The sequence below is a fragment of the Vombatus ursinus genome, unplaced genomic scaffold (genome assembly GCF_900497805.2).
Source record: "Vombatus ursinus unplaced genomic scaffold, bare-nosed wombat genome assembly UNPS02014291.1, whole genome shotgun sequence".
Taxonomy (NCBI): domain Eukaryota; kingdom Metazoa; phylum Chordata; class Mammalia; order Diprotodontia; family Vombatidae; genus Vombatus; species Vombatus ursinus.
In genome coordinates, this window is record NW_020954069.1 from 720,903 (window position 1) to 792,991 (window position 72,089).

Here is a 72,089-nt window from a genome sequence, read left to right on the forward strand (position 1 = left end):
CCCAAACAAAGGCGGAATTATGAAATAGGAATGATAGAGAATTTTAACAATCTAGACAACTCATGCAAGTCTCTTTTAACCAAATAAGAACAATTAATAAATCATAATAAATCTGGTGAGGTGGATGCTATTATTATTATATATTTTTACATGAATAGACAGGATAAGAACATTAAAATACCTTGCACAGAGTCATACATCAAGTAAATGGAAGAAGCAGGATGTTAGCCCTTATATTCTTGACTCCAGTGCTAGCTTTCTACTGTTTTTTTAATTTGTTATTTTTGTTTAGTTTTTCTTTATTGGTCTTTTTTGTTTTTGTTTTTTTAGCTCTTCTGGACAAAAGTAAAGATCAAGGATGGGATAAGACTCAATTCAGGTGAGGAATTGATTGATATAATGACAGGAAGTTGGCAGGATTACTCAATTCATATTTTATTTCTGTTTTCTTTGCCAAAGAAAATTATTCTTGAACACATAAATATTTATGACAAATAGTATGCCAATACCTATCATAAGTAAAAAAGAAAATAAAAGCACTTAGCTCTTCTTGGCTTCAAGTCACTTTGACCAGGTGAAACCACATCCCTGAAAACTGGGAAAACTTGATGCCATGTTTCATTGCTGATGGGCTATTCTAATTATTGAAAAATGAGAATGTACTAGCATGGTTGGAGAAGGGTAAATATTGTCCTGAATTTCCAAGGGGAAAGAGAATGAATTCTTTGAACCATGAGCACAAGATTTTGACTTGGATTCCTGATAACTCCCTATAAAACAACATTAAATAAATGACTGGGAAATATTGAATAGTAAATGTCTAGAAAAGGAAAATATGATTACAAAGAACCAAATGACTTCATCAAACCAGGATGTATGACACTAACTTCATTTCCTTTAAAAAAAATAGTATATTAGATATTAGGAGAATGTTGTAGACATAATTTAACTAGATTTTATAAAGGTAATTTTTAAAGTAGTTGATAAACCATCATGATCTTTAAATGCTTCTGACACTATATGTGTGTTTGGGGGGAAATAGTGTGTCTGTATGTGATAACCAATGACAAAAGAAATCAGTGATTAAATTCTAATTTTGTGGAGCCAAAAATTATGCTCTAGAAATTTAGGCAATGGAGAGACTAATTTTAACTGTGGTGGTTGAGGAAAGGGACATATAGAAAGGAAATGTGAAGTGGAACAGAGAAAATTTTGAGAAGCTCAGAAATTTGTCCAGCCAGGAATCACACACCATTCTATAACAAAAAAGTTGAAAAGTCCAAAGCTCATAAGGATGGTGATTAAACAGAAAAGCAGTTATTCCTTTCACATCACAACTCTCCCCATCACAGTTTCAATATATTGAGAGCTGATGAAAGAAATTAAGTGGAAATTTGTAGGGAGTTTTGCAAAACTCATAGACATCACATTAAGTCCAAGAGACAACAAAGAAAAAGTTTAGAAATGAATAAAATATATGTATAATATTTTATATTAACTCAAATTTTACAATAAAATACTGTGAACACTTCATAAAAGAAAATAAATTCAGACTTCTTCTATGTTATGAAGGGGGAGAGCAAAATTTTTTTCACAGATTTCCCAGATCAAGGGGGTATTGTGCCTCTAGACCCCGTGATGTGGAAGGGATAACTGCACTTATATTCCCAGGTTATTCAGAGCTACTCTTTACAAATTAGGGAGTGGTTCACTGGATAGAGCACTGGGCTTAGAGTTTAGATGACATGAGTTTAAATTCAGCTTCAGACACTTCTTGTTGTGTTACCCTGAGCAAGTCCAAAATGAATCCACTGCAGTCGCTAGGGAAGGAATCATCAAACCACTCCAGTGTCTCTGCCAAGAAAATTCCAAATAGGGTCCCAAAGGGTCAGACATGGTTGAAAATGACTGACCAACACAACTCTTTACAAAATATGTGATGCCTCCTCTCACGAGTGAATTTTTAATAGGGTAAATAGTAAATGTGTTATTTTTTTCTGGTATAATTTTTTCAAGTTTGGACTGGTTTGTCAATTTTATTATGTTTGGTTTTTTTTTTTGTTCCATACTTAAAATCAATGTCCTCTAATCACAGTCACTATTTTTTTTATACTTTAAAGTGAAGATATATTACAGATTTTGGGACAGTGGAATTAACAATAAAACTTAAAACTTAGGATGTGTAATATTAGAGTTGGATAAAAGTTTAAAGTCTATACCATAGAATATTGGAGTTGAACATGACCTAGGACAGAATGTCAGAAATGGTTAAGAGATTAAAACACAAACTGTCAGATAAAAAATGTAACTTATGAGCAATATAACTGAACATCTTCATTTTACAGAGTAGAAGACAGTCCTTATAATGGGAAGTGAATTGTCTGTGTTGAATTAAGTATTTCCAGAGAAGGAATCCATGGAAATAATGGTAGAAGTAAATCTCAGCTGGGTGAAAGAATTTATTCTTTTGGGGTTCTCTGACTTACCCAGTCTGCAAGGTATTCTGTTTGGTACTTTCTTATATATTTACATAAATATCCTGATTGGAAATGGCCTTATTATTGCAATTACAAAATCTGATGCAACTCCTCAAATCCCCATGTATTTTTTTCTTGGCAATTTTGCCTTCATGGAAATCTGTTACAAATCAGTCCCTCTCCCTAGAATGCTTTGAAACCTTTGGACTCAGAACAAAAACATTTCTTTGCTGGCCTGTGCTGTTCAACTTTGCTTTTTTTCTTATTCTGGGATTCACTGAAAGTCTTCTCCTGGCTGTGATGGCATATGACCACTATATGGCCATCTGTAAGCCACTCTATTATACTCTTATTATGAACCACAAAGTATGTGTCCAGCTAGTGGTTGCCTCCTGGATCACTGGGGTGCCCATCCTGATAGGGCAGATATTCCAGGTCTTCTCATTATCTTTCTGTAATTCTAATACACTTAATCACATTTTCTGTGACATGCCACCACTAATGAAGTTAGTTTGTGGGGACACATCTTGGAATGAAGTCTTGATCTATACAGAGGTTGTCTTATTCAGTTTTATTCCCTTTATGTTGATACTTTACTCCAATATAAGAATCTTTATTACCATCCAAAAGCTTCCATCAGTAATAAGAAGATACAAAGCCTTCTCTACCTGCTCCTCCCACATCACAGTTGTGGGGTCATTTTATGGCTCTGGTATTACTACATATTTACAACTCAAGACCAGTTACATAGCAAGAAGAGAAAAAATGCTTTCTCTTTTCTATGCAATTATAACTCCCATGTTTAGTCCCCTGATTTATGGCCTTAGAAACAAGGATGTCATTATGGCAATTAAAAAAAATATTGTCTAAATGGATGGGGTCATAAAGAAAGGAGATAAATTACCTATCAATATTTTCTATCTATTAGTTTCACAATTTATCCAGAAAGCTGTTTCCTGCTTTATTTCTATCTGCCTTTGAAATTGGCATCATTTTCACCTTCTCAACTCCAGTGGATATCTGTTATCATTCCAGGCTTGAATGCAACATTTCTTATGTGTCATTAAAGAACAAAATTATTCTATGTTTCAAACACTATTAGTATGAAAATGTCTCTCCTGTGAAAGCAAAATAGCCAACTGAGATAATTAGTTAAATATAGTAGACTAACATCATGGAAGATCTGAAAAGTGTACAAGAAATGGAGGCTGTTTTGGGATTCTACCTTAAGATTGCCAAGAAAACCTTAATTTTAATGAGACATGATTATATAAAATTCAGTATATTCATTTTAGGTTCTTTTCCCCTCTTGAATTTCAGTAAGAGTAATTTTATTTTAATTTTGTGAAGGTTCTTTCCTCTGAGCCTTCCATAACCCTTAAACCCAAATGTGGCATGTCTGGCTCCTAAGACACAAGAAACAAGCAAAAAAAAAATTAGGTAGTTTAAATTAATAATATGAACTAAAGAATCACAAGAAGAAAGAGGCATGCACTGGGGTGGATATTAAGTTTTACTGTTTTATATTTGGAACTGACAACATTTTAATTTTTTTTTTCATCGTTACCACAACTTGTAGTTATGTGACCTTAGGCAAATCACTGAACATCTGGGTCTCAGTGAGGATAGAAACCAGCTCTAGAGATCTTTCCAGTTCTAAGTCTGTGATTTTACCAGAACATGTCTAATGTTTTTCATATCATTTGGTTCAAAGTGGTATTTTCCCTGTTCAAGTATCTGTCACACAGATTTCCAAATAACTGGTGACAGAATTCAAGAGTGACCTTTGAAAGGTAAGGAACATCCAGGTCAGTCCTATGACTGTTCTTTGCTTAACTCCTAGATGGTGGTTGTCTCATCAGGAATTATATAACCTATATGCATATTTTGTGCCACCAAATACAGGAAAAGATATTAATTGTGCAAGTCTGCTGTTTAAACTGGAACTTATTGGTCTCCTCAGTCCTGCACAGAAGGGTTAATATTTTAAATTCAAGAGTTTATTGTAAATTGCTCCATCTTAAAAATGCTTTTTGTTCATTTTAATTTAAAGTTGGTTATCATTCTTATTAAATGATTTTAAAATACAACTGGAATAAAAAAAAGATTGCAGAGAAGAATCCTCACCTTTTTTATATTGTTAGATGTATCTGTGAGTTATTTTTGAGACTAAAAAACAGCAAATATCATATGACCCTATCATATAGTTTGTTACTTCTTTATAACAAGGAAGTTGTAGTAGCTAGAGCTAGTAGCTACAACTATGATTTGTCAGGTTAATAATATTTTTGGCCTTACCTTTAGTAGTCTTTTGAGTTTAATTTATTTTGAACATTGAGTATGTTGTTCTCATGATTCTTCATTCTGTGCTTTGGACTATTTCACACAAATCTACCCTGGTTTTCCAAATGTCCTAAGTCACCATTCCTAAAAACTGGCACCAACATTCCAATATATTCACATGCCACAATTTGTTAGACATTCTGCAAGTGATGGACCTTCACTTTCTTTTCTCTTTCTTTCCTTCCCCTCCTCAATTATATATTTGGATAATCTCTGCTTCCCCCAAGGTAATTATCCTTGACAGAGAAAAGAGTAGCAAAATAAGAAATCAAAAGGTACATATTATCTCTCTTATAACTTATTATCTTCTTACCTGACTAAATTATACATCCTAACACATCCTAAAAAATTTAGTTCATTAAGGGGAAGAGAGATACCATCATTCCCATTTTACAGAAGTGTAAATTGAGCCAGAAGGGAGTACAATGACTTGTTTAGTGCTAAATAGAAAATAAGAGGCAGACTCAAAATGATATTAGTGATCATCTGACTCCATACCATTGCAGCACATTTTAGCCTCTCAAATTGACTCATTAGTGTATGTTTAGAATCCTGGACTTGGAATCAGAAGACCATACTTCTCATTAAAATAAGTGAATGTGGCCTGGGAGAAGAGCTGTCCCCAGAGTTATTCAGGACAGGAATCCTTTCTATTTAAACATCTCTTATAGCTCCAAACTCAAAGATTAGTTTGCTTGAGAGCTTGGTCCCTGTCATGTAGTTAGGTGTTAGAGCTAGGAATACTTCTTACTGAATGGAAAAGTAGCACAGGGCCCATGGTAAGAGTACTCATTCTGAAATAAACAGAAATTGTGGTTGAAATTTCAAGTCCAACACTTAATAAAAGTGTTACCTGAAACAAGGTATTTAATGCCTGTGTACATCAGTTTCCTCATATGTAAAATGGAGATAATTATTACTCATCTGATACATTTTCCTCCCAGTTCTATTGTGCACATGAAATGAGATAATGTATGTAAGGGGCTTTACCATCAATAAGTCACTATGAAAGTGTCTATAATCATATACATTTTTTATATTTAATTCATCCATCAAAGCAAGAAAAAAAAAAAGGTGAGTGAGTATATCCCATCAGGTGAAGGTAAGTAATAGGCATTTCACTGTATCAGTTTCAATCTCTTGGACTACAAGGAGTATCTTTCCATGCAGTAGTCCTAGTATTACATGAAAAGGCTATATACCAAGGTACAGGAATGTCAGAGGAAGGAAGGATCCATATGTAACAGAGGTAAAATTGGTAAGACATGACAAAATATTGTGTATGAGGGAAGGTGAATAATAATTTGAAAGAAAGGATAACATCTATGTTGTGAGTGCAGTTGACTGGTAAGAGGATTATTGTACTCTCAAAAATATTACTGGATTTAGGAGGAGGGCAGTGTCTGGGAGGAGAAAATAATGAGTTCAGTTTTTCACAAGATGATTTCATAATATCTATGGGGCATCCAGTTTGAGATACTCAATAAATGCCCAAATATGCAATTGGAGATGTAAGCCTGAAAGTCAGAAAAAAGGGATAGGAGTGGATAAGCAGATCAAACATCCAAAGGAATTGGAGAGTGGCAAATACTTTCCAGGTTTATAAATGAGGGAAGATAATTGGTTGGACTAATCATAGCTCATTGAACTTGAATGAATGGTGCAATTCTAGAAAATGTTAAAATCTTCATAGATAAAAATCTTGCTTAGACAAATTTGCTTAGTCAATTAGAACATGGCATAAAGCCCATGGCAGGGGGGTATATGGTAAATACCCTAAGGACAAAGTCAGTATTCAAAAGAATTTCACAGATAAGAACATTTGTTCAAATTAATTAGCCTTAACTTTACTAGAGATAAATGTGATGTCTTAAACTTGGTTTGCATAAAGAAAACAAACATTTCCAAAATGCAAGTTGGAGGCAAAGCCAAATCACAATATGATACCATGAATTTAAATATGCATAATATACAATACTAAGGGAAGGATAATAATGGCCCTTAATAGACCACAGACAGAATCTTGTGTTTGGTTTTTAATATCTTAATTTAAAAAAAAGGAATGTTAATAAAGTAGATAGAATTTGGACTAGAGAAAGCAGTACAGAGAAAGACCTCAGGTTCATTTTGTATAGTATTGTGACAGGTTGGAGGAACTGAGGATGCTTAGCTTAGTGAAAGAAAGGGTTAAACATTATGTACAGTACAATTCAATCCCAAAAGTCTGTATTAAACACATACTATGTGCAAAGATCTAAGTTAAGTATTTTAGAAACACAAATTTTAAAAGTCCTTACGCTCCCATAACTTTTTTTTTTGCAGGGTTTATATAAGGTTTTTGCACCATCCTATTTCTCCAGTCTTCTTATACCTTACTCTGTGCCACATACTCATCAATATCATGATAGTAACACCCTAAGCTTGGTTCTGGCCATTTTCTCTGGTTAGACACCATGCCAGGAATGTTCTTTCTCTCCTCTGTTCTACCTACTTCTTTCCCTGGCTTACTTTAAGTCTCAGCTAAAATTTCAGCTTCTAAAAGAAACCTTTTCAAATTCCTTTTAATTCCGTTACCTCCTCTTTGTTAATTATTTCTCATTTGTCCTTTATATAGCTTCTTTGTATAAATTTGATTGCATACTTTCTCCCTTATCAGATTGTAAAATCCTTGAAGACAAGGATTATATTTTGTGTCTTTTTGTATCCTCAGCACTTAACGCAATGCCTGACACATAGTCAGTGCTTAATAAATGTTGATTAGTGTAAAATATGCATATATCCATGTAATAGTCTGAAGTTATATACATTAAAATATTAAGAAAATATTATGATACTATTTGGGTCTCACATTTTTAATGATGTTAAGGAATCATGGGAGAAGAGATGTCAAGATAGACTGCATGTTAGTCAAAAGTGAAAACATGCAGAAGCATAAAAGAAGGAAGAAGTGTTTGCAGAAGTACAGGTAGGAAAAAATGACTTTAACATAGTTTTATGATGTGGAGGTAATTTGCAATAATCCAGTGAAGGTAAGGGGGGTGGATTTAAAAGTTTTTGTTGCCAAGTAGAAGGTTTTATATACAATTTAAGAGACAGTAAAAAGCCATTAAATATTCCAGAGATATAAAGAATTCTTTCAGTATTCAAAGGATTGAAACAGAATAGGGATAACATTATTCTTCTTCAATGTAAATAAGAAGCATAAGAATAATAAAATAAAAAACGAAAGGGAATGATTAAGACTTGATATATGAAAAATAATTATAAATTTCTCAAAATACAATGGTTTTGTGGGTGGTTATCTTTTGTAGATGGGTTGACACCTTTACTTAATGGGTGTCAAAACACATGTATGGATAAGTTATAATCTGTATCACATGATAACAAATGTTAGTAAAAATTGTGGATAGAAAACAATTGTTCTGATAATTTTTTGAGTTGAACACATTTCTTGTAGATGAGGGGTTAAGAAAAGATGCATTAAGGGGGCAGCTACATGGCACAGTGGATAGAGCACCAGCCCTGGATTCAGGAAGACCTGAGTACAAACCTGGCCTCAGATACTTGACACTTGCTACCTGTGTGACTCTGTGCAAGTCACTTCACCCCATTGCCTTGGTAAAAAAAAATATGTATTAAGCAAGGTCAACTTGACTGAGGATTTGAAGGAAGGCTAGGGTTTCGTGCAGCAGAGAACCTGGAAAAGCTCTCTGGGCAGTAAAAATAGGTTCAGCAAAGTTTGAGGAGCTGAAGAGTACCTGGCTTCTAAGATCAGAAAAAAAAAGTTAGGAGTTACAATTTTTTATTTCATTTCCTCAAAAAAACCTTATTACCCACATAAAGAATCATGGCTTCTTTTTTGATATTATCTTTTTGAGAAGATAAATGTTCAAATGAAATTTTATTTTTCTTGGTTCTTTTGAAATTTAGTCAATTCTTCCTACTTATCAATCATATGTACTGGGGAGTTCATTTTGAGCTTGTCACAATTATAGAATCATTGAAGTTTGAGTGGGAAGTGACCTTGAATTATAGAATAAAGAATATTTGCCTTTGGAATGGATCCCAGGAATAGAATATTATTATTCATTTATTTTCAGGCGTGTCCAACTCTTCATGACTCCATTTGGGTTTTTTTTTCAAAGATACTTGATTAAGGCAAATAGAGATTAAATGACTTGCCGTGGGTCAAACAGTTATTATCTGAGGCCAGATTTGAACTTAGGTCTTTCTGATTCCAGGTCCAGCACTCTATCCATTGAGTCATCTAGCTGCCTATATTAGAAATATAAAATAAAAAATTCAAACAAGCTTAGATTTGAAGAAAAAAGAACTGAAATGACCCAAAAGTAGTGATTATTTGGATCAAGATGTCATTGCAGAAGGTGACCATATAGAAAGTTGGGTCTAAATGGAACATTGCAGAATACTTAATCCAGTCTCCTTATTTTACAGAGGGCAATACCGAGTCCCAGAGGCAGGAAGTTGCTCATCTGTTCTAAAATGGAAGGAAGAAATGTCACAGATGTGCATGAATTCATTCTCTTGGGATTTTCTGATATTCCCAAATTCCAAGGCCTCCTTTTTGTGATTTTCTTGGTTATCTACCTGAGTATCATCATAGGAAATGCACTTATCATTGTAATTACAAAAGCTGATCCAGCTCTCCAAACTCCAATGTACTATTTTCTTAGAAACTTTTCCTTCTTAGAAATTTGTTACACATCGGTCACTCTCCCCAGAATGCTAATGAATCTTTGGACCCAGAAGGGAAATATTTCTTTGTTGGCCTGTGCTGCACAGGTTTGCTTAATTCTAGGCTTGGGAGGCAGTGAATGCTTCCTCCTTGCTGCAATGGCATATGACCGCTATGTGGCCATTTGTAAGCCCCTCTATTATTTGTTTATCATGAACCACAAGATCTGTGTTCAGCTGGTTATTGGGTCCTGGATCATTGGGACACCAGTTGTGTTAGGACAAACATACCAGATTTTTTCTCTACCCTTCTGTGGTCCTACCAAACTCAATCACATTTTCTGTGATATCTACCCGATACTGCAGGTGGCTTGTGGAGCTACCTCTATCAGTGAGATCTTTATCTATGCAGATGTGGTGCTATTTGGCATTGTTCCCTTTCTATTGATATGTGGATCCTACATCAAAATCATTGGTAGTATTTTGAAGCTGCCATCAGCAACAGGGAAATATAAAGCTTTTTCTACTTGTTCTTCTCATCTTATGGTAGTGGGCCTCTTCTTTGGTTCTGGCATCATTATCTATTTGCAACCCAAATCCACCCACTCATCAGTAACAGACAAAATTCTCTCTCTCTTCTATACCACTTTGACCCCATTATGTAATCCAATGATATATTGCCTGAGGAACAAGGATTTCATTATGACAATAAGAAAATTATTATCAAAACCTGCAAGAATTGGAAACAAATAGATTAATTTAGAGATCCTGGGTGCATATCCAGTTGTCTCGTAGATCCTGTGAAAGTAAACTTCTAATCCAATCACCAATACACCTTTGCAGACTTCAACATTCTCCCCTAACAATCTTAAATTCTTGGGATACTTCTTTCTGTTCTGAGCATGATATCAGATTCATCTTTGGGATGTCCAAAGGCAAATGACATAATATTTAATGTTTTACTGTTAAAAGCCTATCTTACCTCTCTGAGTAAAAGGATAAAGGGAGACAAACATTTGAATTATTCATATTGAGATACTTTTGCTGCTCTAACATACATAACATTGAGGCTACTGGGTGTTTCAGAGACTTAAATATGCTAATCAAGTTGTTAAAATGTTAATTTATATTATTAACCCAAATTTAAAGTTTCACCTATTATATATATATTTTTAATTTTACTGGTGACATTTTACATGATATAATTTATATCTCAGTACATAGAAACATACTCTGCCCCTGGTGAAATATCCCCCTTATATTTTTGGGGGGATGATAGGAGAAGAAAATATTAAAAAAAAAAGAATTAAGCAATAAACATTTACTGTGCTAAATGCTGAGGATAAAAATACAAACAAAAACAAAGACATTTCCTACCCTCAAGAAGCTTAAAATCTAATAGGGGAAAGAAACTCATAAAAGGAAGCTGAAATGTGAGATTTGGATGGTGAGAAGGGGCATGATGTCTATTCCCAAAGTAGTTCAAAAGTAGCTTAGCTTGTAGGATATGTTGACAACAATTGTACTGAGTCCTTTCTTTAACTAAAACTCCTCAGAGCCCATTGCCACGCTTTCCAATCAAAGGTCTAATTAGAGGGGAAGAGGGTATGAATGAGATGTGAGTATCTGATAAATCAGTCTTGCAGCTTAACAAAATTTCTCAATGATGAGTGATGGAGAATTCCAAAGAAATCCCAAAAAATTTAGCTGGTGGAAAATTAAAGGAAGCAATCAAATAAAGAAAGAAAGAAAGAAATGCTGAAATTGAACTTATAATCCATACTTATAATCTCACAATACTTAAGAGAAAGAAGTCTGACAAATCCCCTTATCTATACCTTCCAGTCAAGATTATTCATTACCATCACAAATTATTATTATTTTCATATGTTATTATTTAAATTTGTATTATCATAGTCACTTGATATACTGTTTACCTGGTTCTGTTTATTTTCTTCTCTATTAGCTAACATAAACTTTCCCACATCTCTGCATCTTTTTATAAATTTCCATATCAATGTACTATGTCATTATATTTTCATAACAACTTTTTCAGTCATTCCTATACTGATAGACATGTAACATATCCCCATGTGATTGACACAACAAATACTCTTGCTATGAATAGTCTGTTCCATATAGATTTTTCTTTCCATATTTCCCTTTCTTGGTTGCTGTGCCAAGCAGTAGTTATTCTGGACAAATGGGGAGGACATTTTAGTCAGATCATGATTTTCTTATAAGTTGTGACTACAAAGGAAGAAAACAGTAAATGATGATTTGAATTCAGGTCATCTATGGCTAAATCCATAATTTCCTTCTCAGAATTTCTTCCTTTAGCTAAGTTTATATTTTAACTCTGATTTCACAATTATGATTCATATTAATATCACATAAACCCAGTAACTTCTATTGGAAAACTTATTTCATGAGGAATGATTCACATTTTTCTATTATCAAATCTCTTTAAAAATAAATCATTCTAAGAATTATACTGTAGAAATATTTTGGAATTCTGGCTCATTCAGCTATTTTTTTTAAATCATCCATTGTATTTGTTATCTTTAAAGCTTGAAAACCTATATATGCTTGATACACCCATTTCTTCTATGCCCTCCTCTATGTTATAACTTTCTCTCTCATCATCAACTATTTCCATTCAATTTTTAAGCATACCCTACTTTAATAGAATCACGATAACATTAATTCCCTAAAAACAATGTCTGTGGGAGCCCTTTATTTCTTCTAATCTTTAAAATCCCATAGAAGGAAGGTAAATAGACTGTCTTCCACAATATTTTAGTACTATAATCCCACAAATACCTTACCCAATTTGAATTCAATCCATTTTAACTGCCAATTTTGTAAGCAGCATTGCTGTCATATTCCAACGTCAGGGTTGGTCATTCTATCATCTTCGGTATTTTAGCATGGAGCTCATTCAGTCTTCTAAACCCCAGCTCCTTCACATTTATTATCCATGAAGAATAAAATGTTTAAGTTAATGATCAGTTAACTCCATCATCATTTACTAGTCTACCTCAATGCAAACTGACTGGTCTACATCATTGGATGTGAATCACTCATTCATAGTCACAGATTGACATTTCTATACTTTATAATTCACATATCTATGTGCTTTACCTCCTCTGGATTGAAAGACTGACACAATTTCAAATTTGGAAGGGACATCAGTAGTCATTTAGTTCAATCCAGACTGTAGAATAATATATCATATACAGCTAACTGATGATCTTCTCAAACTTTGCTTGATGACCTTCAAGAAATGGGAACTCACCAGTCTTTAGAGAGCTCTTTCCAATTTGAATGCAGGTATCCCTTCCATATCATGACTTTCCCCATCCCAGTTCAGCATATTGAGGGTCAGCATAAGAAATTAAATGAGAATTTTGGGGAGTTTTGTGGAAGCTGCAGATGACATGCAAAGACCAGCAGATAACAGAAAAAAAGTTATTGTATAATATCAACATATTTTATCTTTTAATACTATAATAATTCAGATTTCTTCTCTGGTAAAAAAAAAGTGAGGGCCAAAAAATTTTACAGAGATTTTTCAGATGGCAGGTGCTCCACATTGCTAACTCCCCAAACATGGAAGAGATAGCTGGATTTCAATTGTTAACAAATTGTTGTTTTTCTCCTGTCATTTAAATGTGCTTTTTTCACCTTTCACCCATTCTTACTGCTCCTACTCACCATGTTCTCAAGAATAAATCTAATCTTTCTTTGAAATAACAATCTTTTGGGGCAGCTAGGTGGCTCAGTATTGGCCCTGAAGTCAGGATGACCTGAGTTCAAATCCGGCCACAGATCAAACACTTGACACTTACTAGCTGTGTGACCCTGGGCAAATCACCTAACCCCAACTGCCTAAAAAAGCAAAATAAGAAAAAAGAAAAAAGAAATAACAATCTTTCACAGGTTAAAAAAAAGTGAACATATTGCCCTGAGACTTCTCTTCTCCTAATTATGTGTGTAAACTTCTTTCAACTAACTCCACAGGGCTTATTCTTAAGACCATCACCATCTTGGATGCCCTCCTCTGGACAATCACCAACTGTTAACTAACCTCCATAAATTATGGATCCTAGAATGTAATGTAGAACTCCAGATGGGTTAGTACAAGGAAAGGATGCATTGGGACTATCACTTCCTCATTTCTTTGTTCTTGTAACCAGTCTCTTTTTTATTTTATTTATTTTATGTTTTATTGTTATTTTTTGCATGTAGTATCTTTGTCCATTATTTTTTTTTATTTTTAGTTTTCAGCACTCACTTGCACAAGATTCTGAGTTCAAAATTTTCTCCCCATCTCATCCCTCCATCAACCCCAAGGCAGCATGCATTCTGAATACCCTTTCCCCAAATCTGTCCTCCTTTCCATCTCCTCTCCTTCTTTTATCCCCTTCTTCTTCTATTTTCCTGTAGGGTAGGATAGATTTCTATGTCCCATTGCCTGTATACTTTCTTTCCCAGGTGCATGTGAAAACAATTTTTAACATTTGTATTTAAAACTTTGAGTTCCCAATTTTCACCCTTCCTCTTTTGCCAACCACCCTCATTGAGAAAGCAAACAACTTGATACAGGTTATACTTGTATACTCATGCGTCCATCTCTTAACCGGGTTCACAGTTACATAAACTCTTTGGGTGTCATTTGGTATTACTGGTATATTGAAATTTAGGTAAAACAATGTCCTTAGTTATGTTTTTTTTCCCCAGAACAAAATGATGGCTAGTGATTTCTTTATCACTTGTTACTTGAAAGCTATTTTCTTTGTATTCAAATCTAACACTTTATATTATTTTCAAATGAATTTCATTGCTGTGATGCCTTTGTAACCCAATTTTTATGTCTGATAAGACCCCTTGGGATTCTATTGCTCTTATCTTCTATGTCACATTCCCCTCCCATTTTTATATCATTTGCAAAATTTGTGAACATGTCATCTATGTATTTCTTGAAGTTACTGATAAAAAATGTTAAGCAGGAGAAAGCCAAACCCAAGTCTTTGGTGTATGTCACTTGATACCTAATATCAGGTTGATAGTTGATCATCACCAACTACTTTTTGAGTCTGATTTTTCATACAGTTCCAAATTCAAAAAAAGTGATAATATTCCTATTTCTCTATTTTCAAGGCAAGAATATTATGATACCTTTTTAGTAAAATATTTTTTAAAATCTAGGTAAACTACATCTTCAGCATTCCATTCATTAATTGTCTCAGTAAACCAGTTCAAAAAGAAAATGAGGGTACTTTGATAAGACTTGATCTTGATGAAGAACTAACAGCTCTTTGTAAGGATCATTTTCCTTTCTAAGTGTTCACGAAGTGGTACAAGCAAGATGTTTCCCTGAGCCAGAGATAGACTACCCAGGTCTCATATGCATACTTCAACAAACCCCTGACATTTTTGCCAGACTTAAGAACATATAAAAACTCCTATAATAGGGGGATAGAATCAAGATAGAGTGATGTCATATTTTTGTCAAGCTCTCCCAATACATCCTTTCTGCAACAATCTTAAAAAAGAGTGAATATTTTTTTCCAGGGAAGGGCAAAGTAGGAAGAATAAAAGAGGGTCTGCAGATACCAGGAGGTGGCCAGGAGATCAATGCACTCTCAGTAGGCTATAACAGCTCTAGCACCAGGAACAGTCCAGTTGCAAGAGATAACAATAGGATTTAACAGCTAGTTAGAAAGAGATCCAAGGAGATCCCAATAATAACACTGGCATCAGGAATGGGTGCAATCTGGAGGTCTGCCATATATTACCCAGTTCTGGGATGCTATTCCAGGGTGATGAGAAACAGTTTTGGTTGCAAGAGAACAAGTGGACTACCAGAGTATTGACCATAGTGTAGACCAGCAGGACAGAGAGTAGATCTCTATCAATCACATTATCTGGCTCCTGGCTACTTTTTTATTTCTTTCTTTCTGGCTGCTGAGCGCTTGTTCTTTGATATTCTTAAGGCCTGGTCTGTACTGAAACCTACAAACTTTTAGTGCTCCCTCAGCCATGTGATCTAAAACAAAATCTGGTCACTGACCTCCTGATGTGACAAAGAAATAAAGATGGAGAGACAGAAGTTAGTTAGTTAGTTAGTTAGTTAGATAGATAGATAGATAGATAGATAGATAGATAGATATCTCTATATCTTTATATAAATAGGTATGCATCTCTAAATAAATAACCAGACATAAGGAAAGATCCATAGTCAGTCAGCTAGCTACCCAGACATACAGACAGGAAAGGGAAAAAAAAAGAAAGAAAAAGAGAAAAAGAAGGAAAGAAAGGAAGGAAAGAAAGAAGGAAGGAACAAAGAAACATGATTCTCTTAGATAGAATTTGAATTCAGATCTAGTTTATTCCAAATCCTTTCTTCTACTCAAAATATAACCTTGCCTCCTGGTACAATCATTCCATACAACTAAATTAGATTCAATTTCCTTTAGTGGGGAAATGGTAAGGAAAATCTATGTCCAGGTTTATGACAAAGATGTAAAGACTCAAACCCTTAATCCACTGAAACCACTATTTAGAGTCTAAATGCTGTTGTTCACTCTGCATCCTTCAAGTATTTTTCCTTAAATGAGAACATTACATGATTGATAAGATCATGAAATTTTGAGCTAGAAAGGCCCAAAGAGGGTACCTAATATGTGGTGCCTTTCTTGCCAAAAACATCTTGTCTCAGAGAAGTACAAATTGAGGCCTAGAGAAAGGAACTAATTACCAAGTTCCTATAGGTAAACAGGAGAGATGGACTTTGCAATAATATTTTCCAAAACTTAATTTAATTAATTGTTCCTCCCACAAAAATGTACTACACCAGAGCACTACAATTCACTGTGATTCCCACAGTCTATGGGGACAGTCAAGCTAAGTGCTTTATTCAACAGACACATCCGGGAAAGAAGAATAGATTAGTCAGAAGCAAAGCAAGTTCTCCTCTCAAAAATGAACTTGGCCATTCATTTGTAACATAGAAATTTATAATAATAAACAAAGATGCAATGCTTTGTTTTTTAGAGAGTGCTTTGCTTTCTGCAACCCAAGACTCAAGTATAGGTATGTGAGGCAGTAAGTACAGGAATATAATGACTTGACCAAAGTAGTGATGCAGAGTTTCAGAGCTGAGAGAGAAACCACACTCTCCAAACTAAATGCATGCCTGTATGTACTGAAACTCATTGACTTATTGCTGCATGTTTAGAGGATTAGACTTGATTGCAGGAGAGTGCAACTCATTAAAATGTGGAAAGTAACCTAGGAGATGTGCTGTCCTCATAGAGTGGGCTAGAGAGAGAAGTATTCTACTTAAGAGATGTCAATGCTTTAAACTCAAAGAGCACCTAGGGTGAGCATCTTAGTGGGTCAATTTTGCATAGTTATGAGGTGCTACTGGGAACCTATAGTTCTCAATGGAGAGGCAGAATAATGCAGTTTGAAGCATGGGTATCCAGAGCTTAGAGCAAGAACGTGGGCTTAAATCTCAACCCTGTCACTTACATGTAGGGTCACGTTGCACAAACCACTTGTTTTAGCTTCATTTCCTTTATCTTTAAAATGTGCAATGAGAATATTATCCTTATGTAACAGAGCTATAAAGATCAAATGTAATTATATCAAAACATACCACTTTGCAAACTGTAAAGTGATATCAAAATGGCATTTATCATATGAACATATTATTTTTAAAAACATACAAATCAAAGAAAGCTGAACAGAACTTTTGGGTTCATCTCTAATAAAGGTAAGCAAGAGCTATTTCATTGATTTGTGTTTAGCTCCTGTCTCTTTGGGTGCATCCTGTTGGGCCACAAAGGAAACACTGGTGTAGAGAATTTGACTTCTGCACAGAAGCTATCACCTCTTGTCCAATTGTGAAAAGTTACTCAAGCACCTCTAGATCAATGCCTCTGTATGGGAAAGACCAAAGAATTTTCATAATTCTTTGAGAAAAGATATTTTCACTTATAATAAATTAAGTTCAGGACTCTATCAGTACATAAATTAGCTACTTCATTTATTTATTTACTATTTATTTAAAGCAGTTGTGTACATTGTTACTTTAGGTCTGTGACATTTGGTTTGTAAAAGCTTATATGAGAATCCCTGTTTGTCAGACTACCTCACAGTCATTATTTCTTCCACTAAGATTTGGTTACATGCGAATGCTACAGTTTGTCCCATTATCCCATTTTCTTACAATTGTCTCATTATCTTACATTTGGTTTCTTTTGGTTGTTTATTTTATTTTGTTACTATAGAATTAAATTGAAGTATCCAGCTATACAAGTGATAAGATCACCTCCAAGTCCTTCAGGTGACTCTTCTGTCATGGTAAATGCAGGAAGAGTTTTTAGGAAACATTCAAACCAAGTGATGAAAAAAGACTCCATCCTTATCTAGACAATCAATGAAACTTTTTTTCTCTTATACTACTTTGTTGTCCTCCTCCCATTCTTTCACTCATAAACACATATATGTAATATGTAAACATATATGTAAATATACATGTGTGTTGTGTGTACATTATACATCATTATATGCATGTCATGCATATGTATGTTTGTTGTTGTACCATTTCCACATATATATTCATTTTCTATATAATAATATATACACACATATATAACATTATAAAACATACATATTACTTTTGTAGTTTCTGATATCTGTTGCTAATATATTTTGAAGAAGATCATACTAAAATAGAGAAATTATATACATGCATATATTTACATTTATATTTCTATAATATAAGCAGGATTCACATATTGTATTATATATGATGTACATATATGTATATGTGAGAACACATGTACATATATGTGTATGCACACCCATTTTTCTGTATAGTCACATACATAATGGATATGTGCAGAAGACAGAATCAAGAAAATGTTGGTATCAGGCAGTTGTTATGAAAACATTTCATGGTCCCATACTGTGAGCAATTCTTACAATGAGTCAAGGACTGTGTCAAACTAAGAATTACAAAAAGGGGTTGCTTTAGTTACATTGGAGGTGGGAGAGAGATCAAAGGAAAAATTTTTGTTCAAGCTAGAAGGAACCAAGTGATAGCTCATAATAGAAGGCAGAAATGCTCATTCATCATTTTGAATCTCTTTTCTCTCCCAAAGGAAATTGTCTTTGGATCAGAAATGTTAGAAGGTATTGGCTAATAGGCAAAAAACCGAAAATATCCTTGATGAGCTCAGAAGTTTTAGCAAACATGAATGATATCCTTGAGATATTAAAAAATAGGTTGCTAGGTTTTATGAGTTATTGTCAGTTATGGTGAAGGATCCTAGGATCAAGAAGAGCATGATCTGTCTTTGGCTTTGTTCTCAATTTTTTAAAGGAAGTGAATGCAGTTTTCAAACTATGCATCAATGAACTTGGATAGGAATTCTGGTGAAAATTCAGGCAGTTATTATCAAAGGAAGAGTTGGTGAATTTTTAAAGAGAGCAGTTGTCAAAGAGAATCACCATCATGTTATCAAGATCAGGTTGCATCAAATGATAGAATAAAAGAATGAAATGGACTCATTGTGCCCTCATTTTGTCAAGGGACTTGATAGCATCTTCCATTAAATTATTATTGAAAATATGAAGAAATATCAGATTAAAAAAACTAATTTCACACTACTAAATGAGCAAATGACAGAGCTGTGATGTGGGTGAGAAGCAACTAGCACATTCAATGATTAAGTTAAGAATTTGAAAAATATATATCTTAATAGAATAAAGCATTGTGACGCATTATATAAAACGAAATTTTCTAGAGAAAAATATGATGTCTTACATGTTTGTTAAAGATAATTACCTTTTGAAGCATACATTCTAGGGAGCAATCATAGACTTGTTTGTATGGAAAACATCTGGATGGATTGAAGCTTAGTATGAGTCAACAACAAAAAAAATGACAGATACAAGAAGTAAGACATGGTGTGGAAGTAGAATTGATATGGCCTAAAAAACCCAAAAGAGTAAGATGGAAAGGGGAAGAGCAGGGTCAGGGAGAAAAGAAAATTCAATGATGACTCACAAGTGCAAACCTGAATGATTGGAAGAATGTTGTTGTCTGTCCTACACAGAATTAGAGAAATAAAGAATTTTGATGCATTTGGAGAACGGGGGCATAATTTAACTTTTGGGATACTCCGTATGGAATCCTAATGGTACAACTTTGAGGTGATGTCCAGTGAGTAGTCTATAATGTAGGACTTGAGATGAGAGGGAAAAATAAGGGCTAGATATAAAGATTTGCAGGCATATAAATACGGAGAATGGATCCATATATTCATATGCTCAAGAATATTAATAGTAATTCCCCAATTGATAAGTGGTCAAAGGATATGAACAGACAGTTCTCAGATGAAGAAATTAAAGCCATCTATAGTCACATTAAAAAATGCTCTAAATCACTATTGATTAGAGAAATGCAAATCAAAACAACTCTGAGGTACCACATCACACCTATCAGAATGGCCATCATGACAAAACAGGAAAATGATAAATGTTGGAGACTATGTGGGAAAATTGGAACACTAATGCATTTTTGGTGGAGTTGTGAAATGATCCAACCATTTAGGAGAGCAATTTGGAACTGTGCCCAAAGGGCTATAAAAATGTGCATACCCATTGTCCCAGCAGTAGCACTTCTAAAGCTATATCACAAAGAGATCACACAAATGGGAAAAGGACCTACATGTAAAAAATATTCATAGTAGCTCTTTTTGTGGTGGCAAAGAATTGGAAATTGAGAGGATGCTCATCAATTGGGGAATGGCTGAGCAAGTTGTGGTATATGAATGTGATAGAATACTATTGTGCTATAAGAAATGATGAACAGGCTGACTTCAGAAAAACCTGGAAAGACTTGTATGGTCTGATGCTGAGTGAAGTGAGCAGAACCAAGAGAACATTGTACACAATAACAGCCATGTTGTGTGATGACTAATATTGATAAACCTAACCCTTCCTGGCAATACAAGGATCTAAGATATCTTCAGAGGCCTTGTGACAGAAAATGTTATCCACACGCAAAGAAAGAACTAAAGAAGCCAGATTGTTATTTTTTTTCCTCTTCTGTTGAGTTTTGTTTCCTCTTTCTGATGGTTCCTCCTGTTGATTTCAATTTCTACTTACAATATCACTCATGTGAAAATATGTGTAATATGAATGTAAATGTAAAAAAAAAAGAAAAAAAAAGAAAAACATTGTTATCTCCTTATCACTGATGCGGATGCTGACTGGGGAGATGGCAATACAGGGCACAAAAAATAAAACCACCACCATGACATGGGAAGCACAAGTGGAGAGAGATTTGTGGCGAACCTCTGATGAACATTTTCCAAGGTTATATAATATGATAATATAAGATGCCAATAAAACCATAAAGGTAACCAAAGCAACCATCCCAGAATTAGCTATTACTAAGATACTTGCAACATGTTTATCTGCAAAAAACAGTTTCAGGAGAGGCTTCACATCACATATGTAGTGATCTATCTGATTAGGACCACACATAGGCAACTTAATGACCATGAGTATTTGGGCAACAGAATGCCAAAAAGCCATTCTCCAGGCAAGCAGGATCAGCATGTTACATCTCTGGCAGAGGACAATGACCATGTAATGCAGAGGTTTATAGATGGCAACATAGCAATCAAAGTCCATGTTCACCAGGATAAGCATCTCCACTCCAGCCAGAAAGTGCCCAGTAAAGAGGTGAGTCAAAAAGCTATTGAAGATGTTATTTTCTCTTGGCAGCTAAGTCTCTTACTAGTCTTGGGATTATGGTAGATGTATAGGCCAGATCTATGAGGGATAAGTGGCATAGGAAATAGTACATAAGTTGGAGGATCAAGTGACTACATGTAATAGTAATAAAAATGATGAAATTCCCTAGATATATGGCAAAATAACAGAGCATAAACATCATACAACTCATTATCTTCATCTCTTTGTTCATCAAAAGTCCCAAAAGAACAAGTTCAGTGACATTGTTCCAAATTTTCATGTATTTAGCATAAGTGTTGATTATTCAGGAAAATCTTAATTCATCTGAAATCATACAGATTATAAAAAGCCATCTATAGTTTGAACTTGGCAGATCCTTATGCACATAAAGTCAATATCCATATCATCATGGAAAATCCATCCTTTTTAACAGCCTTGCTTATGTTATATACCATTAAATCAGAAGATTCATATTGTCATAATTTCATTCAGCTCATGGAAAAGTCTGAAAAAATATGTTTAGTTTTCCTTATCACAATTACAACCAATTTATATCTTCATTTCAGAATTGAAAATAGCCTTATAAGATGTGACAGTATTTTAAAAGTTCATTAAAAGAGGATGTATATTCATGAAGAGAATCTTTTTCTTTGGTCCAGATACTCTTGAAATTGACTTGATGAAATCATTCAGAAAAGTGAGTGGGCAAGGGAGCAAATAAAAATCAAAGAAAGATATCCTTAATATAGTTATTTCTTTTTAGGAATGGCAGCATTCTCAAATGTTGTAATCATTTAATGAATAAAGTGTGTAAAGATAAAGTATTGAATTTCTATATAATACATAATGTCAAAAACTAGTAAAATATTGAAACCCAAAATAAACGATCAGGAGATATTAAAAACGTCTATCTTCCATGACAAACTCTCTAGCAGAGTCAACTATAATGTTCAATGAGGATATTAAAGATTTTCAAGAAGAAAATAAGATGAAAAATATTAAAAAAAAACAAATAAAGAGAATAAGGAATCTCAAATAATATGGCAAGCCAGGTAAAAAATAGGAAATATATTAAAAAAATGAAAAGTCTGTTAATTTTCCTGCAAACCTATGTTTAAAAATAATCCTTGCATCACTGAAAGGGTGTTGCATTCAAAATCATGATAATGTCAGAGATGGAGATGAAGAAGACAGAGCATAGGAGGGAAGGTTATGGATATTTCAGAACAAAAATGTTTATTGAGAATCTGGGGAACCTTGTGGGAAAGGTGATCATTAGCCTTTTAGGCAATCTGAGGTGAATCATGAGAACAAAGGTCTGGCCAATGTGATGCACTGAGAGTGGTCAGCTTGGAGGAAAGGATTTATTATTTTCTTTTCTTCATTTCATACCTCTTCACTCTTTTTGCTACTCTTCCCTTCTGTGCTCTCCCTTTAATTCCCATCCCTTTAATTCAACTAGTCCTGAATTTCTCTATTTTATTCCTTTTAATGCAAAGGACTACCTTGACATAGTGTTTCTGATGACTATATAGATGAGTTATCCACTTTTTTCTTTTTACATCTTTAGTTTGTCACATTTTAGCCAGAAGGTTGTTATAGTATTAATTCCAGTAAAGGCACCTATGAAATAAATGTTCAAAGACAGATTATGAATTATATGTGACTAGTTAATGGAAAAAATAGACATAAAGAGAAAAAAGTAGAGAAAGGGAGAAGGATTAGAAAATATTACCATATTAATATAATTTATATATAGGCAAAATCCATATAGGAAAGATTCAATTCAAACTATTCCAACAAAATTTTTCCTTCTTTTCAAAATGTTTTATAGACTAGAGGAAAATGTATTTATGAGGAGACACCTAACCTGTAATCCTCTTTCTAGAACTCACTAGCTGATAAAACATGAACTATGTATTTACCTTTCTCCACATTAGTTTTCTCACCTCTAAAATAAACATATCTTCAGTTCCTACCTCAGAGGGCAGTTTAGTACATAAAATGAGATATTATTTGGAGGACACAATTGCAGACTTTTTGGGGTTTACATAAAAGTCAGCTCATACAGTTCCTTCAAAGCCCAGCTCAGTTGAGCTCAAAGTTTAGCTTCTCTGCCATGAAACTGTTCCACCCTACTTTGTATTATACTTATCTGTTGAAATCCTATATCTTACCAACATGAACATCCTGAGAAGGAATCCCATTCCTTATGGGTTACATAATCAGGAGAACATAACTAGAAAATTCCTCAGAAACCACTTATGTTAAATTGTAACTGTAAAGAGTTGCCCTCTGATATATTCCATAGGAGAATGGGGTTAACTAGACTTCTTAAATATTCTCACATGAGAGGGAACACATAATTTTCTGAGGTAACCTGTTTTCAAGAGTGTTCATAGACAGATTACTAATTGTTATGAAGATTTTTAAATTGGGGTTAAATGTGCATCTTTGCAACTTTCACTTACTCCTTGCTTTATCCTTGGATCAAATGGAAAAAAAAATTAAATCAAAAGACAATTATTATATACCCCTCAAGCCTGATCTCTTGGATAAATATCCTTAGTTCATTTAACCTGTCCTTTAGTGCTATATTCCTGAGGCCCTGAATCCTTCACATTGGCATTCTCTGTATGCTCTTCAGGTTATCTGTACCCACTCCAAAATTTGATCAACACTCTGGGACACACTACTCCAGTTGTCTGACAAGGCAATTATCACAGTACTATCACATCCCTAGCCCTTGTTATGATACAATAAGATAGCCTAATACTGTACTGAGAGGTGGTATTGCATAATTAATAGACAGAAGGCCTAAGAGTCAGGAAGGGCTAACTTCATCAGTCTCCAACACATACTGGCTGTGTGACCAAGGGAAAATAATTTAGAAGCAAATATCATACACTGAACAATGAGTGACATCTTATATTCTACATAGTAAAAGTAAGCAATTTTACATTTTAGGAAACTGAGACATGAAGAATTAATTTCTTGTACAAAATCACAAAGGTAATAAGTGGAGGGGCTGATATTTTAAACCAAATCATCTGACTCTAAGCCCATTCTATTACAATAGATGTCACTCTTTTTAACCCCCACAATAAGAATCTATGATATATTTATTTTTGCTCATGGTGATTGCTTATTTCTTGGCCTTAAAAAATTTGAGCTCTCCTGTTGGGGAGCATGGGGTTGTTCTGCTGGGCACCAAGTACCTGGTCACTGGCTTTGTTTGCTCAGTCATCAGATGCTGGCAGTTGGAGGCTGTAGGGTTCTGGCAGCATACCTGGTGTTGGGCTGGAATCAACAATACTGGAACTCTAGGGGTAGGATTGGTAGTCTGGCCCCTGGTGGTTGCAAACTCACCCAGACCTTTTGCTCCTTTCTTTGGCTCCTTGCAGATGTATGCTTTGCTGCTGTAGGAGGTTTCTCTGCCTGGGACCTTCCCCCTTGGAGTTGTGCTCCCCAAAGTTTGGCTGAGACACTGGGAGACATGGCTGCCAGAGAATGCTGTAGCACAACGGTTTCCTGAGCTGGTTTCTACTGGTTCCCCTGCCCCTGCTGAGGCACTTGGGGGTCCTGGTGTTGGTGCTTGCCTGTTCCACCAACTGGGGTTCTGAATCTCCCTCAGGTGTGCTGAGGTGGGGCTTTCTGCTAGCTTGCTGGGACGTCTCCAGTTCTGTACTGCTCCCCCTCCTCTAGAGTGAGAGGGGCCTTTCATGTTAATCCCCCAAGCTTCCTGAGTAACCACATTGCTGCACCCTATCTTTCTGCTGGTTCAGCTGAACAGAGATGTTCCTGGGGTGATATTTTCTGGGCTTTCATGGGTTAATAAGTGAGGGTGAAGGTGACTTCATTCTTACTCCACCATCTTGCCTCCTGGAAGCAGAGTCTCTAAATTATATATTTGTTGAAGGATGGTATATAGAGCTTTTGGAGTCTTTCTCTTTGTATGAGTTTGAATTTAGGTCAATTTTGCCACCTTATAATAGGATATGTTTTTTCCTCATTCTTATAGCCTTCTTCTTAACTTATGATTTTATGTTCACATCGTTATCTATTCATATCCAGTGGAAAGGTCTAGACTTTTGTCCTCTTTGTTGCTTCTGCTGCTTTCTTCTTGTATTAAGACTGTTATTCTGGGACCTCTAACTGGGGATCTGTAGTTTTGCTGTGCTCCCAAAGTAGTGTGAACTAGGGTAAAGACTATTCACTTCTTTCCTGATAAGAACTCAGTAAGAGCTTGACCTACTTTTAAGTCTAAGCAATGTTCTTGTGAGCTTGCCCTTATTGGGCAAGTAAACAGCTGCTCGACTCATATGAGCCCACTGGGAAGCTCTGCAAATTCAAAGAACTGCCGATTCTCCTTTGTTCTGGATTTTCTACCCTGATTAATGCATTGAGAATGTCACAATGAAGAGCTGAGAACCCATTCATTCCCTAGGACAGAATTATAGAGATGCAGCTTAATTCTTGCCTAATCCTAGTAGAACCACAAGGTTCTACAACACATTTTTTGCTCTTTGTAATCTAAATTCCAATCAGTATCAACAATGAATTCCATGAAGTTCTTGGACAATTTGAATTCACAGTATAGATAGATGGATAAATAGATAGAGAATAGATAGTTATACAATATGTATGTCTGTAAATACACATATCTAGATTTACATATGTGCATGCACACACATACATACATAAGCTGCCTATAGCCCAACGGATATTTGCAATGAAAATTGAGTTTAAAAAAGTTATTTTATTTATTTGTTACTCTAAATCTATAGCAAAGCATAAGAAAATATATTACTGATTCAGGTTAATTACAAAATGATGAAGTTATAAGAAGCAAAATATTGAAATTAAAATAAAATTACTAAATATAGTACCAAAAGATAAACATTCACTGATAAAATTATTAAAATGCTGTTATTTCAAATATTTTAGCAGCATGTCCCAACACGTTTTTTTTTCCTTTAAAACTTGAGTATATACTGGTAGGGGCAGACAGGCTTTATACATATATCAGTAATTTTGCATGCTCACATTCCCACACAAAGCACCAAGTGTAATTGACTAACCTGAAGTATTATCTAAAATCAGAAATGCTTTAAATTTAATAGCTTTGTCCTTGGAATATTTATTTTTTCAACAAATGGCCTAAAATAATTGAAAACCAAATTTAAAAAAAATACTTTTGTAACTCATGCTTTCTTAGGGGTCCACCAATGAATTGTATGTAATTGATGGTTGCAGTCTTTCAGAGTGTGAGGATTTTAAGGCCAATTAACAAGCTTGTTTATTTAAAATCCCTTCCACCACGATCATCCAATAAATGTTTTGGAAAATACTTGGAAATTTTGAATCCAGGATAAGTGTTTTTGTTTTCCTTTCCTTCCTTGGGAAAAGTAAGTTTTGGAAGGTATTTTTGTAGGGAGATCCTTTGGGCTACAGACCCAATAGTGGGATTTCTGGGTCAAAAGGTATGAATAGTTTAATGCTCTTTGGGAAAAGATCAAATTTGTTCTGCAGTACGGTTAGACCAGTACATAACCCAGCCAATAGTGCATTATTGCAGCAATTTTTGGACCTCTCCACCATTTATCATTTTCATATTAGTAAATCTGATAGAAATGAGGTGGTATGTTAGAGTTGTTTAATTTTTATTTCACAATCAATAGTGATTTTAAAGCATTTTACATTGCTATTGATAGCTTTGTTTCGATCTTCTGAAAATTGCCTGTTCATATCCTTTGACCATTTATCAGTTGGAGAATCAGTTGGCTTCTTCAAGAAATTGAATGTAACTTATGTTTTTGTGAAATTAGGCCTTTATCATCAGAGAATGTTGCTATGATTTTTGCTTAGTGTCCAGCTTTCCTTGTACTTATGGAAGAATTGACTTTGTGCAAAGCCTATTTGATTTCATGTGATCAAATTATCCATTTCACTTCTCATAAATTTCTTTCTTATAAAAAAGGAAAATGACCCATATGTTCAAAAATATTTATAGCACCTCTTTTGTGGTGGCAAAGAAGTGGAAATTGAGGGGATGCCTGTCAATTTGGGAATGGCTGAATGAGCTGTGCTGTATGACTGTGATGGGATATTATTTTGCTATAACAAATGATGAGCAGGTGGATTTCAGGTAAAAAATGTATAATGACTTAAATGAACTGATGCATAGTGAAGAGAACAGAACCAGAAGAATGTTGTACACAGTAAAAGTAATTTTGTTCAATGAAGAAATGTGAATGACTTAGCTCTTCTCAGCAATACAATGATCCAAGACAATCCCAAAGTATCAATGATGAAGCATAGTATCTGCTTCCAGAGAAATTGATATTGTTTGAATAGAGACTGAAGCATTCTATTTTCCACTTTCAGTTTTTTTTCTTTTATTAGGTTTTCATGTACAATATGACTAACATGGACATGTTTTACAGAATCACACATGTATAACCTATATCTGATTGCTTACCACGTCAGGGGCTGAGGGGTAAGGGAGCAGGAAGGGGTAGAATTTGGAACTCAAAATTTTAAATAAAAATCTTAAACTATTATAAGAGAGTAGTTTATCCTTTATTTAGTGCTTGCTTACACAATGACCCCATGAAGTAAGGTTAGCTAGTTTCATCAAATACTGAATTACAGATCATGTAAGTGAGGCTGAGATCATGCTACTTATGCACAAACTTTTTATTGTCACATACTTTGAAAGCAGCAGAGCCTGACCCACTGCAATGCTTTCTTGATTCTAATCCCAGGGCTCTTTTCATTTTTCCATAGTTTTTTTTTTATTTAATGCTTAGAGCAGTGGGCTTACATCCATAAGTTCTGGTTCCTCATTAAAAAAGAAAATATGGTCAGGAAGAAAAATTGTCTCCAGAGAGTAGAGTAGGGCAAGAATCCTTTCTATTTAAGAGCCTTGACTCCATTCAACTCAATTATCTTTTTAAATGGGAGTATGTTTTTTTGTGACTTGGCAATGTTTCTAAAAATTAGTAATACTTAAAGGAGAGGCCATATAATGCAGTGGGAACAATGTTGAATGTGAAGAGAAAACTGTGTTCATTGGAAATTAGAAAGTTATTAGTAGTTTGACCTTGAACAAATCACTTGTATTGCTTGAGTTTCAATTGTTTTCCTCTGTAAAATCAGGATAGTTATGCCTATAGCACTAATATAAAAAGAAACAACTTTATGAAAATATAATTGAATGTGAGAAAGGATGTTTTCTAAAAACCATCAATCACTACATAAATAGCAGCTAAATGTTCACAACATTTTGTTATATTAATAAAGGAAACCATCTGAACAGGATTTTATCTGAAAAAGAAAAGGTAAGTAAGCTGTAGTCTATATTTCTAACTTTAATATCTCTCCCTTTTGACTAGAGCTTATTGTGATTCGTTGATTTGTAAGCTCTCTGACACCAGAAAATTCAAAGATCTTACTCAGAGACCAAGATTCAGTAAGGACAAAGGAAACATTCACAGGAAATTCTAATAGCTATCTCACGTTCCAGAAAAGGTTTATGATGTGCAAGCACTTGTATTATGCAATTGTGAAGCACTACTAGATGAAACAAAACCATGGGCAGGAAAGCATTTGGAAAAGAAAAAAGCTCTCTCTTTCTCTGTCTCTCTCTTTTCATCTCTCTCACTTTCTGTCTCTGTCTCTTTCTCTTTCTCTCTGTCTCTCTCTGTCACTGTCTCTCTGTCTTTGTCTCTCTGTTTCTGACTCTGACTTTATTCCCTCCCTCCCTTTCCCTCCCCCCAACCCGGTAGGGGACTATTCTCTCATTATCCTTATTGCTCTACAGATATGTTGAGTTAGAATTGATGAAACAAGGTATTAACAATGAGTATGAGATATAAAGGAGATTTATTTTGGCTATTCATTCTTTGCTTAGACTTAAAAGAATGATGTCATTTTTAATGTGAAGCAAGTAGTTCTTTCATGTCTATGGAAATCCAGGTAGATGGCCTGCTTAGTCCCATATTTCCCTTTAGATATTAAGTGTGTTCACCAACACATTTCTCCTATGATTTGACTAACCATCTATATCTATTCACCAAGGGCGGAGCTCCCTACAACTCAAATGTATGCTGTCCATAGGAAAAAAAAGAATCAATTTTGTTAAATATTGCTTTTTAGCAAAGATTTAACAAATAAGACTTTCCTTGTCCCACTTGAATTTTATTTTTAAAAACTGTCAACTTGCCAGGGGTGAGACTAGGGCAGAGAAGTCATTGAAATACATTTTCTTTGGTCTTTCCATATGATTTGGGGTGATGTTAGGTGACTCTCTGACACATGGAACCAACAGAGCTGATGTTCTGTGTTCTGTAACTACTTCTCTTACCACTTTATTCATGACTATTGTGTTTTATATCACAGACATATCTGGTATAGATTTCATCTCCAAACCCATAGTCATTTTCATAGGACATCATTTATCTGATCTTAAGATCTAAACCAACTCTTTTTCACATTCTAATGCTACAATGAGTTGGTGGTTGCCTGGGCTTTAACAGGCACTGTGTATTCCAATGAACAAAAAGACCTAGACATTGAGAGACACACATTTCCCCCAGTTTATCTAAAATACAAGAACTGCCACAAAGAATTATACTCTGCAGGAATTTTATTTCCACTGGACATAGATTATCAGGTCAGAACCAAAAGTATCTGCCTAACCAGATCTGAATGTACAAATGAAAAAAGAATAGAATGAATTGAGTAGAAAACAATGTCATTCTCGGATGTTTATGTTTACATTCTAAAATATTTGACATCAAAAACTTTTTTGTAGTATCAATAAATTATGATTTCTATATCATTTCTAACTTCTAAGGTCCCTTATTGAGAGTAGAACAAGAAAAATGAATTTTACAAGGTCGGGCTGGTTTTGTACTTCCTCAATAATAGTGACTACAATGATAGAGTCACAATATTTAGAACTAGAAATGATTTCATAACTCAAAATATGAAAAAGAAGATTTAGAAGGGATATTTAACCTTGAATATAACATGTTCAGCATATTAAACATCTTTAAATATATATCATAGATCATAACTACTGGAAACCAGGACTCTGAAAAAATAACATATTATTTCAAATATGGGACAAAAAGTACAATCAAGCATGTAGTATATCTTTATGATTTCATAACATAAAAGATCCAAAAAAGATACTTAAAATTAATAATCTTAAAGTTATCTTAGTCATTATCTAATCTAACCTGTCCACTTGTTTTTTCAGAAACCATGTCCTAGTGAGAAACAAACAACTTTACTGTTACGAATTACTAATTTGAAAGGTAGAATATACAGAAAAAATGGTAGAGAAGAATCTTACTCTCATTGAAGAATTTATTCTCTTAGGATTTTCTGAACTTCCCAACATTCAAGAGTTTCTCTTTGTTATTTTTTTAATCATTTATATAAGTATCCTATTAGGGAATGGTCTCATCATTGTAATCACCAATATGGAACCTGCTCTCCAAATACCCATGTATTACTTCCTTGGAAACTTCTCCTTTGCGGGAATTTGTTACACATCAGTCACCCTCCTCAGAATGCTTATGAATCTTTGGAGACAGAAAAGAAATATTTCTTTACTGTCATGTGCTGTACAACTCTGTTTCTTCCTTATTCTGGCAGCCACAGAGAGCTTCCTCCTGGCAGTGATGGCCTATGATCATTATGTGGCAATCTGTAAGCCCCTCTCCTATCCTCTAATCATGAACCACAAGATGTGTGTCCAGATGGTGATTGGCTCCTGGGTCACTGGAATTCCAGTCTTAATAGGGCAGACATACCAGGTTTTCTCTGTACCCTTCTGTGGTTCTAACAAACTCAATCATGTTTTCTGTGACATGCCCACACTAATGAAGTTGGCATGTGGAGACACCTCTGGGGATGAATTCTTTATTTATATTGATTGTTTCCTGTTTGCTTTGATTCCCTTTCTATTGATACTCTTTTCATACATCAGAATTCTCAGCCCTATTTTGAAGCTGCTATCAACCATTGGCAGATCCAAAGCCTTCTCTATTTGCTCCTCTCATCTTATTGTTGTATGCTTATTCTATAGTTCAGATTTCATTGCATATCTGCAATCCACATCCAGTTACTGAGGCACAGCAGATAAGATCTTCTCTCTATTCTATGCCATCGTGACCCCAATGGTTAATCCTATGATATATAGTCTGAGGAACAAGGACTTCATTGAGGCAATGAGAAAACTATTTTCTAAATGTATAGGGTAAAGAATAAAATAATTTAACTTGCATGTTATTATATCCTGAGCCATTTCCCAAATTTTTCTTCCTTTTTTCTCTTCTGTATGCCTTTCAAACTCTTAACATTTTCTCCTTGTTATGTGAAATCATTTGGCATTCCTTTTCTCAATCCCTCCATGATATCACATTTTCTTGTGTGTGTAATTAAAGAACAAACTTATTTTTTGTTGTCATTGTGGTTGTTGTTTTCATACATTATTAATAAGGGGCTACCTTTCCACCAAAAGTTTAAGATTAGGGAAGCTAACTGATGCTTTTGATTGAACACCAGCCTAGGAGTCAGAGACTTAAGTTCAAATGCAGCTTCAGACACTTATTAGCTGTTTGACTCTGGGTAAGTCACTTAATCCTGAATGCTTCCCAAAAGAAGTGTGAGGTCACTCTTACAATACTACCTAAATAATCCAGACCAAATTCATGCAGTGTCTATAGTAGGCACTTATATAGTGGCAATGATAATATCTTCAAGGATGATAATTAAAACTGCAATCTGAGGCTATTGAGAGATTTTACTTAAGTATGTCAGAAAGCTTCCTGTCCTATCTACATCATTTTCTTAGTGTTTCTAGATTGAAATGAGAAAATTATCAATTTACTTCAACCTGAAATGTTGACTGTGGTTAATTAAGCGATGCAATGTGTGATTAGTTTGCGTTGTACTACCTTCTTTGTAAATTGGAGACATACTTATTCACTAATTAATGTGATGTATTTTATTGTTGTCTTTATTTTGGGGGTTACACATGACTGGATTTGGGAAATAGGAACCTTTTCTCATTTCATTGCAGTGCTCACGAGATTAACTGAAATATTGAATTATATTGTCAATTAACATTATTCAAATGAACTACTGAACATCTGTTTGTTTACTTATGATTTAAAATACTGAGAAGGAAAAATATATTGTTTTTCTAAAGAGCAGGTTTTGGAGAAGTGTCTTTTCTATCTTGATTTTGGTGAAATTTCTGTGTGTGTGTGTGTGTGTGTGTGTGTGTGTGTGTGTGTGTGTGTATTTAATAAATATATTTTTCTCACAATATGATCTAAACCTCTGTCAGAAGCTTGCAAATGTCAGACCAGAAGAGCAGTTAGCAGAGTATTTCTTAGATTATAGCATTTGGGAGTTACACTATGCTGAAAGTTTGCAAATTGCAGGCTTAATCCACCCCCTGAAAATCTTGAAGAAACTGGAGACCAGAGAATGTAAAATATGAAAAACAAAACCAAAACAAACAAGGAAAAAACAACAACAACAACAAAACCAAGGGATTCTTTCTAAAAGTGTGCAGAGCTTGGTCCAGATAAAAAGTCAAAATATAGAAGACATTCCTGAAAAATGAGTTAACTAAAATATTACTAAAAAAAAAACTTGCATGACTTAGGACTTATTTCACTGATCCCCAAAAGAAAATAAAAACAGAAGACAGTGACATTAAAATACCTTAAATAAAGCCCTAAGAGGAAAAGACATGTTGACCTCAAGTTCAAATAAATTTCCTAAAACAAATGACACAAGAAAAAACAATTTTGAAACAAAAATTAAAATATAACAACAGTGTTAAAAAAACAATATTTTTGAAAGATATAATCAAATTTTATTAAAAGGGAACAGGAAAGTTAACAGATAAAATGTGCAGAGCCAAAAGTTTTTAGACAAAATTCAATATAGTCAATTGTTTTGATTCACTATGGCAATTTAAAAATTTCTTTTTTTTTCAATGTCAGGAGAGTTGATAGGATGAGAGGAAAAAAATTTTTGTTGACAAATTTCAAATTAAAAATACATTTTAATAAAATGTCATTTTAAGGCAATTTAAATTTTAAGAAAATTTTAATTTAAATCATATTATTTAAAATTATATTTGTATTTAAATTTTCATTTCAAAATTTCAAGTGAAACAAAAGTTTTAAGAAAAAATCAATTGATTTTATAAATGAAATGTGAATACTAGAAGAAAGAAACAGAAAAATAAATGAAGCTTTGGATTAAATATGGAAAGGAAGAATTAAATATTTTGTTTGAAAAGTACAAAATTATATGAAAGTAATAAACTCCTTCCAAAGTATATTGGGGAAAAGATAAGCAACTGGATTTGTGAGAAATAAAGATATATTAAAAATTAAGACACATACAGGACAAATAAGGTATTGAATGCCATTTGAAATGCAAAAACGTGAAATGAAAAGCAGATAAAAGATAGAGAATTTGAGAATTATTAGACTACACAATAAGTAGGACAAAAATATGAGCCAGTATATAATATTTTCTGAAATCAGGAAAATAAAATCCCAAGAAGTAATAGAAAATAAATAAGCCTTCAGAATAAAGTACAAGAATATTGGGCATACATTTAAAGTAGTACTCAGTAGTATTCAAATATTCCTAAAACATTATCAGATTAGAAAAAAAGATAAATAATGAAGGAAATATGTATTCAGAAATTTAGATAGTCAAACACATTTTGTTTGAAACTAGAATTAGATGATATATTGAAAATTACAGGAAGAACACAGAGAATTTGTGTATGTAGCTTTTATTTAATAAACAGGATTTTTGGAGATATAGAGAATGTGTTAGCAAATGATAGATATATTGAGAAATGATTAGATGACATTTTTATATCAGATTTATAAGCTCCTTGGAAGTAAGCCAGTGATGTTCTTAGCTTTCACCTTCAGAGGCAAACTAGTTTGAATTTATTAAACTCACTCTTCTGATATGTTCAGACCACTCACACAGATTGGAAAGCATGCAAACTCTTGATCCCACTGACAGAACAGACTGTAATTAGATACCTCTCTTGCAAAGTGATGCTGTTGTCATAATTTATATATATAGATATAGATATAGATTTATACATATATATATAACTGTTTACTCTGTGTGCCATAAAGTTGTTTGAATATTTGAACATACTGCATGTTAAAATGAAAAGAGCAAAGCAAAACAAAGCAAAACTTAGTGTCATGTAAAAAATAATAATAAAGTCCTTCCTAGGACCCCTCAATCCATCTTTCAAACAAAAAAGAGAAATGCAATAGTGAATACATAATTTAAATTGTTGCATGATTTTATATCATGACTGTGGCAGGAAGGAAGGTCTTCTGACTCTTTCAAGTCTTATTTCCTCAGATTTTAGGTACAACATGGAATTGATATGACTCCTAACTTCCGATGCTGACAGTATGTACAAGCCTAGTGTTGACCAGATAGATAGATAGATAGAGATAGAGTTAGATAGAATATGGATCGATCAATAAATGAATATGCCTATATTGACATCTAGATGGAGATATTATATAAAAGCTTATGAACTAAAATTCAGAGTTCATGGCTAGAATTGAAATAAAATAAAGTACCTTTTGTCTTTGACTTCTTGCAGGTGACAGTGTGTTGGTGAGGAAAGGTTGCTAGGGGTCAGTCTGGATTCTCCATTTGCCTCAAAACAACCACTTCCACCCATTGGCACCAGCACAAGCAACTTCCATCTCTTGCTGCCAGTCCAAACTCCCAGGTGAGATGGGGAGAATCTCTGGTGCAAAGAACAGCCTTCCATTCAATTCAGGATTCCCATCTCCTGCTTCACCTGTACTTTGATGGTAAAAGAGTGATGACCTCCACTCAGTAATGAACATTCTCATACTTGGTCATGATCTTCACATCCCATGGACTCTGAACTCCTATTGGTCATCCAAATTCGATTCCACACCCCCTACCACCCATTTGTCCATTTCAATCCCCCTCCACCCCAACACCTAACCAAAAATGCTCTCTCCAAAGCTACTAATGATGCCTTAGTTGCCAAATTCAATGACCTTTTCTCAAACAGCATTCTCTTTAACATCTTTGCAGGCTTTGATGCAATTGATCACTCTCTTTTCTTTGATATGCTCATCCCTCTAGATTTTTGGGATACCACTCTCTCCTGATTCTCCTCTATCTATGTGATGGCTTTTTCTCTATATCTTTTGCTGTCTCCTTTTCCAGATCATGTCCTCTAACTATAGGTATCCCTCAGTATTTTGTTTTTGGGTCATCTTCTCTCCTCCTACTACTTCCCTCAGTGATCTCAGCAGGTTCAATGTATTTAATTGCTATCTCGGTTCTGATGATTTTCAAATACACCTGCCTGCCCCAAACTCCCTGCTAACTGCAAATATAACACCTGCAATAACCTTGCAAACATTTCCAGTTGGATATTCAGCAGACATCTTAAACTCACCATGTGCAAAATAGAACTCATTATCTTTTCCCTTAACCCCCCACACTTCTACCTTTCCTATTACTGAAGAGGAAAACAGCATCCTACTAGCCCCTCAGGCTTGTAACCTGAGTCATCTTAGGACTACCTCTCACCCCTTATATTTAATCAATTGTCAAGGCCTGTTGATTTTCTCTTTGCAGCATGTCTCATATATGCCTTTTCTCTCTTCTGACACTGCCAAAACAGTACTGCAGGCCCTCAACTCATACCTGGATTACTGAAATAGACTACTCTGCCTTCCTCAAGTCTATTCCCATTCTAATTCAGTCTCTATTCAGCCACTAAAGTGATTTTCCTAAAACATAGGTCAATTCATGTCTCCCTCTGCCCCCCTCCCCCAATGAACTCCAAAGGTTTGCTACTGCCTCCAGGAATGAATACAAAATAATGTTTGGCTTCAAAGTTCTTCATAACCTAACACTATCCTGTGTTTCCAGTCTTTTTTATACATTACTCCCTAATACATATTCTCTGATACAGTAGCACTGGCCTCCTGATTCTTTCACGAACAAAATACTCCGTCTCTTTGTTAAAGGCATTTTTTTTGGCTGTCTCTTGTGCTTGAAACTCTTTCCTTCTTCTGCTCCAACTACTTACCTCCTTTACTTCTTTTAAGTACCAACTAAAACCAACTTCTACAAGAAGGCTCCTCCAACTTCTCTTAATTCTATTGTCTTCTCTCTGTTAATTATTACCCATTTATAATGTGTATAACTTGTTCATATACATACATACATATATATTGCATATTATCTTCCTCATTGGATTGTAAGCAAAGTTTAAAGAGATGCAGGATTCTTGGCTCAGTAAGAAGGCAGATGAAACTCAGTTTTATGCTGATAGTAAGAATCCAAAGTATGTTTAAAATGTCCTGAAGGCTATTTATGGGCCAAAAACCTTGGATGCAGCTCAACTACTTAGTGCTGATCAAGCCACACATGTCACTGAGGAGGGCAAGATTCTGACAGATAGGCTGAACAGTACTGTAGTGTTCTCAACAGACTGTCATCAACCAATACTGAAGATACTGAGTTATACCTCAGGCTGAACTTAATCCCTTTCTTGATGAATTTCCAACTGCAGAACAGGTTTTGAATGTCATTAGGCTTCTCTAGTGTGGCAAAGTGCCTAGGGCTGATTCCATTCATACAGAGATCTACAAGGCAGGGTATCTATTGCTCATACAAATCTGATAGAAATCTTCTGGGTTATATGGCAGGAGGAGGTTACCTCCCAGGAGATCAACATGTCTCCATCATCCTTCTATATAAAGGCAAAGGAAATAGGTTTTCCTGTGACAACCATTGTGTGTGGGGGGGGGGGTGCCTCTCTTTTAGTCATTGCTCACAAGTCCTCCTTAATTGATTGATTCATCACCTGGAAGATGGTCATCTACCCAAAAGCCAATGTGGCATCAGAAAGGATCAGGAGTGGTTTACATAGTGTTTGCTGCCCAGTAATTCCAAAAGAAATGTCAGAAGCAGAACAGACTTATGTATACAACATTGCTCAATCTAACTAAGGCCATTGACACTGTGAGTTGTGAAGGCCTCTGGAAGATCATGGAGAAATTTGGTTACCCAGAGAAGTGCATCACTATTGTATGTTACTTCCATGCCAGCATGATTGCATAGGTTCTACATAATGGACACTGCTCTTGCACTTTGACAGTCATCAATGGAGTGAAGCAGGGTTGCATACTTGTACCCATACTTTTAGCATTATGTGTTCAGCGATGTTGTCACATGCCTTCAGTGAGGATGAAAATGGCATCACAGTCAGCTACCACACTGATGGTAAATTATCTAACTTGAAAAGACTACAAGCCAAGATTAATGTGGAAGCAGAATTGGTGCATGACTTTTTTGTTCAAAGATGATTGTGAAATACAGCCTCTGAGGCTGAGATGCAATGAAGTATAGACCAATTCTCTGCTGCTTGTTATAATTTGGTCCTACCAAGAAAATAGACATTCTCCACCAGCCAGCTTTACACCATATGTGGAACCATTGGTTATATCAAATGGAGGAATTTTGAATGCTGTGGATTAGTTCATTTACTTTGACAGTATACCTTCCAGGGATGAACACACAGATGATGAGGTTGACACACACATTGCCAGAGCTAACTCAACATTTGGGAGCCTCTGAAGGAATCTGTGGAAGAGAAGAACAATTAGGCTGCCTGCCAAGGTGAAGGTCTACAGAGCCATTGTTCTGACCTCATTGTTGTATGCCTGTGAAACCTAGACAGTCTACCAGCACCATGCCAGAAAATTGAACTGTATCCATTTGAATTCCTTTTTTGTTTGTTTGTTTGCTTGATTTTTTGGGCAATATCCAGGGTCACACAGCTAGTAAGTGTCAAGTGTTTGGTCTGAGGCCAGATCTAAATTCAGGTCTTCCTTCATTCAGAGCCAGTGCTCTATCCACTGCACCACCTAGCTGCTCCTATTTTAATAGTTTTAAGACAATTCTGAAGATCACCTAGAGGATAATTTACTAGATACTGAGGCCCGTTCTCAAAATACACTGCCAAGCATATAAACCCTAATTACAGACAGCAGAATTCCTATGGGCTGACCATTTTGTTTACATGCCAAATGTACATTTATGTAAAAGTCCCTTTTAGGGAGAACTCACACAAAGTTGGCACTTATATGGAGGTCAGGAGGAGTGATATAAGTATATTTTCAAGGTGTCTGAAGAAGTTTGGTATTAATTGTGAGAAATGAGAGACACTGTCACAGAATCATATAGCATGTTATGACCACATCAAAGAAGATGCTCTGTTGGCAAAGATTTACTCTATTAGCAAAACAAAATTTCACTAGCTCCAAAGAAACAAGTGATGGGCAAATGTTGAGACATCTTCCTCATGAATGGTCATACAGACTATTTGTGCCTGACCTGTGGTAGAGTATTCTGAGCTCTATTGGTATGATGAGCCATAGGCAGACATACGGCACATTGGCCCTGACATAATGATGCCATTTTGCTCCTCTTCAAGGAAGAATGACAAACAACAATAGTTAGTAAGTGCTTTTAAGGAAGGAATTATTTTTGCCTCTTTTTGTATCCACAACCTTAGCACTGTGCCTGACCTTTAGTAGGCACTTAATAAGGGTTGATTGATTGATTGAGTTAGGTCCTCATAACAAGTATACCTCTAACCAGGAATATTCTAAAGCCTTCTTGAAATGACTCATAAAGTCAATTTTTAGATTTTCAGACTAACCATTTACACTTAGGAAAGTGAAAATACAAAATCTTAAGGCCTGGTATTCTATTTTGTAGACTGTCTAGCATTGTGAAACAAATATGGAAAAATGTTAATAATGCAGATAAATTTTAAGATGTGTCATGTGTACATTTTTGAGAGGTAATTGTTAAACACATGCCAATGCATCCCTATTAATCTACATCCAAATTGTATGAATGTAAAGGCTAATCTAATCAACAGATCATGGAATTTAGACCTAGAAAGGACTACAGAGGTAATGTCACTCAAAACTCCAGCTTTAGAAAAGAAAATGAGGTCTAGAGAATTGATATAAATTCCCCAAGATCATACAAGTATTTATGAGGAGATCTGGAATTTAAAACAGTTTCCTTTGGTATCTTTTGTTACTTTTTTGTTTTACCTTTTCACAGCTCAAATTCCTCCAGTGAATTATCCCAAAGCCTCAGGGAGGAATCATATTTACTGATTTATTCCACAGATAAATGCTATGGGAAAGAGGAGAATATTGAGCAAATGGTATTTGCATTTTTTCCCAATCAGTGAACAGAACCTTATTTAAGTCTTAATTTTTGCAGGAAACCTTTCTGAGTCCTCCTTAATCTTAATGGCTTCTCCATGACATTGTCTTCAGTTGATTTTCTATTTTTTCTCTGCACATAATTATTTTTATATCATATCCTTTAATAAACTGTGAGCTGCTTGAATGCAGATTTTTCATTTTATTTTCTTAGTATTTCCTACACTTATAGGAGTGCCTGGAAAACAATAGGAGGTTAATAAATACTTTTTGACTGACTAAAATCCCAAAAACGTGAACTCATTTGGCAAATTGAACATAAATATGGTCTGGGAATACTGGATATTAAAAAGCAGATCTTCTGAGTATATAATCATTCTCTTTGGATTACATAGGGCTTCCATATTGTATCCATTAATCAGACAAGACACATTTGTTAAATGCTTACTATTTGGCAGACAGAGGTATTCTAGATACTGTGTATGCAAACACAAAAGCTAAAAACTCTACTTTGGAGGAAGGTTTACAATCTAGCTAGCTGAGATGCCATGTATATATTCAAAGATTATTGTGAAATACAGCCTGTGAGCCAGAGATGCAACAAAGTATGGAACAATTCTCTACTCCTTGTTATAATTTTGTCCTACCAAGACTGTGATACATTGTCTTATGAGGAAGATACTTGTATCCAAAGTGATCAACAAGGGTTTCATGGAGCGAGTGGTATTTGAATTAAGCTTTGAAGGAAATTGAATTCTAAGAGCTAGAATTTAGAAGGGAAGATAATCTACTTAAAAGGGAAAAGTAGTGAAAAAGCCAGAAAGATTGTCATTTGTTAGCAATAATATTAAAAGTGGTTTCACTGGATTGGAGTGGCAGTCAATAAACATTTATTAAGTGGCTACTATGTATCAGGAGATGTTAAGCATTGGGGAAGAAATATGAAAAAGATAAGTAGTCCCTATACTCAAGTACATTATAATATAATGTACCCAGAACTCCTTCCTTGTGTTCAGGAGGAAGTGAAAGAGATTCTTCTCCAGAAAGGGGTGAAACTGTTGAGTGAGCAAGTGAGTAACCTGGAGGAGCTGCCTCTCAATGAGCATCATGGCAGCATCCAAGGGAAGACAGACAAAGAGACTCAGCCAGTGGCTAACCTGGTGACTGTCTGCAATGAGATTAAAATCAACTCCTCTGCATACAGCAGTGCCCTGGGTGACCAAATGGCTGGTAATGATGCCTTAATGATTAACAATCACCTCCAGGTGGAGGGAGTCAGTAATATCTATGCCATTGGTAACTGTGCTACTGTGAAGGAATCCAAGATGGTGCACCATGCTGGATTACATGCCAACTTTGTTGTGACCACCATTGTCAACACTTTGAAACAGAGAATGGGAAAAGTCAACACACAAAAAGGTAACTCAAATGTTTTTTGTTTTTGTTTTTGTTTTTTAAATCACAGGATGAAGTTTAAAGGAGTGCATCCAAGTGGGAAGTGAGAAAATGATTGAACTGGGCAATTCTCCTTCTATGGAGGTTTGGGGAGGATCTTTTCCCTCCACCCTCCAATAAGAGGAGTGGAGTATGCTAATGAGATGTGAGTACCAAGGGGAGGTGATTTTGTAGGATAGTGAGATTTCCAATCAGGATATTCAGTAGGGTGTGATGGTGAATTCTAAAGGAGTGTAGCAGGTAGGAAATATGTGGGAAGGGGAATAATGGGTAAAAATTAATTCACCTCTGTTCCATTTGTGCACGAACATTGGTTCCATAATCTCTCTGTTCTGAAATCTAAGACATAGTAACAGACTTCAGCCTGGATATGTTGACATGAAATATTGAACCATAAAACCTTAATCAATCCATCCACTTATTGATAAGTCAGTCAAGCAAAAAAGTAACCAACATTTATTAAATAAGTGTTTATGATATCCCAAACAATGTGCTACACACTGGAAGTGTGAGGACAATGAATAAAAAAGTTCCTACTTGCAATGATGTTACTAATTATAATGATCTAATAGATAAGTATACAGCATAAATACAATGTTAATCAACACATTTGTGTGATCAAGAACCAGCAGGTCTACCATCTACCCCAACTCTTTCTTTATATACTGTTTTCCCAATTAGAATGTGAGCTCCTTGATAGCAGAAAATGTCTTTTTTTCTATTTATATATGAACATAGCAAACATTTACTGAATGAATTTTTCATCCATCAATAATTTAGGAAATGTTTAAAGAAAACTGCTTACTGACACCATGAGCAGGGAAGAAGAGGACATTGCTATACTTACAAGCTCTGTCTCTCCTGACTTCAGATCCAGGCACATTATACTATCTCCAATATTTAAGTCCAACATGTCGAGAGGTCTAATTAAATCCAGTCACTAATAATATAATTAAACTTATATTTATTAAATTTAGTAAGTACTTGAATAGACCTTAGAGAAGGAAATAGGGATTCACATCCTCATTGTAGGAACAAACAAAGGCAGTGTTATGATTGTATGGATTATTAATTTCTCCATCACTTTCTAAAGTCTAGATAGTCTGAATAAAGCAATAAAACTTTATTTGTAGCATTTGCCAATATGAGATGTAAATGCTCATATTATAATGTTAAAAATCAGCTTTCATAAACTAGTTTGAGTTGGCTCTGATATAGTACTGAGCCAAGAAGTTACAATACCGATTAGTATTTGGCAACATCCACTATTCACTTTTGGGCCTGAAATTGTTTCATTCATTGATCAATTATTTATAGATCATATTATTTACAACTAGGTGATCTTAGAGATTACTTTGTTCAATCTCCTATTTTCAGAGAGAAATGAATAGAGGCTAAGAAAAGGGAAGTAATTTTTTCCAAAGTCACGCAGATAATAAACAGAATTGGTTTACAAGTCCATGCTCTGCTATTCCAAAGTCAACACTTCCTGAATGAGCACTGAAATTGGAGTCAGAGCATCTCTGTTCAAATCTTCCTTACGCCATTTATTACCTGAGTGAGTTTACTCAAAACATTTGCACTATTTGGGCCCCAGTGCCCTCATCTATAAAATGAGAGAATTAGAATACACGATCTCTGAGGTTAACTCCAGATCTAAAACAATGATGATATAATCTTATTAATGCATTATAACAGCCTTTTGAAATCTAGGGAGAGAGTCAGTGTTAGATGACTGTTTATTTGATTTTTTTTATTACAATTGTATATTAACTAACATGAAAACTACATTTTACCCTGCATATCATGATGAAATCATAGAAGTTATTGAGATGGATGTCATCATTTTTCAGATGATGTAACATAGGCTTAGACCGGTAAGTGTCTAAGGTCAGATTAAAATTCAGGTCTTCATCACTATGAACCAATTTTTTTATAATTATTATTCTTGTTGTGACAATAACCCTGTGAGGCTGGTACTCCAGATAATGTTTTCATTATTTTACAGATGAGAAAGCTGAACCTGTGGGAGGTGTAATCATGTGCCAGGTTTGCAAAGCGACTAAGAGACAGAGCAAAGAATCCAACTATATTCCCCTGACTCTAACCCTAGCATTTATCCCTACTAATGAAGCTGCCTTAGTAATTGGTGTTGTTGAGCTCTAGACTCAGAATAAGACCTTATTTCTCATTTAAAACAGTAAAAATTGACCTGGGAAAGGCTTCACCCTCATAAAGCAAAGGAAGGGTAGAATACTCTCTACTTAAAGATTTCTCTTTTGAATTCAAAGATAAATTTTGATAGGTGGACAATCATTGACACATGGTTTGGTGGGATGTACTGGAAAGATTTTGTGTTTAACTGAAAAATAATGTGGTGTAGTAGAAAGAATGTGGACATTGGAATTAAGACTCTTGGGTTTGAATCCCGCACTTAGGAGTGGGGTAACATTTGACAAGTCATTTAAATTATAAAGTTTCACTTTCTTAATCTGAAAAGTGTGGGTAATTCCTGTAATAGATACATTACCACCTTACTGTGATATTCAAATGCGAAAGGGATTTAATGAGGTTTGTAAACCTCAAAGTTCTATATAAATGTAAATTGTTTTCATTAAATTTCATAAATGCAAATGTATTCATCAGAGAAAGTAGCAGCTGAATGAATATTTCTAATCTGAGAAAAGTAAGACCATATCATTTTATTATTTCAATTTCAATGTTTCTTAAACACTTACTGAAACATACTTTGTTACTGTTGTTTATTTGTAATTATCTCTACTCTCCTTAACAGTTGAACATTCTATGATCCTACTTGAGTTGCAAGTTCTACAAATGAAATATGAAATTTAATATAAATGATATTAATCTCTTGGAACTAAAAGAGACCTTCCTGACTGAGATGGCATTTGCAATTTTCAAATTTAATAGTTCTCTTTACAAATCAGTTTTTGTCTAGTACGGAACATTGAGAAGTACAAAATCTAATGTAAGGGTCATTGTGTTAATATTTATTATAGGTAAAGAAAATGAGTCACAAGAATTAAATGAGGCTAGTCATATGAAAAAATGCTCTAAATCACTATTGATTAGAGAAATGCAAATCAAAACCTCTCTGAGGTACCACATCACACCTATCAGAATGGCCAACATGACAAAACAGGAAAATGATAAATGTTGGAGAAGACGTGGGAAAATTGGAACACTAATGCATTGTTGGTGGAGTTGTGAAATGATCCAACCATTTTGGAGAGCAATTTGGAACAAAGGGCTATCAAAATGTGCATACCTTTGACCCAGCAATAGCACTTCTAGGGCTATATCCCAAAGAGATCACACAAATGGGAAAAGGACCTACATGTAAAAAAATATTCATAGCAGCTCTTTTTGTGGTGGCAAACAATTGGAAATTGAGAGGATGCCCATCAATTAAGGAATAGTCGAGCAAGTTGTGGTACATGAATGTGATGGAATACCATTGTGCTATAAGAAATGATGAACAGGCTGACTTCAGAAAAACCTGGAAAGTCTTGCATGGTCTGATGCTGAGTGAAGTAAACAGAAGCAAGAGAACGTTGTACACAATAACAGCCACATTGTGTGATGACTAATATTGATAAACTTAACCCTTCCTGGCAATACAAGGATCTAAGACATCTCCAGAGGCCTTGTGATGGAAAATGCTGTCCACACCCAAAGAAAGAACTATGGAAGCTCAATTGTTATTTTTTCTCTCTTCTGTTGAGTTTTGTTTCCTCTTTCTGATGGTTCCTCCTATTGGTTTAATTTCTACTTACAACATCACTAATGTGAAAGTATGTTTAATATGAATGTAAATGTATAACCTATATCAGACTGTGTGCCATCTTGGGGAGGGTGGTGGGGAGGAAGGGGGAGAAAAATGTTGAACTCAAAAGCATATGAAAGTGATTATTGATAAATCAAAATAAATTAATAAAAAATAAAAAAATAATTAAATGAAGCATAAATAAAAGGTAACAAATGAAAAGGACAAATATTATATAAATCATGTATGTGATTTGGAAATATTTGAGGAAAATATTTCAGCTAAAAAATCATAAATTTGAAGGATGCTGCAATTACCATCTAACACAAGGCACATTTTCTTCTTCAAACTTCCTGCTTCATTTAAGAGGAGAATGAGATCTTCATTATTTTCTAGGTTTTGAAAATATTTTTTGATTAAACATTACAACTCTAAGGTTGACAATTTGCTGTAGCTACAAGCAAGGAAATCACAAACCCTTCAACTTTTCCCTAATGTGTTTGAGATAAATATAAATGGATACTGGGGAAATATAAAAAATAGTTCCATATGCCCCAAATTTCCAGCAGAAAACCTCTCTGCTACTTTCCCTTTCAATTGCTTCTGAAATTTTAGATAATATGCTATAAGGATGAATTGGGCAAATATTCACATATACTCTCAAGTAAAGCAAATGGAGATGGCAAAGACCTCAGGTGAATAATTGGTAGGATTAGATGACCTAAAATTCAAGAAGAAAATTCAGTTGAATAAGACAAAAAAGACCCCTAAAAGATATATATATATATATGTATACATATAAATATACTATATATTATAATATATATCTATAAATATGTATAATATTATATATATTATAATATATATAAATATATAAAATGCTAAAGAGATAAAAACATCTGAGGTGGATAGGAGTGAATTCTTTTTAATAGTTTGGGTTATTATTTTTAAAAGTGCAAATGCAGAGGCAGATAATAAATGATGAATACAAATAAATATATGAGTATTTTGATAGAGGTTTGTGAAGAGTATGTTTTAAAGTATAAAATGGGGGCAACTGGATGGCACAGTGGATAGAGTATTGGCCCTGGATTCAGGAGGACCTGAGTTCAAATATCCTCAGACACATCACACTTACTAGCTTTGTGACCCTGGGCAAGTCACTTAACCCCATTGCCTAGACAGAAAAAAAGGATCAAATGAATTTAAGGTGATAAACATAAAAAGGGTCAGAGGAAGAGACACTTTTATGTATATTGAGAAAGATCAAGGAAAGTATTGGCCCACTGTTATGGGTAGATGAGATGATGATAATTTGTGACAGGAGGAAGAGAAACTCAAATTTGTTTTATTCTTTTTTTCTCTGACACACACAAAAAAAATGAACATCAGAAGGAAATGAACACTCAACTTAGCGTAAAGTGGAAAAGGAGAGGGAAAACATTTCTTGAGCTCTTACTATGAGAAAGACACTGTACTAAGAGTTTTACAATATTATTTCATTTGATCTTCACAATAACCCTATGCAGTAGATGCTGTTATATCCCCATTTTACAGCTGAGGAAACAGAGACAGAGCGTAAGTACCTGACTCAATGTTATACAGCCAATAAATTTCTGAGGTTGGATTTAGACTCACTGATTCTGACTTTGTGGATTTAGACTTTGTGATTCCAGGCCCAGTGCCCTATCCATGGTGTCACCTGTGAATGATAAAATGTGATTTTCATGTAAATTATTATTCTTAATTACATTCCTAATAATTTTACTGATTAATCTCTTGGAACAACAACTTAAAATACCTTTAACCCAGTACTGTTTTATGCATTGCAGCATCTTCTTATATTGCTATGGCATTACTGTGTATGATCCTCCCCCTTTGAATGGTCACAGCTGCTCCAATGTGATCACAGGACCTGTGTTGTCACTATGTGATCTTGGTAAAGTCACTTAAATTCTCTGGATTTCAATTCACCTAACTGAAATATGAGAGGTGTGGAATCAATGGCTTTTAAGTTCCTTTTCTACCTCTATATCTAGAACAATATGAAGAAGAAGAAGACAAAGATGAGGAGGAGGAGAAGGAGGGGGAGAAAAACTGGAGGAGAAAAAGGAGGACAAGGATTAGGATGAGGAAGATGAGGAGGACAAAGAGAGTGATGACGAGCAGGAGATTGATGATCACAAAGTCAGAAACATTGTTTCCCTAAACTAATGTCCTTCATTATCAGGGTTGCTCAAATGATAAGGGAACAGAAGTCTTTGAGTTTAGACAATATTGGCTTCAATTTTAGAAAAAAAATAATTCACTGAAATTCCCCACATATTTTTATGGAATATTTTTGAAGACTTGGGTATGGTCTTCACAATTGCTTGAATGAATAGACTAAAACACATGCCATAACAAAAGGTTGTATGTCAGTTTTAGAAGTGATTTCTGGCAGACATTTCTACAGATTTAGGTTGATTTAATAATTTATCAGACTTGAAGATAGAAATGACATGTTTAATAAATTAGCTAATTACAGATAGCTGGGAGAAAGCAGTGTCACCAACTTACTGGATGTCAGTCACTATTAAAAACATAACCATTCTCTGTGTCAGTGAAGTTTAGAACATTGGATTCGTTCTTGGTGTTTCTTTGTCTTTCATATCCATTAAATTGCTAAGTTTTGTTGATTCTCCCCTCTGTATCTCTCATATATGTCTCATATTCCATTACACAATTATAACTTTGCTACAGATTTAAAAAGAGGCAGAGAGCACCTAAAATTTCAATAGATGGTACTTGAAGGAGATGAAGACTTTGGATAAAAGTTAATTAAATAGTAATACATTCTATTGTATATAGGTTCATGCCTTTTTATTTATTTTCACATCAATTCTTTCAGGTGAATGATGACCGTAATATGTGTTATGGAAATCTAGACATTTACTATTGTTTACATTTTACATATAAGTAAATGAAGTCACTAGAAATTGAAATCACTTGATCTGTATCACAAAGCTAAATTATTCAAAGTCAAGATTAGAATTCAGTTCCTCTTCATCCTACACTTTAACCAGCAATGTTGTATTTCCTCCTTCATGACTGGTGCATAAAAATATATCTGGTACTGAGAGTTAGAAAAGTTTAATTAAATTTATAAATATAGATATGAAGATGATATTACCTAGAGTCAGTGGTCAAATAATCTCCAAGGAAAGAAAATACATCAGGAACTGCGATGAAATTCTATAACATTTTGACTAGGTCATTATCTCCCTTCTACACTCCCATTGCTCTTCTTGGTAACTCTCTCTGCATGTTAAAAAAATAGTAATATCTCCTTTCTATATTTACCTGGGCTAGTCCTCCATTACCAGCGTCTCAGATAAGCTTGCACTCCTAACAATTACTATTATTATGTCCATACAAATAGTTTCCATTCTCTCAGTGATTAATGGTCAACTAGCTACCCAGGCAGAAAAAAAAAATATGATAAATAATTATCTGCATTAGTGGCCTATAACAAATTAATTTATAATTATTTCTAGAGTCTAGCAAAAAGATAAAGAATTAACACAAATAAATTAATGTGCAATTTAGAGATTCAAGCATCAATTGGAAGGTATATACTTTGAGATAACAATCTAGCTGGTGGTCCAAAAATCTTTCCCTAAAAACAGTCCATTATAATAATAAAAAACATCTACTGATCATCTATTATGTGCAAGACATCATGCAAGACATACACTTGAGATGGTAGTCTCACTTTCAAGGTATTAATAACCTAATTATTGACATTAAATATAAAAATATAATTGGACTACTAAGGCTGAAAAGTGTTACATAGTAAATTTCAAATCAATAGTACAAAATGTAAGTTTTCTAGAAATTCAAACATAGAAGAGATTGCCTAGATTTGGGATGATCAGAAAAAGCTATAATTTTACAGAACATGGGAAACTTGAACTGTGCTTTGAAGAGAAATATTCACATTGACAGATTATGCATATTTCTACCTCTAAAATGTCAACTAAAGTAGGGTATGTACTTGAACATATGCATATTCACCTATGTGTATGTGCACACCCATGCATGTGTGTATATATAGGTATTGGTGCACTTGTACACAGGCACGCATACACACATTTGTATATGTGACACTATATAAATAAACATGTGCACAATGTGTATTTTAGTAGTTATACATACATGTGTACATATATGCAAACATTCAATGCATATATACTCCTATACATACATGTATGTGTGTGTCATTTGCAAATTTATTGAACATAGTACCTATGTCTTTAACCAGTCATTGATAAAAATTGAAATAGTCCAGATTAAGGGGAGACTTTTAGGGAATTACACAGCTCAAGACCTACTCCCAAATTAACATTGAAACATAAATATTTCTTGGTCAGCCAGCCATCCAATTGTATAACTTTATTCATATTTAATCTTCACAAATATCTTATGAGATATTTTACTAAAAGCTTGGGTAATTGCTGAGATTTGAAACCAAAAGTGATTAGTGATGACTCAAGGGAGAAAAGATACATTTTGTCAGTGAGGTAAAGATTTAAAATAAGGCAGAAGGATTACACTTTTTCTGCCTGCTCTGAGGATCTTATCAGGAGCATGAGGTAGAAATTCCATGGGCAAAATAGGCTATCCTCAAGAGATGTTGGGTTCCCCTTCCTTGGAGGACTCCATTCAGAGACTGTATTGGGCACTTGTCAGGTATGTACAGTTGAAGTTCCTTTTGTGTAAAGGATGAGAATGAAAACCACTGACATGCCTTCCAACACCCCACTCAATTTTGTGATTCTACAATCTAATTCTACCCATTCATTTTTCAGAGGTAGAAATGAAATGCCAGAGAAGAAAAATTATTTGCCATTGCTGAATTCAGTATTTTCATATATGGAAAGGAGAAAAAAGGAACATAATATCAGGAACAAATTTCACTCTCATTATGGAATTTATTCTTCTTAGGTTTTCTGATCTTCCTAATCTCCAGGCATTTTTATTTGGTGTATTCTTAGTCATCTACATGAGTATTTTGATAGGAAATGGCCTTATCATTGTCATAACCAAGGTTGACCCAGCTCTCCAAACACCTATGTATTTTTTTCTTGGAAATTTTTCCTTTGTGGAAATCTGTTACACATCTGTTAGTCTCCCAAGAATGCTGATGAGTCTTTTGACAAAGAACAGACATATTTCTGTAGTGGCTTGGGCTGTTCATCTTTGCTTCTTTCTTATTCTTGTTGAACAGAGTATTTACTGCTGGCTGTGATGGCACATGACCACTATGTGGACATTTGTAAGCTTCTGTACTATCAAGTCATCATGAACCATAAAGTATATATCCAGCTGGTCATTGGCTACTGGGTCACTGGGATGTCAGTGGTCATAGGGCAGACCTATCAGATTTTTTCTCTACCTTTATCTGGTTCTAACAAGCTCAATCATGTTTTCTGTGACATGCTCCCAGTAGTGAAGCTGACCTGTGGAAACACATTTGCAAATCAAATCTCAGTCTACGCAGATGCTGTACTCTTTGCATTGATTCCCTCTCTATTGATACTTGGGTCCTATGTAAAAATTATCTTGACCATCTTGAAGCTGTCATCAGTCACTAGAAGACACAAACTGTTCTCCACTTGTTCTTCTCACCTCATAGTTTTCATCTTATTCTTTGGGCCTGGTGTCATTGTTTATTTCAGACCCAAGTGCAACCACTCTGAAGGATTAGACAAAGTTCTTTCTCTATTCTACACCACTGTGACACCAATGTTTAACCCTGTGATATATACATTAAGGAACAAAGATGCCATCGGAGCTTTGAGAAAATTAACACTGAAGTGAAAAAAGGATCATGAAACAAAGCACTGAATTTACAAATCCTTTCTTCTTTGCTTGTTCCATAATTCTCCTAGGAATCTAATTCCAATATTTTCTCTTTCCTGTCTTGTAACGTCTCACCATTATCTTATTGCAATCTCGAATCTTTGAAACACCTTGCTTAGTAGGTATAAGGATGTCTTCTATGACTATTTAACTTAAAAGACAAAGTTAGAATATCTTTGATGATTTACTATTAATATTAATCTCCTCATGAGAGAAAAGATAAAGGCAGACAATTATCTCAATTATCCAGAATAAGATTATATCTGTAGCACTCACAATATCCAGCCAAGACATAGATTTTTCTTAAAGATAAAGTTCATGAAAAGATAAAGCAAAATCATTATTTTGCTAAGCCCAGAAAGAGAAATACATTATATTGTATTTCTTTAATTTTAGTAAAGCATTTATACACACTTGATTTCTGGACATATGTACCATCCCCCCTAAATAAGTCTTCACTTAAAATCACTAACAACAACAAAAACAAAAAGAAAATTATCACATTATTTCACAATATGTACAACACTTTAAACTCAGTTTTCTATACCTCTATCGAAGGGAAAAGAAAAGTTTGCTGTATTTTATCTCTTCCTCACAGCCAGGATGAATCATTATACTTACATATCTAAAGCTGAGATTTCATTGCCCTTTCCATTTATATTGTTACAGTTAGTGTACATATTTCTCCTGATTCAGCATCTGTTTATACATATTTCCACATTTATTCAAATTGTTCATATCATAACTATTTCATAACTACATCACATTCACGAGTAAAAATCTATTTGTTTACTTTATATTGATACAAAATGTTATTAATATTTTGGTGTAAGATAGATGATATGCAGATAGATTATAGTAGATATTGGTGATGATATTGATGGTGATGATGATGAGAGACATAGATAGATACATGGATAGATTATATTAAGTGACTATTGTGCAAGTTACTGTGCCAAACATTGGTCAGTTAGGTGGTGCAGTCGATAAGAGTGGGGGTTTAGCAGGGGTGGGGAACCTTTGGCCTGGAGGGCATGTGGGTCCTTGGGTGAGGTCTTTAGTTTGAGTCCAAATTTTACAGAACAAATCCTTTTATTAAGAGGATTTGTTCCATGAAGTTTGGATCCAATCAAAGGGTCACAGTTGAGGACCTAGAGGAGCACGAGGACCACATGTGGTCTTGAGGGCACATGTTCTCCACCCTTTGCTAGAGTTGGGAAAAGCTCAGTTCAAAACTGACCTCAGGCACTTGTTAGTTATGTGACCCTGGGCAAAGCAATTAACCTTGTTTACTTCAGTTAATTTATGTGTAAAATAAGATGGAGTAGGAAATTATAACTAAGAAATATTTACACCTCATATTGTGACTTCTATCTCTATTGATTAAAAGTTCACACATAGTTGATTTTACTACATAATTACAATGTTTATATAAAAGGACAGATATTTTTATGGATGACTTAGTAAGAGGTTGTCACAATATGCATGCTTGGAAGCAGGATAACGAAGCCTTTGCTTGGCTTGAAACCAGCAGAGCATATTACATGTGCTTTGAAACTGGGCCTCCAACAACCCATCTCATCATTGCATTTATCATATGGAGAAAAATCATAAAGCCATTCCCCACAATTCACCTGAAGATTCAAACATGGGTATTCTGTTCTCTAATCCATTTCTTTTTCGCACAACTTAGCAACATTCTACCTCACTTTTCTTTAAAAGGTTTGGAGTATCTTCCTATGAATGAGGGTGGACAATCACGTTTAATGGAGTTTTCCACCACAGAGATGGAAGGTGCTGTTAGACTATAGTGAGGTTATCATCAAAAGGAATTGAGTATAATCACTCAGTGGTTTCATTGTTTATAACAAGAATTGGCAGAGAAACAGAACCTATGCTTTATAAAGTGTTTTTTCTCACAATGACCCTGTGAGACAGACAAGTAATTATTTCATAATCACCAAATTACAAATTATTCAGAAGAACATGGACAAATGCTCCAAATTTCTAATAATAAGAGAAACACAAATCAAAACAACCATCACAATTAGGGAAGTAGGGAAAAATCACCTCCAAATGCAGCAATGTTGGGAGGAATGTGTGGAAAGATAGCCATACTAATATATTGTGAGTGGAGCTTTGAAATGGTACAACATTTGGAACTATGTAAATTAAGTCACTAAAATATCCAAACCTTTTGAACCAGAGGCTGCATTACTGTGCTTATACCAAGGGAATCCATCAATACGAAAAGAAGGTTCTCATATGCTTGAAATCATTTTAGCAATACTTTTTTGTGATAGCTAAGGATTGCAAACAAGAGATAGCCATCAATGACTAAATAAATTATCATCGTGAATGTAATGGAATATTACTTGGTTTTAATCAGTGATGTGTATCAAACAAAGTCAATGCAACCAAGATTAAGAGGGAAGAAGAAAACTGGGAAATAATTTTTACAACCAGTATATGTGATAAAGGCCTCATTTCTAAAATATATAGAGAACTGCCATCAAGTTTCTAAGAAACAAGTCATTTGCCAATTGACAAATGGTCAAAGGATATGAACAGACAGGTTTCAGAAGAAGAAATTAGAGATATCTATAGTTACATGAAAAAATGCTTTAAATCACTATTGATTAGAGAAATGCAAATCAAAATGACTCTGAGATACCACAACAGACCCATCAGATTGGTTAACATGACAAAACAGGAAAATGACAAATGTTGCAGAAGACGTGGAAAAATTGAAACACTAATGCACTGTTGGTGGAGTTGTGAACTGATCCAACCATTTGAAGACCAATTTGGAACTATACCCAAAGGGCTATCAAATTGTGCATACCCTTTGACCCAGCAATACTACTTTTAGGGCTGAATCCCAAAAAGATCATAAAAATGGGAAAAATACCCATATGTAACAAAATATTTATAGCAGTTATTTCTGTGGTGGTAATGACTTAGAAATTGAGGGGATTCCCATAAATTGGAAATTGAGGGAATGCCCATCAATTAGGGAATGGCTGAACCAGTTGTGGTATATGAATGTAATGGAATACTATTGTGTTACAAAGAAATGATGAGCAGGCTGACTTCAGAAAAACCTGGAAAGACTGGTATGGATTGATGCTGAATGAACTGAACAGAACGAGAAGAACATTGAACACAGTAACAGACACATTGTGCTATGACTAGCACTGATAGACTTAGCCATTCTCAGCAATGCAAATATCTATGTCATCTCCAAAGGTCTCATGATGGAAAATGCCATCCACATCCATAAAAAGATCTATGGAGTTTGAATGCAGATTGAAAAATGGTATTTGCCATTTTTTCCTTCTGTTTTTTTTTTGTTTTCTCTTTCTTGTGTTTCCTCCTGCTGGTTCTAATTCTTCCTTACAACATCACTAATGTGAAAGTATGTTTAATAGGAATGTATATGTGTAGCCTATAATAGATTTCACACCCCCTTGGGGAGAAAAGTGGGGAAGGAGGAGGAGAAGAGTTTAAAATTCAAAAGCTTATGGAAGTGATTGTTGATAAAATAAAATATATTTAAAAATATAAATAATGAGCAGGTAGATTTCAGAAAAAACTTAGAAAAACTTATATGAATTGACACCGAGTGAAATGAGCAGAATCAGGAGAACATGGTGCATGGTAACAGCCACGTTGTGCTATGACTGACTTTGATAGACTTGGTGCTTCCCAGCAATGCAAGGATCTAAGACAACTCCAAAAGACTCAAGATGGAAAATGATATCCACATCCAGAGATACAATAATGGAGTCTGAATGCAGATGGAAACACACTATTTGCTCTAGTTTTCTTTTGTGATTTTGTTATTTTTTTTATAATTCTTTTTTTCTCTTCTTAATTTTTTTTGTTTATTTTTTTCTTTTGTATTTGTTTTCTATGGTAATTTTTATTTATTATTTTTTGTTTTCAACATTTACTTCCACAAGATTTTGAGTTCCAAATTTTCACCCCATCTCGTCCCTCCCCCAACCCAAGATGGCATGCATTCTAAATACCCCTTCCCCTAGTCTGCCTTCCCTTCTATCTCTCCGCCCCCTTCTCTTAACCCCTTTCCCCTTCAATTTTCCTGTAGGGCAGGATGGGTTTATGTACCCCACTTCCTGTATTTCTTATTTCCCAGTTGCATGTGAAAACATTTATTTAAATGTGTGTTTTTAAAACGTTGGGTTCCAAATTTTCACCCTTCCTCCCTCCCCACTCACCTTCATTGATAAAGACAGCAACCAAATATAGGTTATATATATGCACTTATGCAAAACACTTCCAAAGTGGACATAATGTGAAAAACTAACTATATTTCCCTTAATCCTATCCTGCCGCCGCATTTATTCTATTCTTTCTTTTGACTCCATCCCTCCTCAGAAGTTTTTGCTTCTGATTAACCCCTTTCCCAATCTGCCCTCCTTTCTATCATCCCCCAACTCCCTTGTTCCCTTCCTCCTCCATTTTCCTGTAGGGTAAGACAGATTTCCATACCCAATTTAGTGTGTGTGTTTTTCCCTCCTTAAGTCAAATCCTATGAGAATAAGTTTCACTCATTCCCTCTCATCTTCCACTGTTTCCCCTCCACTGTAAGAGCCTTTTCTTTTCTGTTTTTTTTTGGTGAGATAATTTACCCCATTCCACCTCTCCCTTTCTCCTTCTCCTAGTATAATCCTCTCTCACCCCTTAATTTTATTCTCCAAATATGACCCCTTCATTTTCAACTTACCCTGTGCCCTCTATCTATCTATATCTATATCTATATATATATATATATGTATATATCATTTTTCCCCTCCAACTACCCTAATAATGACAAATGTCTCATGAGTTACAAATATCATCTTTTCATGCAGGAATATAAACAGTTTAACCTTAATAAGTATCTTACGATTTTCTCTTTCCTGTTCACCTTTTCATGTTCCACTTGAGTCTTGTATTTGAAAATCAAATTTTCTTTTCAGCTCTGGTCTTTTCATCATGAATGCTTGAAAGTCCTCTACTTCACTGGATGGCCATTTTTCCCCCTGAAGGATTATACTCAGTTTTGCTGGGTAGGTGATTCTTGGTTGTAATCCTATCTCCTTTGCCCTATGGAATATCATACTCCATGCCCTGCTGTCCCTTAATGCAGGAGCAGCTAAATCTTGTGTTATCCTGATTGTGTTCCCACAATACTTGAATTGTTTCTTTCTAGCTGCTTGTAATATTTTCTCCTTGACCTGGGAACTCTGAATTTGACTACAATATTCCTAGGAGTTTTCCTTTGGGGATCTCTTCAGGAGGAGATCGATGGATTCTTTCAATTTCTATTTTGTCCTCTGGTTCTGAAATATCAGGACAGTTTTCCTGGATAATTTCTTGAAAGATGATGACTAAGCTCTTTTTTTGATCATGGCTTTCAGATAGTCCAATCATTTTTAAATTCTCTCCCCTGGATCTATTTTCCAGGTCAGGTGTTTTTCCAATGAGATATTTCACATTGTTTTCTAATTTTTCATTCTTTTGGATTTATTTTACATTGTCTTGATTTCTCATGAAGTCACTAGCTTCCAATTGCTCTATTCTAATTTTTAAGGAAGGATTTTCTTCAGTAAGCCTTTGGACTTCCTTTTCCATTTGGCCAATTTTGCTTTTTAGGGCATTCTTCTCCTCATTGTCTTTTTGGACCACTTTTGCAATTTGGATTAGGCTATTTTCTTCAGTATTTTTGGGGTCTCCTTTAGTAAGCTGTTGACTTGTTTATCATCATCTTCTTGCATCATTCTGAATTTTTCCTCTACTTCTCTTACTTGCATCTCAAAATCCCTTTTGAGCTCTTCCAAGGCCTGGGACTGATTCATATTTTTCTTGAAGGCTTTGGATGTAGGAACTTTGGCTTTGTTGTCTTTTTCTGGTTGTTTGTTTTCATCTTCTTTGTCATCAAAGTAGGATAATATAGTATGACTCTTTTTGTGCTGCTTACTCATGATCCCGGCCAATTACTTTTGAGTTTAAAATTTTTCTCTCCCATCTTCCCCACCTCCCTCCCCAAGATGGCACACAAATTAATATAGTCTATACATTTATATTCATATTAAACATATTTTCACATTAGTGAAATTGTAAGTAAAAATTAAAATCAATAGGAGGAACCATCAGAAAGAGGAAACAAAACTCAACAGAAGAGAAAAAACATAGCAATTCAACTTCCATATTTCTTTCTTTGGATATGGAAGGTATGTTCCATCCCAAGGTCTCTGGAGATGTCTTAGATCCTTGTATTGCCGGGAAGGGTTAAGTTTATCAATATTAGTCATCACACAACATAGCTATTATTGTGTACAGCATTCTTTTGGTTCCAATACTTTGCCACCACAAAAAGAGCTCCTATGAATATTTTTGTATGTGTGAGTGCTTTTTTTTTCATTTGTATGATGTCTTTCGGATATAGCCCTAGAAGTGCAATTGCTGTGCTAGAGTGGGAGAAAATTTAAAACTCAAAATCTTATGGAACTAAATGTTGAAAACTAAAATAAATTAATTAATTAAAAAAAATATTCATGTGCATGATGAATACAGAGAAGTGGGGAAGGATCCACATGAATTGATGCAGAATGAAGTTAGCAGATCCAAGAAAGCAATAAAAAAAATAAAACTGCCACAAAAAAAAACCTAACTGCCACAATGTAGATGGAAAGAACAATGTTACAGCCAAAAAAAAATCATTAGTAAATGTAACAAAAGTATAAAGGTCAAACAGAACTCAAATGAAGAGATATGAGAAGATATTCTCTAGCCTATGCTTTTATTTTGGCAGGATGTCAACAAGTGTTACATATTATGCATGTTTTTTAGTCTTTTTCTATATAACAATTATTTTGGCTCACATTTTCCCCTCACTAAAAAAAAAGAAAAATGCTACTTGTCATATAGGTTATCTTTCTGGCACAGAAAAGAGGAAGGTTATGTGTGACACTGTAGTGATATAAAAAGCAAATATCAATTAAAACATTTTTAAAAGACTACAAGCATAGATTCTTATGTCTAATCACACAGTTATTTCCCCTGTTCCCCACTTCCTTATCAATGTTCAGAGCCTTGGACTAAGAATCACATTATTTATCCCTTCATTAAAAGGTGAAAAGTGGCCCAGGAGTGTAACAGTCCCCAAAGAGCATAGTGGGACAGAAAGCGTTTCTATTTAAAGGTTTGGGGTACTTTGAGCTCCAATTATTTTTTTTTTGGTGGGGAGATTGGTCCTTCTTACTTAATTTTTTTTTGGTGTTATCATGAACTGTTCATACATAAAAGAGAACCAGCATAATGTAGTAAGAAAAGCATTTATCTGAGCATTTGAATGTATTTGCATGCCATTCAATTTATTTGAATTCCAAACATAACTCATATCCATGTCATAACCTTGGACAAGACAATATTGCAACATAAGGTGTGAATAAAACCAGAAGGATAACCACAGCAACCATCCCAGAATTAGCAATTAACAAGATGCTTGCAACATGTGTATTTGCACAAAGCAGTTTCAGGAGAGGCTTCACATCACATATGTAGTGATCTATCTGATTAGGACCACAGAAAGGCAACTTAATGACCACGAGCATTTGGGCAACAGAATGCCAAAAAGCCATTCCCCAGGCAAGCAGGATCAGCATATTACATTTCTGGCAGGTGACAATGACCATGTAATGCAGAGGTTTACAGATGACAATATAGTGATCAAAGGCCATGTTCACTAGGATAAGCATCTCCACTCCAGCCAGAAAGTGGATAGTAAAGAGTTGAGTCATACAGCTATTGAAGGAGATGTTTTTTTCTCTTGGCAGCTAAGTCTCTTACTAGTCTTGGAATTATGGTAAATGTATAGGCCAGATCCATCAGGGAAAAGTGGCATAGGAAATGGTACATGGGTTGTTCATCAAAAGTCCCAAGGGAACAAAGTCATTCATGTTGTTTTCAATTTCCATGTATTTAGCATAAGTGTTGATTATTCAGGAAAATCTTAATTCATGCGAAATTATACAGATTATGAAAAGGCATCCATACTTTTGAACTTTGAAAGGCAGTTCCTTATACACATAAAACCAATATCCATATTATCATGGAAAATCCATCCTTTTTAACAGCCTTGCTTATGTTATATGCCATTAAATCAGAAGATTCCATATAGTCATAATTTCATTCAGCTCATGGAAAAGTCTGAAAAAATATGTTTAGTTTTCCTTACCACAATTACAACCCATTTATATCTTCATTTCAGAATTGAAAATAAGCTTATAAGATGTGACAGTATCTTAAAAGTTCATTAAAAGAGAATTTGTATTCATTAAGAGAATCTTTTTCTTTAGTCCAGATAACTCTTGAAATTTGCTTGATTAAATCATTCAGAAAAGTGAGTGGGCAAGGGAGCAAATAAAAATCAAAAGAAGATATCCTTAATATAGTTATTTCTTTTTAGGAAATGGCAGCATTCTCAAATGTTGCAATCATTTAATGAATAAAGTATGTCAAAATAAAATGTTGAATTTCTATATAATACATAATGCCAAAAACTAGGGAAATATTGAAACCCAAAATAAATGATCAGGAAATATTAAAAAATGTCTATTTTCCATGACAAACTCTCTAGAAGAGTCAATTATATTGTTCAATGAGGATATTAAAGGTTTTTAAGAAGAAAATAAAATGAAAAAAATATTTTAAAAAAACAAGTAAAGAGAATAAGGAACCACAAATAATATGGCAAGCCAGGTAAAAAATAGCAAATATATAAAAAAAATAAAAAGTATGTTAATCTTCCTACAAACCTATTTTTAAAAATGTTCCTTGCATCACTCAAAGGGTGTTGCATTCAAAATCATGATAATGTCAGAGATGGAGATGAAGATGACAGAGCATAGGAGGGAAGGCTCTGGATATTTCAGAACAAAAATATTTACTGAGAATCTGGGGAACCTTGTGGGAAAGGTGATCATTAGCCTTTTAGGCAATTTGAGGTGAAGCATGAGAACAAAGATTTGGCCAATGTGATATAATGAGAGTGGTCAGCTTGGAGGAAAGTATTTATTATTTTCTTTTCTTCATTTCATACCTCTTCACTCTTTCTGCTATTCATCCCTTCTGTGCTCTGATTGCATTCCCATCCCTTTAATTCATCTGGTCCTGAATTTCTACATTTTATTTCTTTTAATGCAAAGGACCATCTAGATGTAGTGTGATGACTAGATAGATGAGTTATACATTTTTTCTGTGATTTTCTTTTTACATCTTGAGTTTGTCAAATTTTATCCAGAAGTTTGTTATAGTATTAATTCCAAAAAAGGCACCTATGACATAAAAGCTCAAAGGCAGATTATAAGTGATGTGTGACTAGTTAATGGAAAAAAAAATAGACAAAAAAAGAAAAAAGTAGAAAAATGAAAAGGGATAGTAAAATATTACTATGTTAATCTAATTTTGATACAGGCAAAATCGATAGAGAAAAAAATTCATTTCAATCCATTACAACAGAATATTTCCTTCTTTTCAAAATGTTTCATAGACTAGAGGAAAATGTATTTATGAGGAGACACCTAACCTGGAATCCGCTTTCTAGAACTCACTAGCTGATGAAATATGAACTATGCATTTATCCTTTCTCCACATTAGCTTCCTCACTTCTAAAATAAACATATCTTCAGTTCCTACCTCAGAGGGCAGTTGAGTACATAAAATGAGATATTATTTGGAGGACACTATTGTAAACCTTATGGGGTTTACATAAAAGTCAGCTCATACTGTTCCTTCAAATCTCAGCTCAGTTGAGCTCAAAGTTTAGCTCCTCCATCATGAAACTCTTCCACCCTACTTTGTATTATACTTATTAGTTCAAATCCTATATCCTACCAACATCAATATCCTGAGAAGGAATCCTATTTTTTATGGGTCACAGAATCAGAAGTATATAACTAGAAAATTCCTCAGAAAACACTTATGTTCACTTGTAACTGGAAAGAGTTGTCTTCTGATATGTTCCATAGGAGAATGGGGGTTAACCAGACTTTTTAAATATTCTCAAATATTAGGGAATGCATTATTTTCTGAGGCAACCCATATTCAAGTGTGTTCATAGACAGATTACTAATTATTATGAACATTTTAAAATTGGACTTAAATCTGCGTCTTTCCAACTTTCACTTACTCTTTGCTTTGTCTTTGGGTCAAGTGGAACAGTAGACAGAAGGCCTAAGAGTCAGAAAGGACTAAGTTCATCAGTCCTCAACACATACTGGCTGAGTGATCAGGGGGGAATTATCTAGAATCAAAGATTATACAATGAATGAGGAGGGATATCTTATATTCTACATAGTAAAATTAAGCAATTTTACATTTTAGGAAATTGAGGCACAAAGAATTAATTTTTTGCCCCAAATCACAAAGGTAGTAAGTGGAGGGGCTGATATTTGAAACCAAATCATCTGACCCTAAGCCCAGTCCATTATAATAAATGTCACTCTTTTTAATCCTTCACATTCTCCAAGATTATAATTTCCAAATTGGCATTGGTAGATGGAGTGTCATGGTCTAGAATTCCTTAGTTCTATGAAAGAAAAGATTGGAAAACATAACATAATGGGTGTTTTTGATTGTTATATCCCAGTACTGATTTTTGTGGAACTTACTGTCTGCTACCATATGTGCCCAATGTTTTTCAGGTGAAATTGTTTTTAGCCCTGGCTCTCCCAAGTTATACTTGTGAAATCCAACTTTAAAGCCAGAGACTACTTTTTAAATCCTTTTATATTCAATGTCTTCTAAGAAGTCTTGAAGAGGATCTAGGTGATTAACAAATATTTGTCAATTAAGCACTTAATTTAGACAAGGAGAGACCTATGTTGGCACTGGATAAGTCAGAGAGGTTGTACACTTTGGAAACAAATTATTCCTACCCTAATGGAGCCTAGAGAAAAAACTCATTGTCCTATTCAGTGCTTTAGGTGTGGTTAGAATAGAATTCCTTGCACATTACCATCACATTTGTGGAAGTGGCCCATAGTCACTAGAAAGAGATGAATACACACACACTCACAAATCTATCTATATTTCTGTCATCTATCTATCTATCTGTCTGTCTATCTATCTATCTATCTATCTATCTATCTATCTATCTGTCTGTCTGTCTGTCTGTCTGTCTGTCTGTCTGTCTGTTTGTCTGTCTGTCTGTCTACCTATATCTACTGCCCCTTAGAATAAACAGGTCTCATAACTGTTGAAAATTTTTCCACAGCTTCAAATCAATGTCGACCCTTCTAAGAGATCCCAATAGAAATGAACTTAGAAGAAATCCAATCTTCTTTTTGATATAAGGATTATTAAATTGGAATCTGTGGACCCCAAATGTTATCTAAACATATTTAAAGCATCTGCAAATGTGGATGGAAAAATATATTCCTTTATTTATACTGACTTACAAATGAAATTGTACATCTTTTTAAACTATTATATTTATTTGTATGTTATCTTAGAAAGGGTCCCCAGGCTTTATCAGATTCTAAAAGGGGGTTATTACATGAAAGATAGAAAGAACAAGAGCTAATATATTATTAAATTTTCAAAAGCTGTTAATGTAGGACTTTAATCTCATTTATATCATTTTCCCTGCTCCCACCTAAGTGTAATGGAAGTGTATGAAGTTCTTGGATGGGAATAATTATGTACCTTTATTTAAAAACCTACTTCTATTTTATTCAACAAGCCTATTAAATGTGCTTAAGTCATATAATGATGGAATTTTTTAATTGAAAAGGTAGGCAGAGATGTTGGGATCCAATCCATTAATTTTATAGATAATGAAATTTGGGTTTTGAGAGACATGAAAGGATTGACCCACAGGTAATCAAGCAGTTAAAGCTAGAATTCAAGACTAGGTATTCTGGATGCAGATCCAGGACTCGTTTTATTGCCTTCCTCTCCTATCTCCTTAAAAGCTATAAAACCAGATATTAGAGACTCAATAGGTCTCAACAGAGTAAAAACAAAGAAGAGAGAATATGGCAATACTTTCAAGTGAGTTTGAGGAGCAAAGAAGAGGTTTAGAGATTTCCAACTTTATGTTTTCTATAAAAAACACACAGTAAATATTTCTTAGATTGAGTTAAATTTGTTTTTGGAGGGGAAATTAATTTGAATATACCAACACATATAATTCATTCAGGCATTTCTTAAAAGTATATTGATTACCTCGATTTTTCCATCTGTTGCTAGTGATAATGTTGTAAATGAGACAGATAAGATGAAGGGAGAGAAAAAAAAAAGGAAGTTTTGATTCTAGAGACTAGGGATCTAATATTGATGGTAATACAAGCTCCAAAGTGATTTGAACAATATTATTTAATCTCTCTGAATTAAATTTCCTTCCATAAAATGACAATTAAAATGAATTAAAATTTCATTTGATAATCTGGAATGATAACATATAGGAAAAGGAATGATTAATGCAGCATGTTAAGGATTTATGATAATTGTTGAAAAAGCCTCCTTTCCCACACCCCAGAAAATGTATGTTTTTCAATAAATAACCTAGTAAAATAAAAATGCTTATACATCTCATTTCTATGACCCTGAAGTATTTACAGACATATTCCTTTCATGAACTATAGTAAGAAAATAGTGAAAACCAACACACCTCTCAGATAACTTCTTTATCAACCTATCCTCTAAGAGAGTGGACAGGTTGGGAAGAGGATAATGGCATAAAAAATTATTACCCAAGGCAGGAAGTGGGTGATTTGGAATATAATCTGATATGCACATCAGGTGTTGTAGTGAGGCAGTACAATGTTGAACTCAGCAATAGAAGTACAAAGTAGGGGGCAAAAATACTTACATTTTCTCTATATAAAACATCTACTTGATCCTTGCATGTTATTCTCTAATTAAGGATAAAAAAAATCAAAAGCCTGAAAACCTGGATTGCTGTCTGGGCAGACAGTACTGACAAATATGGGTTCATGTGGTTCCCCAAGACACTTTCTATTGTATTACAATGGCTCTTTCCTCCATTACAGGAATGCCATCATTTGAATGGTAATTCTAACTCATTAGAATGGTAGGGAGGTCTAGTAACTGAGATTCATGACTTCTCTCACTGACTCAATGTCAAAACAATGGCAAATACATATCTGAGGCTACTGGCTATAGAGTAAACATCTCAATCTAGCAAAGGGCTAACCAATCAGGTTCAAAATTTAAAGGCATATGATGAATCATAGGGATGATTTCCCAGAGAATTTTGGACTCAGTCACAAATTGGGCTGTGCACTAAAACAAAAAAAAGTCTAGAAAAAGAAAATTATAAAATTTTAATAAGACTTTGGATGTATAGTCAAAAGTTCTTTGAGTAATAATGTAATTTGTTCTCTAGTTCTAAAATCTTGGCAGATTTCTGTTGTAATTTCTTGAAATACTATAATTAGGATCAGAATTTTTGACATGGCTTTCAGGTAGTGTAATTATTCTTAAAATATCTTTACTTAATTTGATTGAAAAATTTTTTTGGTATGACATTTTATTGTTTTTTCCCCTATTTTCCAGACTTTTAAAATTGTTTATAAGGCCTCTTGTTGCTTCATGGTATCAGTAGCTCCTATTTTGTCAATTCCAATTTTTAGGGAGTTATTTTCTTGGATAAGATTTTATATCTTATTCCAAGGTATTGATTATCTTTTTTTTCAAATATTTCTTGTTTATTTTCCTATATTTTTTATCTCATGATCTCATTTGTTGTTTATTTTTAATAATTTTAGATTCATTAAACTCTTGCTTACCTTTTTTCAAGAATACTTGTTGAACCTTTGGCCAAATTTTATATTTGTTTTCTATAGTTAATTTTTGTCTTTCCCTTTCCAAGATATTGACTCTGTCTTGTATACCTTTTATTTTTTTTCCTAATATTTCTTCTACCTCTCTTATTTTACTTTTAATGTCCTTCCTGAACTCTTCCCAAAAGGCTTTTTAGACTTCATACCAGTTCATATTCCCTTTTGAAGTTTCAGATGTGGGTTTGTTGGCAATGCTGTACTTTTCAACATTTCTGCTTTGATCTTCACTGTCCCCATAGTAAGAATCTATGGTACATTTCTTTTTGCTCCTGGTGTTTGCTTACTCTCTGGCCTTTAAAAATTTGAGCTCTCCTGCTGGGGAGCATGGGGCACTGACCCAAGCTTCTTGTGCTGGGAGCACAGGGCCTGGTCACTGGCTTTGTGTACTGGGTCCCCAGATGCTGGCAGTGGAGTTCTGTAGTGTTCTGGCCACTTATCTGGTGTTGGGCTGGAATCAGCAATACTGGAACTCTAGGGGTAGGATTGGGTAGTCTGGCCTCTGGTGGTTGCAAACTCACCCAGACCTTTTGCTCCTTTCTTTGGCTCTTTGCAGTTGTATGCTTCCCCGTTATAGGATGTCTCTCTGCCTGGGGTTTTCCCCCTTGGAGTTGTGCTCCCCAAAGTTCTTCTGAGACACTGGGAGAATTGGCTGCCAAAGAATGCTGTGGCACAGTGGTTTTCTGAGCCTGTTTCCACTGGTTCCCCTGCCCCTACTGAGGCACTTGGGGGTCCTGGTGTTGGTGCTTGCCTGTTCAACCAACTGGGGTTCAGGATCTCCCCTAAGTGTGCTATGGTGGGACTTGCTGCTAGCTTCTTGGACTGTCTCCTCTTTTTTACTGTGTCAACTTAACCAGAGTTAGAGGGACTTTTCATGTTCATCCCCCAAGGTTCCTGGGTTACCACATTGTTGCACCCTATCTTTCTGCTGGTTCAGCTGTTCCAGAGATGTTCCTGGGGTGATATTTTCTGGGCTTTCATAAGTTAAAAAGTGAGGGCAAGAGTGACTTATTTCTTACTTCACCATCTTGGCTCATGGAAGCAGAATCTCTAAATTATATATTTGTTGAAGGATGTCATATAGAGCTTTTGGAGTCATTCTCTTTGTATGAATTTTAATTTAGGACAATTTTGCCGCCTTTTGATAGGATATGGATTTTTTTCTACATTCTTATAGCATCCTTCTTAACTTATGATTTTATGTTCAGATTGTTATCTATTCATATCCAGTGGAAAGGTCTAGCCTTAGCTTTTGCCCTCTTTGTTGCTTCTGCTGCTTTCTTCTTCTATGAAGGCTATTATTCTAAGACCTCTGACTGGGGATCTGTAGTTTGCTGTGCTCCCAAAGTAGTGTGAACTAGGGAAAAGACCATTCACTTCTTTCCTCATAAGAAGCCAGCAAGAGTTTGACCTACTTTCCATTCTAAGCAATCATCTTGTGATCTTGCCCTTATTGGACAAGTATACAGCTGCTGAACTCATATGAGCCCACCGGGAAGCTCTGTAAATTCAAAATGACAGAACTGCTGATTCTCCTTTGTTCTGGAATTTCTACCCTGATTAATGCATTGAGAATGTCAGACTGAGAGCTGAGAACCCATTCATTCCCTAGGCCAGAACTATAGAAATTCAGCTTAAGTATTGCCTACTCTTCGTAGAACCACAAGGTTCTACAACATATGTTTTCCTCTTTGTAATCTAAGCTCTAATCAGTATCAACAATGGATTCCATGAAGTTCTTTGACAATTTGAATTCAGAGCACAGATAGATAGATGGATAAAGAGATAGATAGATAAATAGATAGATAATAGATAGTTATACAATATGTATGTCTGCAAATACACATATCTAGATTTACATATGTGTATGCACACCCATACATACATAAGCTGCCTATAGTCCAATGGAAATTTGCAATGAAAATTGAGTTGAAAAAAGTCATTTTATTTATTTGTTACTCTAAATCTATAGCAATGCATGAGAAAATGTATTACTGATTCAGGTTAATTACAAAATAATGAAGTTATAGGAAGCAAAATATTTAAATTAAAATTAAATTACTAAATATTGTACTGAAAGATACATTCATTTTTAAAATTATTAAAATGTTGTTGTTTTCACTTCAAATATTTTACCAGCATGTCCCAAAATGTATTTTTTTTCCTTTACAACTTTAGTACATACTGGTAGGTGCAGACAACTTTATATATATATCAGTAATTTTGCATGCTCACATTCCCACATAAAGAATCAAGTGTATTTGACTAACTTGCAGTATTATCTAAAAACAGAAATGCTTTAAATGTAGTAGCTTTGTCCTTGAAATATTTATTTTTCTACAAATAACCTAATATAATTGAAAACCAAACTTAAAAAAATATTTTCATGATCCATGCTTTCTTAGGGGTCCGCCAATTAACTGTAACTGATTGATGGTTGTAGTCTTTTAGATTTTGAGTATTTTGAGGCCAATTAACAAGCATGGGTTTTTAAAATCCCTTTCAGTACCATCATCCAAAAGATGTGTTGGGAAATAGTTAGAAATGTTGAAGTCAGGTTAAGTGTTTTATTTTTCTCTTTCCTTCATTGGGAAAAGTAAGATTTGGAAGGCATTTTTATAGGGTAATCCTTTGGACTACAGACCTAACAGTGGTATTTCTGTGTCAAAAGGTATAAATAATTTTGTACTCTCTGGGAAAAGAGTTGTTGTTCTGCAGGATGGTTACACCAGAACATAATCCAGCCAATAGTGCATTATTGCAGCAATTTTTGGACCTCTCCACCATTTATCATTTTCATTTTCATATTAGTAAATCTGATGGAAATGAGGTGGTATGTTAGAGTTGTTTAATTTTCATTTCACAATCAATAGTGATTTTAAAGTATTTTATATTGCTATTAATAGCTTTGTTTTGATCTTCTGAAAACTGTCTGCTCATATTCTTTGACCGTTTATCAGTTGGAGAATCAGTTGGCTTCTTCATGAATTTGAATGTTACTTATATTTTTGTAAAATTAGGCCTTTATCCTCAGAGTATCTTGCTATGATTATTGCCTGGTGTCCTGCTTTCTTTTTACTTATGGTCGCATTGACTTTGTGCAAAGTCTATTTGATTTCATGTGATCAAATTATCCACTTCACTTCTCATAAATTTCTTTCTCATGAAAAAGGGAAAAAGACCCATATGTTCAAAAATATTTATAGCAGGTCTTTTGTGGTGGCAAAGAAATGGGAATTGAGGGCATGCCCATCAATTTGGGAATGGCTGAATGAACTGTGCTATATGACTGTGATGGGATATTTTTGTGCTATAAGAAATGACAAGCAGGTGGATTTCAGAAAAAAAACTATAATGACTTACATGAAATGATGCATAGTGAAGAGAACAGAACCAGGAGAATATTGTACACAGTAACAGCAACATTATTCACTGAGGAAATGTGAATGACTTAGCTCTTCTTAGTAATACAATGATCCAAGAAAATCTCAAAGGACTAATGATGAAGCATAGTATCCGCTTCCAGAGAAATTGATATTGTTTGAATAGAGACTGAAGCACGCTAGTTTTCACTTTCAGTTTTTTTTTTCTTTTATTAGATATTCATGTACAAAATGACTAACATGGAAATGTTTTATAGAATTACACATGTATAACCTACATCTGATTGTTTACAACCTCAGGGAGTGGGGGTAAGGAATAAGGAAGAGGTAGAATTTGGAACACAAAATACTAAATAAAAATGTTAAATATTAAAAAGAGATTAGTTTATCCTTTATTTAGTCTTGCTTACACAACAACCCCATCAGGTAAGGATAGCTAGTTTCATCAAATCCTGAATTATACATCATGTAAGTGAGGCTGAGATCATGCTACTTATGTACAAGCTTTTTATTGTCACATACTTAGAAAGCAGCAGAGCGTAACCCACTGCAATTGGTCCCTGACTCTAAGTCCAGGGCTCTTTTCATTTTTCCATACTTTTTTATTAATTAATGCTTAGAGTAGTGGAATTACATCCATAAGATCAGGCTCCTCATTAAAAACAAAAATATGGTCAATAAGAGAAATTGTCTCCAGAGAGTAGAGTAGGGCAAGGATCCTTTCTATTTAAGAGCTCTGGCTTCATTCAACTCAACCACCTTTTTAAATGGGAGTTTGTTTATTATGACTTGGCAATGTTTCTAAAAATTATTAGTACTTAAAGAAGAGGCCATATAATACAGTGGGAACAATGTTGAATGTGAACAGAACTGTGTTCATTGGAAATTAGAAACTTATTAGTAGTTTGACCTTGGACAAATCACTTTTATTGCATGAGATTCAATTTTTTCCTCTGTAAAATCAGTATAGTTATGCCTATAGCACTAATATAAAAAAACAACAACTTCATGAAATGGAATTGAATGAGAGAAGGGATGTTTTCTAAAAACCATAAAGCACTACATAAAAAGCAGCTAAATTTACACAACATTTTGTTATATTAATGAAGGATACCATCTGAATATGATTTTATCCCAACAAGAAAAGGTAAGTAAGCTATAGTCTATATTTCTAACTTTAATATCCCTCCCTTTTGACTAGAGCTTGTTGTGATTAGTTGATTTCTAAGCTCTCTGATGCTAGAACATTTGAAGATCTTACTCAGAGACCAAGATTCAGTAAGGACAAAGGAAGCATTCACATGAAATTCTAATAGCAATCTCCTATCCCAGAGAAGGTTTATGATGTGCAAGTACTTGTGTTATGTAGTTGTGAAGCACTGTTAGATGAAACAAAACCATCGACAAAAAAGCATTTCAAAAAGAAAAAAGCTCTCTCTTTCTCTTTCTATCTCTCTTTGTCTCTCTCTCTGTCTCTGTCTCTCTGTGTGTCTCTGTATCTCCCTGTCTTCTTGTCTCTCTGTCTTTTTCTTTCTCTCTGTTTCTCTTTGTCTCTGTCTTTCTGTCTCTGTCTCTCTCTGTTTCTGACTTTCTGTCTCTGGCTCTCTGTTTCTGTCTCTCTGTTTTTTTCTCCCTCCTTCCCCTTGCTCCCCCCCCCCCCAGGTGACTATTCTCTCATTATTGCTATTGTTATATGCATGTGTTGAGTTAGAATAGGTTAAACAATGTACTAAAAATGAGTATGAGATATAAAGGAGGACATTTATTTTGGCTAATCATTCTTTGCTTAGACTTAAAGGAATGATGTTATTTTTAATGTGAAGCAAGTAGTTCTAAAGGTCTGGGGAAATTCAGGTAGATGACCTGCTTAGTCCCATAGTGTCCTTTAGATATTAAATATGTTGACCAACACATTTCTCCTGTGAAATGACTAACCATCTATATCTATATACCAAGTGAGGAGCTCCCTACAACCCAAATGTATACTGTTCATAGGAAAAAAAATAATCATTTTTGTTAAAATATTTCTTTTAGCAAGGATTTTACGAATAAGACTTTTCTTGTCCACTTCAATTTTATTTTTAAAAACTGTCAGCTTTACAGGGGTGAGACTAGGGCAGAGAGATTATTGAAACATCATTTTCTTTTCTCTTTTGATATGATTTAGGGTGATGTTAGGTGACTCTCTGACACATGGAACCAATAGAGCTGATGTTCTGTGTTCTGTAACTACTTCTCTTTCCACTTTATTGGTGACTATTGTGTTTTATATTACAGACATTGCTGGTACAGATTTCATCTCTAAACCCACAGTCATTTTCATAGGATGTCATTTATCTGATCTTAGTATCTAAACCCACTCTTTATCACATCCCAAAGCTACCATGATTTGGTGGTTACCTGGGCTTTTCCAGGCACTCTGCCTTCCAATGACTCAAAAGACCTAGATGTTGAGAGACACACATTTCCCCAGCTTACGTAAAATGCAAGACCTGCCACAAAGAATTTTACTCTGCAGGAAATTTATTTCCACTGGACATAGATTATCAGATCAGAACCAAAAGTGTCTGCCTAACCAGATCTGAACGTACAAATGAGCAAAGAATAGAACGAATTGATTAGAAAATGATGTCATTCTCTGATGATTATGTTTACATTTTAAAATATTTGACATCAAAAACTTTTTTGTAGTATCAATAAATTATGCTTTCTACATCAATTCCAACTTCTAAGGTTTCTTATTGAGAGTAGAACAAGAAAAAAATATTTTTTGAAGGTGGGGTCGGTTTCGTGCTTCCTCAGTAATAATGACTACAATAATAGAGTCAGAATATTTAGAGCTAGAAATGATCTCATAACTCAAAATATGAAAAAGAGGATTTAGAAGGGATATTTAATATTGAATATAACATTTTCAGTATATTAAACATCTCTAAATATATACTATAGATCATCAGTACTTAAAACCGGGACTCTGAAAACATGACATTATTTCAAATATAGGACAAAATTATAACCAAGCATGTAATATATAACATAAAATTTCCAAACTGTACATTTTAAAAATAAATAATAGTCTTAAAGTTATCTTAGTCATTATCTAATCTACCCTGTCCACTTGTCTTTTCAGAAATCAGGTCCTAGTGAGAAACAAATGACTTTCCTATTATGAATTATTATTTAAAAGGTAGAATATACAGAAAAAATGGCAGAGAAGAATCTTACTCTCATAGAAGAATTTATTCTCTTAGGATTTTCTGAACTTCCCAACTTTCAAGGATTTCTCTTTGTTGTTTTATTAGTCATTTATGTAAGTATCCTATTAGGGAATGGTCTCATCATTGTAATCAGCAATATGGAACCTGCTCTCCAAATACCCATGTATTACTTCCTTGCAAACTTCTCCTTTGTGGAAATTTGTTACACATCAGTTACCCTCCCCAGAATGCTTATGAATATTTGGAGACAGAAAAGAAATATTTCTTTACTGTTATGTGCTGTACAACTGTGTTTCTTCCTTATTCTGGCAGTCACAGAGAGCTTCCTCCTGGCAGTGATGGCCTATGATCGTTACGTGGCAATCTGTAAGCCCCTTTCCTATCTTCTAATCATGAACCACAAGATGTGTTTCCAGATGGTGATTGGCTCCTGGGTCACTGGAATTCCAGTCTTAATAGGGCAAACGTACCAAGTTTTCTCTGTACCTTTTTGTGGTTCTAACAAGCTCAATCATATTTTCTGTGACATGCCCCCACTTATGAAGTTGACATGTGGAGACACCTCTGGGGATGAATTCTTTATTTATTTTGATTGCGTCCTGTTTGGTTTGATTCCCTTTCTACTGATACTCTTGTCTTACATCAGAATCCTTAGCACTATTTTGAAGCTCCCATCAACCACTGGCAGATATAAAGCCTTCTCTACTTGCTCTTCTCATCTTATTGTTGTATGCTTATTCTATGGTTCAGGTTTCATTGCATATCTGCAATCCAAGTCCAGTTACTCAGGCACAACAGATAAGATCTTCTCCCTATTCTATATCATTGTGACCCCAA

General features: G+C 34.5%; 4 protein-coding genes across 4 annotated transcripts in view; all 4 read left to right on the forward strand.

Moving 5' to 3' along the window:
• The first annotated feature begins 9,323 nt into the window (after nucleotides 1–9,323).
• On the forward strand, nucleotides 9,324–10,268 carry LOC114042194 (olfactory receptor 10AG1-like). The gene has a single exon (XM_027860861.1). The coding sequence runs from the start codon at nucleotides 9,324–9,326 to the stop codon at nucleotides 10,266–10,268; it is 945 nt and encodes a 314-aa protein (XP_027716662.1).
• A 20,372-nt stretch (nucleotides 10,269–30,640) lies between these two features.
• Nucleotides 30,641–31,441, forward strand: LOC114042196 (olfactory receptor 10AG1-like). The gene has a single exon (XM_027860862.1). The coding sequence runs from the start codon at nucleotides 30,641–30,643 to the stop codon at nucleotides 31,439–31,441; it is 801 nt and encodes a 266-aa protein (XP_027716663.1).
• Nucleotides 31,442–40,617: 9,176 nt separating this feature from the next.
• LOC114042197 (olfactory receptor 10AG1-like) lies at nucleotides 40,618–50,735 on the forward strand. Its single transcript, XM_027860863.1, has 2 exons — nucleotides 40,618–41,050; nucleotides 50,143–50,735. The coding sequence occupies exons 1-2, from the start codon at nucleotides 40,618–40,620 to the stop codon at nucleotides 50,733–50,735; spliced, it is 1,026 nt and encodes a 341-aa protein (XP_027716664.1).
• Nucleotides 50,736–69,157: 18,422 nt separating this feature from the next.
• LOC114042198 (olfactory receptor 10AG1-like) overlaps nucleotides 69,158–72,089 on the forward strand; it is a 3,015-nt gene continuing 83 nt past the window's right edge. The window contains exons 1-2 of the mRNA XM_027860864.1: nucleotides 69,158–69,181; nucleotides 71,222–72,089. The exon at nucleotides 71,222–72,089 is cut by the window's right edge and continues 83 nt beyond it. Of these exons, the coding sequence (XP_027716665.1) occupies nucleotides 69,158–69,181; nucleotides 71,222–72,089 (892 nt within the window). The remainder of the gene's footprint in view (nucleotides 69,182–71,221) is intronic.

Coding starts and splice junctions, on each gene's coding strand:
- LOC114042194 (XM_027860861.1), top strand. CDS start 9,324: ATGGAAGGAAGAAATGTCACAGATGTGCATGAATTCATTCTCTTGGGA.
- LOC114042196 (XM_027860862.1), top strand. CDS start 30,641: ATGGTAGAGAAGAATCTTACTCTCATTGAAGAATTTATTCTCTTAGGA.
- LOC114042197 (XM_027860863.1), top strand. CDS start 40,618: ATGTACCCAGAACTCCTTCCTTGTGTTCAGGAGGAAGTGAAAGAGATT. Junction 41,051..50,142: donor AAAAGTCAACACACAAAAAG/GTAACTCAAATG, acceptor CTTGTTGAACAG/AGTATTTACTGCTGGCTGTG.